Source organism: Mangifera indica, chromosome 7 (assembly GCF_011075055.1).
Source record: "Mangifera indica cultivar Alphonso chromosome 7, CATAS_Mindica_2.1, whole genome shotgun sequence".
Classification (NCBI taxonomy): Eukaryota; Viridiplantae; Streptophyta; class Magnoliopsida; order Sapindales; family Anacardiaceae; genus Mangifera; species Mangifera indica.
The window spans coordinates 11,929,910-12,001,998 of record NC_058143.1 but is presented as its reverse complement, the minus strand read 5'-3'; the positions used below and the strand labels follow the sequence as shown (position 1 = coordinate 12,001,998).

Below are 72,089 nucleotides of genomic sequence, written 5' to 3'. Positions count from 1 at the left end.
TGAACATTACCCGTCATACACAAGTCCGCTCCCACTTCTCAGTTAAAGTGTTTTGGGATACCCGATTGCTTTTCAAGTAAGTATCATATAATAGATAAAGTTTACATTCATATTGAGTATTGTAAATACTAACCATAAATGTTGTACATTGTGTAGTATTGGATTTATAAGACGATTCAGAATCTATCACCTTATATCTGTTTGGAAGCAAATGATCGAATCCCCCGTATCCTAAAATGGAAAACAGTTGTACTACCTACATGGGATGACATATCGATACTTTGGGATGCTTCTCCGGTATGTTGCTCATTATTATTTTATTATTTCGTTTTGTATTTCAATAATTTTTATAAATTTCTTTCATGTTCTAGAAGGAGATTACAATTGCATTACATCCAACTGAGATTGAACGTTACTCTGAGTGGTATATTCGAGCTTTGGAGTTTATGGGAGAACACGCACCATCTACACATTCAAACGATGATGATGCCATCCTGTTGCTTTTCAGACAGCCCCTAGAGGGTCTTCTTCGTCTTCTACTGCTTTCATACGAATTTTTTCATCACGAGGTGTTAGACCCATGGTTCCTAGGACGTCTCTTATTAGACATACATCCCCTCCACAAGTGTTATCCTCCCGCACAACATACCCCCAAGAGTCACATAAGGACACACCTAATGTACCTATTTCCCCACCACGGAGGTTTACTTCACGCGTCTCCCATTCTCGGGAGCATCCAATAAACGAGCCTATAAGACACTCGATCCATGAGATGTCATACAATAGTGTTTCATACGACCGTCTTCAACAAATATTAATAGAACATGGAAGAGGCATCAGCTTTCAGATGTAACAGCAATTGGACCGGCACGCTATAATGATGCGCGCAGAGTAAGAGCGACAGTCTTCAACATTTCGTGAGGAGATGCAATCCTATTGGCAACAACAGACATCGACGTATCGGGGGGAGATGTAAGACCAATGACAACAACAACAATTGATGTTTCGAGGGGAGTTACAAGACTAATGGCAATAACAAACATCGATGTTTCGGAGGGAGTTACAAAACCAATGGCAATAACAAACATCGTTGTTTCGAAGGAAGTTACAAGACCAATGGCAATAACAAACATTGATGTTTCGAGGGGAGATACAGGACCAATTGCAACAACAAACATCGATGCTTCGGGAGGAGATACAGGACAAAATGTCATTATTAAATAATCGTATTGCAGGACTTGAGGATTCTTATGTTCAAGCATCAGAATCAGTACAGGTTACTAGCCAACATACTTAATTTTTATTTTCAATTAGTTGTATTACTTAATTTTTATTTTCAATTGCTTAATTATAAAATAATGATAAAAATAAATTTGTTAACTTTTTCCAGTTAGACGAATCATCAGACGATGATGTCCAATAACAAGTGTAGGACTAACCAATAACTGTTCAAAAGCTGATGATAACTAAAAAATTATCAACTTTCGAACGTATACTGCAAAAAGGGAAACAATTGGTAAGTCCATTCACAAATCCAGATAAGGAAAAAAAGAACAAATAGCCAATAACTAAGGGTCGTCATTCAAACCCGCGATTGGCTGAGTCTTATTCAGAGTTCATATTATGGTACCATCAAGCGTCTGATAAAGACACTCGACATGTCTTCCTCGGGGGACCATCTGAAACGATCGCCCATATGCCCAAACTATGGTGGACCCAAATTGTAACTCTAGGGCAATGGTTGGAAAACACGGTATGTACCATTCCTTTGTATTTGTTCATATTAGTTATCACGTTCAACTTATGATGTGATTTATCTGTGTATACAACATATCAAAGCTTTTATGTGTATACTCCGTAAATCTTATCTAGATGGTAACTGGATGACTATTTCGACCCAGTTTGTTGGACTTCTCCTACAGTGTTACAGTGAGTTTAAATAATTGGGTGCAAATATAAAGTGGTGTACAAAAGAATTCTTTTGGCCATGGAGTAGTGTTGACAAGGTGGTGTACAACTATAAGTTGTTTATGGTAAAATTGATTATTGGTATTTATTTCTCTTCATTGGTTGGCAGATATTCATTCCGCTCAACTTCGACAACTAACATTGGGTGTGTGGAGTATTGGATATCAATGATTGGAGGATGTATATATACGACTCTGCTCAATATACTAATAGCATAGAGAGGGTGAAGAAGTTATTGATGCCATTTAGGACACTAACACACCTAATGAAGGCGAGTAACTTCTATATATCAAAGGGAATTCCATTGTCAGATACTCCACCGACATTACAATACAGGTATGTTCGTGATGTGCCAAAATAAGATGTTGGAAGCGGAGACTGTGGAATTTTTTTACTCATGTTTATGGAATACCTTGCCCAAAATCAGTCATTTAATTTCACATCGACACATTCTAGGAGATTAAGAAAGCGCGTGGCTACAACCATATTCTAAGGAAAGACCCTCAATAAGTATCTAGTGTTTATGAGTTTATTTATATGTTAGCAAACTTTACTAAATTGGTTGTATTTATTCAATTCAATTGGAATGTGACAATGCAGGCTTCGAGGATTTCAATTAAGGCATGGATGGACGGGCATGCATATGAATTGGATATCATTTTTTTATTGTTTGAAAGATGTATTTTTTTATTGATTGAAAGGTGTATTTTATTATTATTTGAATGATGTCATTTTATTATTGTTTGTATGGTGCATTTTATTATTGTTCGAATGATGTCAATATATTATTGTTTGTATGGTGTATTTTCCACATTATTTTATTGGAACACGGTATGGGGAAAAATTCAAATATATACATAATAAAAAATGATAGGCCAACAAAAACAATAATAAAAAATGATAGGCTAACAAAAACAATAATAAAATGCAATACATTAAAAATTCTATAAAACCTAATAGATAAATTACATTAAATTAAACATGCAATACATTAAAATCCATTGTCATCGCGTACATGTACAAAACCCAATAGGAGATTCAACATGATAACCTAGTCGGCCGTATGGGTTGCACTGTAAGTACAACGACCTTGAGTTCGTGTGTTATTGGGTGTGCAAGATGAGCTAACCACAGGCACTGGTGCTGGACTTGGACATTTCAAACTAGTATGACCAAGTTGATAACATCGGTCGCAGTATTGTTGTCGAACTTCCTCTCCTTGTGAAAGTCTTCTTGTATGATTGGAAGGGTGATTGGACCTTTGTTGCTCCATCACTGGAGGATAAATCGCAGACATATTTGATGGTGCCCAAGTTGATTGATCTCCTAGTGGATTAATATCTTCTTCGTACACCTTACGTAAATATTCAATAGAGCAGTATGTACTGACCCAGCCTACACAGTTTGATAGGTTATTATACCTTATTATAGCTGCAATGTGTGCACACAGAATCTAGGAATGTTAAAATTCTCCACAATCACACGTTTGATATAGAAGATTCACGATGAACACTTGTTGTCGTGAATCATGAACTTTGTATTATTGCATATTGATTGGTTTAACAACCATGTTGGCAGATTTGAACACATGTCGAGCAAGCTTGTCCTCAGCCCATAGTGTTAACGGGTGAGATCTCTCACTTGTAAAAAAATAGCTAAAATAAATGCGATGAAAAAACAGAAGCATCAGAATAAATTATAGTCATACGTACCAGCCATGTTTCGCCTATTGAAAAACCAATGTTGCAGCGTGCTTTGAAGAAACTCTACAAATATAGTGATAGGCAAAGCGTGAGCAGTCCGTGTCAAAGCATTGAAAGACTTAACAATATTGATCGTCATAATATTGTATCATCATCCTCCAAAGTGGGCACGTGCCCATCTGTCGTACCCAATATCGGTCAAATAAGCTGCTGCAGCGAGATTTACTCTAGCAATTCTGCTCATAGCAGCTTGAAAGTTCATGAGACGATATGCCTTAGTAGTTTTCCAAAATAATCCTTCAATATGTTTAGTTTTTTTGAACTACAAACGCATGTTACCCTCTATGTGGTAATTACAAAACCGATGACGAGCATGAGGCATTACGTTCACGACTGACATAATTATTGAATGATGACGATCAGAAATAATGGCCAAATCCAGCAAATCACCAATGCATATGCGAAGGTATGTCAAAAATGGTGTCCATGTATCTATTCCTTCTTTATGCCCAATACCGAATACGAGTGGGTAAATTTGATTGTTACCGTCCTTCGCAACAGCAATGAAAAGAGACCTAAAATACTTTCCTTTTAAGTGTGAAGCATCAATGCATATCACTGAGCGACAGAATTGTTGGAACCCTTGTATAAAACACCTCATACACATGAAAAAAAGTTGAACCTATTTTCCGAATCGACATCAATATGTGCCATAGTTCTTGGGTTCTTAAGCTCCAAATTATGATAGTACTCATGTAATATACCAAAAGACTCATCCGAAGATCCTCGTAATGCATTTATTGCATATGTTTTGGCACATCATGCTTACATGTAGGATATGTCAATTCGGTACCTATCTGTTATGTCTGAAATAATTTCCTTTGGTCAATAAATACGATTAACCACGAATATGGACTTAAGTATATTACCTAAAGATTCGGCACCAGCTTGTCTATGATGTGGCAATATTTGATCCTGTGGGCAAGTGTAGGTCTCATCCATACGTCATAAGACCCAATAGTCTTCGTCTTGCTCTCTTATCACTCGTGCCCGCCATTTACATTGTGGGTGTACGCACTTAAGCTCATACCGTATGTTATCAGAGTGACCAACCTTCTATTGAATTCCTGTCTCTAAGGCATACGTTCAAAATAGTGTTCTTAATTTAGCCTTAGAGTTATAAAAACCTATTACTTGTAAACGGTTGCCTCTTTGTGTTGCCCAGTTAGTAATACCTGCATTTTCAACATCAACAACAGGCTTAGGAACCCATTGAAATGGATTTGGATTAGGGATGTGACTTAGATATGCTCCAATATTCATAAAACTATGACGTTTTGTGCTACATTCAACCCCATCATAGTAAGCATGACTTTGACTTCTGCCAGTATCTTGGCTCTGAACACCGTATATGTCATCATCAAACCCTGAGAATTCTTTGTCATCATCATCATCATCCTCCTCCTCCTCATTACCTTCTACATCATAATCCTCATCCATGTTGTCGTCATTATCATCATCAACACCATAATTCCCTCCAAACTCTTGAAAACTTTGTGGATGTGCCCACTCATCTGTCAAATGATTTTCCCTTTCTTCATCATGAACATCTTCGCCTTGTTAATTGGCCCTTCCGTCAATTTGGATCTCAATAACAAAAAGTTTTGTGTAACCTTGTGAACTTCTTGCTACAACCATAAAAAACTCCACATCATCATCATCTACAATCTCCATTGGACCCATATCACCTAGTGTAAATACATGCACAATTGACTGTCTTTGATCGAGTCTTAGACAATAGCTGATTCTTGCAATGAATCCATCAAAATCAACATTTGTGTCAATACAAATCCCTCTCTCATTCCCATCAACATATCTTGTGACATTATCATCACCTTCAACCCATTGGCCTCCATATCGAATCTTAAATGCAGCTTTTTCCATCCTAACTAAAAATAAACCTAAAAAACATAAAAACTCCAAATTACACTATGCTTCCTTTTTTCAAATTAAGCCCCAAATGCAATACCAATGCAATCAAACTTCATATATACATGAAAAATTTATCATATCATCAACTGATGTACAAAAATTTATCAAGGCAAAACAATAAAAAACATGAAAAAAATGACAGTGGCAATTTCATAATATATTATGTAACTCTCTGTCAAGACAAAGAAAACAACACACACACGAGCTCCAAATTGGAATAAACAAGCATAAAAAATAAAAAAATTGCCTGCAATAGAAGAAAACAGGAAAAAATAAAATAAATTCAATAAGGCACATCTGGTTGGCGTTAACGCCAACCCGTTCATCATCTGGAATTTTTTTTCAGCTGTATTTTGGTTTTTTATAGCCATCACAACAACATTAAACAATAATAACAACTTTAAACAATTGAAACAACATGAAAAAATAGCATTAAATAATCTAACAGCATGAAATCATAATAAAGTTAAATTTTACACGAACATGAATATATCATACTTATTTCATTTTCAATTATTTATAAAGAAAACACATAACATACGGGGTTAAGTCAACACTCACCTGGACATGAATGATTTTGCTATGAAGTTTTTGCAGCAGATGTTAATTTTCTTAATAAATTTAACAATTTTCGTCTCTACCTCCCTTATGTCCAATTTGAATCTTTTATAATGGATTTTCGCGGGTTTTATTGTTCAATCACATGTCTTCTTCCTTCCATTAATATAATATTTTATTGTCATGCTGTTGGGATTCCTTTCTCAGTTGAGGAAGAAGAGAGAAAAAGTTACAGAGATTCTCTACTTGGGTCACTTCAGAAGCGTCAACCATTTAATTATACTATAATATAATTATAATATTCTAATTAAAAATATAATATAAATATAACAATATATTATTATATTATATATAATATATTATAATGTTAAGAATTCATCAGATTATTATATTATAATATAACATATTATAATTGGCGTTACCCAATAACTTTCACGCTTTGCATTTTTTTGTCAATTAAATGCTAATTTTTTTTCAGTTAAATCCTACTAAATGATCTTCTTCAATGGTTATTTCTTCCAGGGTATAAAGTGGATATGGTTGACCTTGTGTGGATTGCTCTTTTTTTTTATATCCTCACTTTGAAGAGTTCTTTATCACTTTGAATTCAATTTTTTCCTTCCTTCTTTTGTTTTTTAAGATGAGGATGAAGAGAGTAATGATCTATCTGCATGATTTATTTCTTTATCACTTTGAAAGAAGAGGAAGAAGAGAGGAAAAAGGTTGCAAAGAAGAAGAGAGAGAGAATATCTGCATGAAAGATTAAAGAGGGGTATTTTGGAAAAGTTGATTATTGTTGTGGTATATTTGTTTAAGTTTTAGGATAGGTGGCATTTTTGTATATACGGATTAAAATAGTGATAAAAATTTCAATTTCCCTTTCAATAAAGAGGTCACATTGATAAGAAATTGAAATTTTTACCACTATTTTAATCCGCGTATACAAAAATGTCACATATCCTAAAGCTTAAACAAATATACCATAACAGTAATCAACTTCCCCAAAATACCCCTTTTTAATCTTTCATGCAGACATTCTCTCTCTTCTTCTCTGCAACTTTTTTCTCTCTTTTTCCTCTTCTTTCAAAGTGATAAAGGAATCACTCTCTCTTCTTTCTCATCTTCAAAAACAAAAGAAAGAAGGAAAATACTGAATTCTTCAGATTAGGAATCCTTCAGATTAAGAATCCTTCAGATTAAGAATTCTTCAAAGTAAGGATAATAAAAAAAAAAGAGTAACCTACAAAAACTCAACTACATCCACTTTATACGTTGGAAAAAATGACGATTGAAAAAGATCATTTAGTAAGATTTAATTGAAAAAAATAAAAAATTAACATTTAAGGATTTAAACTGAAAAAAAAAATTTACATTTAACTGAAAAAAAAAGTTGGCGTAAAGTTAAAAAACATAAAAGAAAGGTAATAAGGGTTGGTGTGACGCCAACCCTTATATAATATATAATATTATAATATTAATATTATAATATTATAATAAATATATTATATATTATTATAATATAACATATTATTATATTATTATAATATATTATAATATTATATTATATTATAATATTATAATATATAATATAAAACTATAGTCTCAAGACATTATTTTATCTAGAAGCACTTTTTGAAAAAATTTAGCATAATACTACAGCCTTTAAAAATTAAAATAAAAGGGTTGGCACCTTTTAATTTTATAAAGGGTTGGTGTCTGGGCAACTCTTTATTTTATTTTATTTGATAAAATGATGGGGGCATGTCAATCCTTGCATATTTATTGCAGAAGTATTATATTTTATAAAGAGGTGGGGGTCATGTCAATAAAAAAGATTGCAATATTATATTTTAATATAATATATAATATATTATTATAATATATTATATTATAATATTATTATAATATTAATATTATAATATATTATATTTTTTATATATATTATTATATTATATAATATATAATATTATATAAAATAAATTATATAATTATATTATATTATAATTATATTATATTATAAAGGGTTGGCATGGTGACGCCAACCCTTCACCTGTTTTAATATATTTACGCCAACCCTTTGCTTGTTTTAATATATTATGCGCCAACCCTTTGCCTGTTTTTTAATATATTATGGGTTGGTGTTGACGTCAACCCTTGGCGTTAATACTGCCAACCCTCAAAAATTTAAAAAGGGTCGGCCTATGGCCAACTAATGCCAACCCTTTTTAATTTTTTTTCCAATTTTTTTAATTAAATGCCTATTTTATTCTGAAATCTACAAAATAAGGTTTCATAGGTCCGCCAACCAGTTTTTTTTCTGCCAACCTTGTTCACTTTTTTTTTCATTTTTTTTTCAGTAAAGAATTAATAATCTTAAATCTATTTTCTTTTTCATTTTTTTCCTTTCTTCTTTTGTTTTTGAAGTATTTATTCTATTTTCTATATGATTATTTTATCACTTGAAAGAAGAGGAAGAAGAGAGAAAAAAGTTGCAGAAAATAAGAGAGAGAATGTTTGCATGAAAGATTAAAAAATGGTATTTTGGAGAAGTTGTGTGATACCCCTAGGCGAATCCCACATCGACAAAGCACGGGAGAGATGTTGGGTCTGTGTGTGCTCTGTCTATGGATCCCACATTGGTTAGTGGTGGGAGAATTGGATTGGTTAAATAGCCTGTGAGCTCCTTAACTGTTAAGATGTGTTTTGGGTTGCAAAGCCCAGAAGCAAACCCATGATGGACTGTGTGTCCAAAGTGGACAATATCTTAACAGTGGGCCGGGTTATTGGACCTGGGGTGTTACAAATGGTATCAGAGCAACTCCGCGTGCCCTCTTGAACGATGGTGGGACAAACCTCAGCGAGGACGCTGAGTCCCGTAAGGGGGGGTGTATGTGATACCCCTAGGCGAATCCCACATCGACAAAGTACGGGAGAGATGCTGGGTCTGTGTGTGCTCTGTCTATGGATCCCACATTGGTTAGTGGTGGGAGAATTGGATTGGTTAAATAGCCTGTGAGCTCCTTAACTGTTAAGACGCGTTTTGGGTTGCAAAGCCCAGAAGCAAACCCATGATGGACTGTGTGTCCAAAGTGGACAATATCTTAACAGTGGGCCGGGTTATTGGACCTGGGGTGTTACAAGTTGATTACTGTTGTGGTATATTTATTTAAGGGTGACATTTTTGTATACGTGGATTAAAATAGTGGTAAAAATTTCAATTTTCCCACATTGATTGTGCTTAATTGCCATATGCAATATATTCTGAACCAGTTTATTTTTATGCTCAACTAGCTGGGGACATACTTCTAGTATCCTGTTTACAATCTCTACTATTCCTTTCAGTCCCCAGCGATAACGGGATTGGCTTATAATCTTCTTTTGAAGACTGGTCTTCATCAAATGGATACTCTGGGTTCACTTGCCTATTAATGGTTTCTGCCGAAGAATCCAACAACGAAATTGCCCGTATAGCCACCCCCGTAAGTCATAGGTTAATTTACTCCTCTTTAGAAACCGATTAGACCATCAATGACCGGCGAATTGAGTTGCTGGAGTCTCAAAATCGACGCTAGGGTTTCTTTCACAGTCATAGGTCAAAACTTACTTAGGAAAACCCGGAAGATTGACTCGCAAGCCAAGAGCGTTAAGACGATCTGGTCAAAGTCAAATGGGATCAAATCATGCCCAGACTCAACCCAATCAGTGTAGATTAACCCGTCTAGGTGCGCGTGCGCGCCATTCAAGATCATGTATGGTTGTAAGCTAAGTAGCACGGAAACTTACAATAGGATGCGTTTCCATGTTTTAGAAACGTTTTCGTTTCTGAAACTCTCTGAAACTTGTAGGAAACGTTTCGGGTTATTTCAAAATTTTTGAAAAATTTTGAAACACATTTATTTTAGAAGAAAAATTGTGAAATCTATTAAACACATCTTTTATATTTTCAAACCGAAAATGTCTTTAAATCTTATATTGAATTCATCTCCTCTCTACTTTTGATGTGTTACTTATCTCTTCTCCAACATATCATATAGATTAGTGTGTATTATTGTTTTTTTCTTAAGTATTTACATGTGTTTGCTTAAGAATAATTTACAATAGGTTATATGATTTTATTTTATAGTATTCTTTCTCTTCATTCTTTTTTTATTATTTATTTTTATATTATATAAGTTTATGTATTTTTATTATAAAAATTTAGTATTTATAAAAAAAACCCTTATATTTTTCATATTTATAAGTTTCCCCACGTTTCCATTTCCTATATTTTTTAAAAAATGCGTTTCCACGTTTCCGTTTCAACGTTTCCACATTTCTCCGTTTCCGTGTCCGTGCTACATAGGTTATAAGTCGTGGATGAAGCACGTGAGGGAGCGTGTAGATAGTCGGAGGCACGTGGAAACACACATTTGGCGCATGGAGGCGCGTGACACACTCATAATAGCAGATTTAAGCGCGCAAATAGGTTCATGCAGCGTGTGAGCACTGTTCAGAAGGTATGGTAGCATGTGTGATGGTGTGGTTCGTTCAAGCGTGTTACATATTTCTTCTAGTGTACACATGCGTGTAACATATTATGGCGTGTGAAAATGTTTTGGAAACTCCTGTTCGCACACGATGGTCTTCTAAGAGTGTCTAGGGGTGCATGTTGCCATGTGAAACATTTTCAGAGCACGTAAAAGGTTAAGATGAGGTTTCATAGCACGTGGTAGTCTTCTGGTGCTCATTGAAAGAACGCTAGGACATGTGGCCTCTAGGTTCCCATTGGCTGCAGCCTCATGAAGAGGAGTGTTCTCGTAGCCATTTTTCCTAAATAGCCATGCCTCATGATAAAATCTTCTTTGGAAATATAATGTAAAGATTGAAGCGGTTCTTTCTTTTTTTGGGCTGAACACAGCCAAGTGAAATGCATGGTCCCTGGAGGTCGTTACAGGATATGACAGCAAACGTTTATGTTTCTCATGGAAGCCCTTCAGAGATTTCCAATCGTCATTCAGGGCTGACTGATAAGACTCTTAAAAATCAGTTTTACTGCCCATCTCGACTCGTCAGATCAAGAGCTTCTTGTAGATGGAGAAAAACATGATAATAATAGAAGCTTGGTTGAGATTAAAAATTTTCTTTAAAATTTGTTTTAGAAACAAGAAAGAACATTGTCTATATATTCAATTTTGAGTATTCAAATGATGTGATATTATTTATATATTTAATTGAATTATCAAAACTTAAACAAAATTAAATAAATGTCGAAAAAGTTAATTCAAACAATGTGATATCATTTATATTCAAGTGGTTACTTTTAATTTTAAAAAATGAAATTTTGATTATTGTAATAGAAAATTTTGAAATTCTAGTCTTTCTAATAATTTTAAAAAAAAAAGCAAAATCCATCTAATATCTCATATTTAAATACCTTAAAAGTGATGTTATATAATAAAGATACCAATGTGCTTTAATGTTCCAAAAGAAAAAGCATACCAATGTCCACCCTTTTATATATATATATATATATATATATATATATATATGTAGGGATTGGTTTTATCCTTGTAAATGAAGATGGAAAAGTATTGTTACTTTGCTTGAATAAATGATAAAGTGAGAACATAATAAAGCTAAAGTTCATTCTTATTTTACAAAGTATGATAAAGATAAAACATGGTTGATGACTTATAACTGAATGATTTAGAAATAAATAGTTATTCAGTTTTACCCAAAACTAGGTTACGTTATAATATCTTAAGAGATGTCTCATATTGATAAAGTACAGAAGAGATGTTAAATATGTATGAGCATTCTACATAGCTTAAAGATGATAAAAACAAAACTAGTTTATTAATTTGTTAGCGTTTAAACTATCAAAACGTGTACATATTTTGGATTATCAAGTCTAAAAGTTAAACTGTGATGGATTATGTGTTTAAGCATACAATATTTTAATATCGAATCGGTTGATATGCTTAATCTCTGGTAAAGATAAAGCTAAACAACGCATATTCATTAGGAAAAATGTTATAATTGTTCTTCATATATGTGAGACAGTAAACACAAACCCATAAATAAAGCAAATTTGATAAATGAATAATATGTTTGTATGTTAAGGATTCTTATGCATCATGTTTTATAGACAAAGTGGCCATTGATTCTATTTATAAAAAAGAAATAATAAAACAATATCAATATAATATGATTGAAAGTATATATAAGATAAAAGGTGATGAAAATATGATAAAGATGATACATGATTGATAAAATTTGGCAAGCGGGTCAGTTCAAACATGATTATGTCTTTGAGCTTAAAAGCATAAGCACATATCTTCAAGAGATTAGATAAGGTTGGAGGAAGAAGATTGGAAGCCAAATAGGGAATATTTGTATTGTTAATTGATTATCATTAGGTGGCATTTTTTTTCAAAGGCGGATTAATATGGAAAGTAACGTGGAGTCCATGAAGCCTTCTGATTAAAATTTCATGCTATAGAGTGACAGATTAGAAAATTTTGGTCGGTTGGCTTCACATGCATGCCTTATATATAGAGGATACAGTTCTATTCTGGCTACTTGCTTCAGTTGAAATAGTCGAAGCTAAAGTAAACTAATTTAACAGAAGGCCAAAATTATTTCAAAAAATAATTAATGAAAGATTTGCTGAGCTTAAAAAAATCACTTTAAATTTTGTCTCAGACAAAAGAATTTTAGCATTGTGTATTCACATTATTTAGGTGTCCAATTAAATACTCAAAACTAATTATATATAGTTTTGTTGAAATCTTTATAGGAATCGATCTATCACTTTTTTATTCAAATAATTGAAATAACAAAATTTTCTATTAAATAAAGTAAACTTTCAAAATTTCCTATTAAAAAACCAAACTTTTGGTAAATCTTATTAAATGTACCAAACAAACATAATTAGTGTTGTTGATTTTGTTTTATTTTAGTATCATAGTGATTAGTTTGATACATTAAATAAAAAATAGTAAAAATTTAGTTATTTTTATATTAAAATTCAAAAGTTTGATCATTTATGTAGTAAACTTTGAAAATTTAGTCTTTTCAATAGAACTAAAAAACAAAGTTTAGTAGATCATTATTGGACACCTCTATGTGATGTTATCCTATAAATAAATAATAAGTTAGATGGGAAACAGGGCCATTAGCCCTCACTGACCTAGCTACCCCGTCTTTTAAAGTTTTAATGTTTAAAAAAAAAATTTATTGAAGAAACTGAATTTTAAAATTTTTCTAAATCAAACTTTAAAATTTTTCCATTAAACAAACAATATTAATTGGGTTTGTTTGGTATCTTCCATAAAAAATACTGAAAATTTAGTCCTTTATATAGAAAAATTTTAAAGTTAAATTCTTTTAATAGAACAATATAAGTGTCTGGTTTCTTTTATTAAAAAATAAAAATAAAATTTGGTATAGTTCGGTATATTTATAAAAAAAAGGATTAGTAAAATATTAACAATTTGCTAATACAAATGCCTAGAAGTGGAGAGTTTTGCGAGCTCACTTGAACGCCCCTATAGTTGAGATTCTTCATGGGCTAACGAAAGATCTTAATCAAACTTAAAGTTAATAAAATAGTAACCATGTTTTGTGTTCTCTGAAATATGATAAGTTCTATGTTGTGTGCTTTGATATATAGAGATTGATTTTGTTGTTGTAAATGAAGATGAAAAGTATCATTACTATGCTTAAATAATTGATGAAGCTTATTTATACTCGTATTAAGAATATAATAAAGATAAAGTTCATTCTCATTTTACTATAATGAAAGTATATATAATACAAATAAAAAGATGATTGATCATTCTCAAAATTGGGTTACGTTATAATGAGTAATACTACGTGTTTATATTTTGAATATACAAAATAGATACATAAATTATGTATAATTATGTGTTTGGGTGTTATTTTCTTTTTAATTCAAAATTATCCAATCATAGGATGATATATCATTTGTGTATTGTTTTTGTATTCTCAAAATATGTATGCATAGTTTTATTGGCGTTATAATTAATATCACAAGTCAAATCTCATATTAGTAAAGTATGAGAGAGATGTTAGATATATATAAACATCCCATATTGCTTGAGAATGCGAAGTATCGTTACTTGGCTTAGATTATTGATAAAGCCCATTGATACTAGTAGTGAGAATATAATAAAGCAAGCTCTTTAAAACTATATCAGTGATTGAACCGATTATTTTACTAGTTCATAGTTTAACCGACTAGTTTGACCGATTAATTCGACCAGTTCAACCTATTATCAAATTATAATGAATTTATTAAATAATAACAATAATTTAGTACATGTTTTAAACATAATCCATATGAATTCATTAAAAACAAATATGTATAATCATCAACAACAAGATATATTTATTTCTTTAAAACATAAATTTCAATTCATTAAGAAAAAACCTAAACAAAAAAGACAAAACAAAACAACAAAACAATTTAAAATATCTTAATTAAATAATTCGCACATGGAGGCTCCAACCACTCTTCATATTAAAAAAAAAAAAAAAACTATATAACACTTATGATGTATGGCTTGAAGTGTTATCATGGATGGGGGCCTCAGTTTAATGATGAGAATAAAAGATGGGATCTTAGAAGTGCGGCATTCTACAGAACTATATATGTTGCTACGAATTTTCGAAATTGAGTGTTTCTATAACAAACCAGCAGAGACAACTCAGCTTACTTCCCAATTTTAAATTGTACAATTTGGGCTATTTGGCATCTCTCTGCAACCAGAGGGAGGTGCAGTTGCATTACGGGGCAAGATCTCCATTGGCAGACAATCACGTTGCCTTTGTTCCAAATTGAACTGAAGCTGCTGCCTTTGCTCCAAATGGGGGATAAGTTTTACAAGAACTGAAAGATGAAGAACTGAAGCTGCTGCCTCTGTTCCAAAATGCGCAAAATATGAAAAGGGGGATAAGTTTTACAAGTTAGGGTTCGCAATCACGTTGACAAAATGTATATTAAATGCAAATTGGTTAAACCTAGTTCTACCGATTTTAACCGATTCATCCAGTTCGTCAATTTTGACCAAATTTGATCGAATCAATAATTAACCCAATTTATAAAGTAAATTGGACCAAACTTGCGGCTGTTATCCAATTCAACCAAGTAAACCGGCTGGTCCGTCTGGTTTTCAAAACCTTGCAATAAAGATAAAGTTCATTCTTATTTTTACTATTGTGAAAGTATAATAAACATAAAAGATGATTAATAGTTTATAATCAAATGAATTAGAAATAAACCGATAATTGGATTCACCCAAAATTGGACTACTTTATAACATCCCTAGACAAATCTCATATAGGTAAAACATGGGAGATATATTTAGTATATATGAACATCCACAATACGTAGTCTTGCTAAGACAAGAGTAGCTTAGTAGTCTGTGGGATCCTAAATTGTTAAAGAACAACACTATGCATATGTTCAAAAGCAATGGATTGTGTATCCATAATGGACAATATCTCAATAGTGGGCCGATTTATTAAATATGAATGTTAGCAATAATATCAGAGTCATTTTGCATGTCTTCGTAAGTGATACATTTAGTCCCTTGATTGTCAATCCCAACAATAAGTATTAAAACTCAATAAAACATATTCATTAAAAAAAACTTTATAACCATGTATATAAGACAGTAAACACAAACCCATAGGTAAAGGATGCTTTCAAAAGTGGATACTGATGGGCAAATGAATAATGTGTTTATATATTAAGGTTCTTATCTTAACAACTTACAAGTTTGGGACCTATGAAAAAGGCGTTAAAAATAACTTGTTCTTCAAGTTTGTGAGATAGTAAACACAAACCCATAAGTAAAGCATTTTTCAAAGGTGGATACCAATGGGGCATCGAAATAATGTGTTTATATGTAAAAATTCTTATCTTAACCACTTACAAGTTTTGGACTTATGAGCATCGGCACATATTCATTGGAAAGTGCAAAATAACTTATTCTCCATGCTAGTGAGACAGTGAACACAAACCTATAAGTAAAGCATACTTTCAAAAGTAAATACCAAGTAGGCATATGAATAATGTGTTTATTTATTAAAATTCACATCTTAACTGATTTCGGGTTTTGTAACTTTGTGGATTGACACATAATCATTGGGAAATGTGTTATAACTTATTCTTTATATCAGGGAGATAGTGAACACAAACCCATAAGTAAAGCATGCTTCAAAAGTTATATTGATGGGATACATAAACAATGTTTTTATATATGAAGATTCTTATTTTAACTGTTACAAGTTTGAGATCCATGTGCATCGTAACTAATAGACGAAGTGGTAATATAATCTAATTATAAAAAATAACAAATTAGTTAGTACAATATCATTATAATATAACTGAAAGTATATATAAGGTCATTCTTTGAGTTATAATTACAAAATTGGTAATAATATTCTTACAAGCATGCATGCTTATTGAAAAATAGGGCTATAGTTTCTAAATTAATTTTAAAAATAATCTCAATGTTATTTACCAACCAAACTAGTACAAACACCATAAAAAACCTCAAGTATAATCCCATAATGCTCCTTGGAATTCACGGACATATAATAATTCAACAACCTTCAAAGATATTTGGCTTCTTCAATCCGTTTTGCCAATATCTTCTCAACTATGGAAGCTCTGAATTCTTCTCTCGGATCATAAGAGGACTCTTCTATGGCTACCATGCAATAACTTTAGTGATCCCTTCATTGTCTCTTTGCTTTCTTCTCTCTTTGCGTCTTGCCTCTTGCCTTTCTATACTCATGGGTTTTGTAACATCCGAATTCAGGTGTGTCAGTAAACTCCACTTCCAAAATTACCCCTAGAGTTGATTTTATAACTTGTTGTGTAAAGAAATTGCAAAAGAATCATAGAAAACTACTAAATGAACAATATTTTTCAAAGGGGGTAAAATGGTCATTTTATAAAGATTCAAGGGACAAAGTGGGAATTAAAATTGAAGGGCACACTTGAAATTATATGGTGGTGCTAAGGGTTTTTGGTAATTGGCTAAGGATAAAATAGTAATTTATGGAAAAGATTAAGGGCAAAATGGTCCAATAGGCTTATAAAATATCAATTATTCATCATCTTCTTCATTTTAGCCGAGAGCTCCATGAAATTAAACTAAGCTTTTTCCCTTAACCAAAATTTACCAAAAAACTTAGCTAAACCACCTAATTTCCAAAGGCTTCAGTTATAAAAAGTGTAGATCTGTTAATTCTGGTCAGTTCTAAGGTAAGAAATTGAATTTTTAAGATATGTGAAATTTGGGGTTTTGATAGATGATTATATTTTTGGTTGATTAAGGTTGTCAAGAAGAAGAAAGGAAGGTGAATAAGCTTAAATCACCTATTTGGCAAAGAAAAGGTAAGAATTTCATACTTTACATATTTGAAGTAAAGTTGAGTTAGGTTATTTAAATAACCTTTACTTATATAAGTGTGTAAGGTATTAGAATTAAGATGATTTATGCTTAAAAGGATAAAGAAATTCATTAGGATTCATGATGTAATTTTTGGACATAAGGGTAAAAAGGTAAATTTTTGCCATAAGGGCAAAAATGTCATTTTATGCGATATAGGTTAATGTTGCTTAGTTATGTGCATGTTATGTGAAATAACCCTTATATTAAGCCTATATTGTATAATTGAAATTAATTTGAGACATGATATATATATTTATCTATAAATGCATGAGAAAATAACATGATGTTTGAGAAGGAATGAAAAGAATAAGGGAAAATAATAAATGCGCATATTTCATATTATAGTTATATATGCATACATGAGGAATCATAACATATGCATGATTTAGAAAAAAATAAAGAAAGAGGAAAAATATTTTCTAAGGCATGCATGCTTTTAGAAAATGGAAAACAAATATTTTTGGTTTTATAATGACTCATATGATACAGGAAAGCAGAAAACATACTAAAAATCCTTACACGCCAGCTGTACTGTGTGGACAGCAAATAAAATAATCAGTTGTACTGTGTGGACAACAAATAAAATAATCAGCTGTACTGTGTGGACAGCAAAGAAAAATATCAGCTGTACTGTGTGGACAGCAAAAGAAAAATATCAGTTGTACTGTGTGGACAGCAAAGAAAAGAATATGCGTGTAAGAGAGAATTATACTTTTTATGGTGACTGCAAATACTATCATATGTAGTCTAGATCGATCAATGAGAAAGAGAGAGAAACAAATTAGTAAATATTTTATGAAAGTCATTTGCATTAGAATTATGCATACAAGCCTGTGTGGCTGATAAAAAGTTGAGAAAGATGTATGATCAGAAAATAGAAATGTCATGACATTCATACATGCATAAATCATAACCAGTGAATCATGTATGTATAGTAAGGAAATGAATAAATGTGTGAAAGAAAAGAATTATGATATGTGTTAAATGCGTGTTCTGTATCAATTATTTTGTTGTAAATAGTTCAGACACGCTGAGTATGGAAAAGATTATAAAAGATTAGTACTAGTATAAAATGCTTTAAGTGTTTAGTATGATTTTCTTACTGAGCCATAGTCGCTCACTCCGTTTAATTTAACATTTTACAGGTAAGGAAATGCAGCAAAGGTTCTCAGGGAGCACTAATGAGACATGAGGCTGAGGGATGAAGGCACCCTATTGTTGTTGATTTATATGTTTTGATGTATATGTGAATATATGTATATATATATATATATACTTGATGTAAATATTGGAAGATATGTATATATATATATGGCTAGTTACGAAAAATGATTATAAAGTTTCTGTGGGTGATAATTTTATAATTGTCATTATTATGTATTTATTTTACTAATGGTAATTAAGTTGATAAAAATCCAGTCGATTGGTAGGACTGGTTTGTGTGAATTACAAATTGGGCGTGTTACAGGGCATAATGAAAAAGAGAAAAATATTCCCCGGGCCCTCTACAATAGGGGAACTCATGCTGTTTTTTTCTGTAACACACCCAATGGTTAGGAGAGGTTACATTTTTGGTATCAGAGCGCGATTTTGGGCGCTTAAAAGAAGATATAATACAATGTGTGGTAATATAATACAATATATCTATGGTTTTGCATTCTAATATTGCACAGGTGCCCCTCATGTCTCACAGATCAGCTCCCGAGAATCGACTACAGTAAGTTGTTTTCTTTACCTGTATTCAAATAATAGAATATTTTGTAATTACACTTATGCAGTTATTAGATGATGAGTACCACAAGACGAGGACGAGGACGGGGTCGTGGAAGGGGTATGCAGAGAGAGACGGGAGAACCATCTAACCCTGCCCCGTCAGTTGGTTCAGGATTTGGGCTAGCAGAAATAAGAGATATAGTCCGTCAGGTGTTGACTGAGAGTCAAGATAGACCCATACCTGAAAATATAGCCAGAGATGCCATCCGAGATGAGATAAGAAGTGAGATTCGTGAGGAAGTCATAGAAGAAATCAGAAATGAAATGAGGAATGAAGGGAGAGGAGAAATTAGAGCTCAAAGGCGACTTGAGCCCATTTATTCCTTACCTAATCAGCATACCCCTCCTGAATTTAAAGGTACTAAAGATCCTTTAATGGCTGATGAATGGATCAAGCAGGTGGAAAGTACTATGGATTTATTTCCTATGATTGATAGAGAAAAAGTTCGGTATGCCAGTTTCTTGATGAGGGGAGAGGCCCGCGTATGGTGGGACCTAGTTAAAGAAACCAGAAATGTGGATCTGATGACCTGGCAAGACTTTAGAAGGGCATTTGAGGCCCAATACAGAACAGCTGATGTGGTAGCAGTCAAAGTTCAAGAGTTCATTTCTTTACAGCAGGGAGAGGGTTCAGTAAAGGATTACTCTACCCGTTTTGATGTCTTAGCCAGTTTTGCTCCAGGTATGGTGAGTACCCCTAGTCTCCAGTTGGACATATTTCTTCAAGGCCTTAGACCGGAGATAGCCTTGCATGTGCTAGCTGGACCACAACCTCCTCAAACTTATGAAGAGGCATTGGAGAGAGCATTGAGGTTGGAGGTATATGTTAATAAGCTACCCAGGAATGCACCTTCCATGTCAACACCTCCAGCATTGACAGCACCTCAGATAGTGATGCCAAGTCAATCAGCTTTACCTGCTTCATTGACTATTTCAGCACCTGTTACAACATCAGGGGGTAGTTCAATTGGCTCTAGTTTCAGAAACAATAGGGGAAAAAGAAAATTACAGTCAAAAGCAAGTAGAAAAGGTTGAAAGAGTGACAAGAGGCCTAGAAAAGAAAATATTCCCCAGTGTCAGATTTGTGGGAAACGTCATAGTGGAGAATGTTGGTACCAGCAGAAACAGGTGATTTGTTATAGATGCCGACAGCCAGGGCATATAGCAAAGGATTGCCAGAGTACCGAAGTGCCAGTTCAGATACAGCCACAACAAAGCCTAATTCCGCCAGTGCAACCAGGGAGAGGTACTAATGCACGAGTCTATACAGCTACCCATAGTCAGGCAGAGGCTAGTCCATCTGCAGTTACTGGTCAGCTCTTTTTCCACTCTGTTTCTTTATATGCATTGATTGATTCAGGAGCTACACACTCCTTTATTGCACCAGGGGTTATTGAAAGGGTATGTTTAGTGCCTGTTAGATCTACCCATTCTATTAGAGTTGAGATGCCAGATGGTGGGAGTGTGATTACTGATAAAATGCTAAAAGACCAGAGGGTAGTGATACATGGGAGAGAGTTAAAGGTGGACTTGATTGTCTTTGATATGCCCAATTTTGATGTTATCCTGGGCATGGATTTCTTAGAAAGATATGGAGTTGAGATTGACTGTAGAAAGAAAAAGGCTCGATTCCAACTTGATAATGGGGATTACTTTAATTTTGGAGAGGGCCATCAGCCTAGTATGATGATCAGTAGTGTAAAGGCGCAAAAATTATTGAAAAAAAGGTGTACGGGATATTTAGCTCATGTGGTACATGAGCATGATGTTCAAAGATTGGGTGTTCAAGATGTCCCAATAGTACAAGATTTCCCAGATGTCTTTCCTGATGAGCTACCAGGTTTACCTCCAGAGAGAGAGTTGGAGTTTAGTATCGAGTTAGAACCTGGCTCAGCCCCAATTTCAAAAGCCCCTTACCGAATGGCTCCAGCTGAATTACAAGAATTAAAGAAACAGTTGCAAGAACTTTTAGATAAGGGTTTTATTAGACCTAGCCACTCTCCTTGGGGAGCACCCATACTATTTGTCAAAAAGAAAGATGGGTCGCTCCGTATGTGCATAGATTACAGAGAGTTGAATAAATTGACAGTAAAGAATAAATACCCGTTGCCTCGAATTGATGATTTATTTGATCAATTGAAAGGAGCTTCTGTGTTCTCCAAAATTGACTTGAGATCGGGTTATCACCAAGTGAGGATTGCAGAGCAAGATATTCCAAAGACAGCTTTTCGGACTCGCTACGGGCACTACGAGTTTGTGGTGATGCCCTTTGGATTGACTAATGCTCCTGCAATCTTTATGGATTTAATGAATCGAGTATTTCATGATTGCCTTGACAAATTCCTGGTGGTATTTATTGATGATATCTTGATATATTCTAGATCAGAAGTAGAACATGTTGAACACTTGAGATTTGTGCTACAAAGATTGAGAGAAAAGAAATTGTTTGCCAAATTCTCTAAGTGTGAATTCTGGTTGGATCGAGTAGTATTTTTGGGACATGTGGTTACTAAGGAAGGTATAGTTGTGGACCCCAGTAAAGTGGAAACAATACTTGAATGGGCGAGGCCAAAGACTGTGAAAGAGATCAGAAGCTTTTTAGGGCTAGCCGGCTATTACAGAAGATTTGTTCAAGGTTTTGCCCGGTTGGCCAAGCCACTTACAGCTCTTACCAGGCAAGGAACTCCTTTTCTATGGACTGATGCTTGTGAAAAGAGTTTCCAAGAACTAAAAAGGCGGTTGACTACAGCTCCTATTTTAGTATTACCAGAGGAAGGTGTAGATTATGATATTTATTGTGATGCCTCGTATAATGGCTTGGGAGCCGTGTTGATGCAAAAAGGTAAGGTGATAGCGTATGCCTCTCGGCAGTTAAAAGATTATGAAACACGCTACCCTACCCATGATTTAGAGTTAGCGGCAGTGGTTTTTGCTTTAAAAATTTGGAGGCATTATTTATATGGAGTTAAATGTAATATCTACACCGACCATAAAAGTCTAAAATATTTCTTCACTCAGAAAGACTTGAATATGAGACAAAGGAAATGGTTGGAGCTAGTCAAAGATTATGAATGTGCTATTAAATATCAACCGGGTAAAGCAAATGTGGTAGCCGATGCCTTGAGTAGAAAGATCGCCATAGCTCACCTCACCATTCAGATAGAGTTACAAAAAGAGTTTCAGAGGGAACAAATTGAGGTGATAAGAAGTCAAGTGGCCAGATTGGAAATTCAACCTAATCTCTTCAATGAAATAAAAGAGAAGCAAGTAGAAGATTTATGGTGCCAGAAAATAAGTCAACAGATATGCGAAGGGAAAACAACTGAGTTTCAAATGATAGATGGAGTGCTCAAGTTCAGAAACAGGGTATGTATTCCCCAAGATCTGGAGTTGAGAAAGAAAATCCTAAGTGAAGCACATGATACACTTTACACTGCTCATCCTGGGGGAGTAAAGATGTATCAGGATTCAAAGAAAACTTATTGGTGGATAGGTATGAAGAAAGATATTGGTGACTATGTAGCTAAGTGCTTGGTATGTCAACAGGTCAAGGCCGAGCATCAGAGACCTTCAGGTTTGCTTCACCCACTTAGTATTCCTGAATGGAAGTGGGAAGATATTTCAATGGATTTCATCATTGGCCTACCTCGAGTACAAAAAGGCTATAATGCATTATGGGTGATTGTAGATAGATTGACTAAATCGGCCCATTTTATTCCAGTGAAAGATAGTTTTGCTTCAGATCAACTGGCCCAGATTTATATACGAGAGATTGTGAGATTACATGGTGTACCCAAAACTATTGTGTCGGATAGAGACCCCAAATTTGTTTCAGCTTTTTGGGGTAGCTTACAAAGAGCATTGGGTACTAGGCTGGCATTTAGCACAGCATATCATCCTCAAACAGATGGCCAAACAGAAAGGGTGAATCAAATACTAGAGGATATGTTGAGGGCCTGTTGTTTAGATTATAAAATGACCTGGCATGAAATGATTCCATTGATTGAATTTGCATATAATAATAGTTACCAGTCCACCATTAAAATGGCACCATATGAGGCTCTTTATGGACGAAAGTGTAGATCTCCATTACATTGGGATGATATAGGAGAGCGAGATGATTTGAGTCAAATTCTTGGGCCTGAGTTAACCCAAAGGATGGTGGAAGATATAAAGATTATCAAGACTAGATTGAAGCAAGCTCAGGACAGACAAAAGAGCTATGCAGATTTGAAAAGGAAAGAAGTAGAGTTTCAACCGGGTGACAAAGTTTTTGTGAAAGTAGCCCCTTACAAGCACGTGATGAGATTTGGAAGAAAAGGGAAACTTGCTCCAAGATTTATTGGCCCATTTGAAATTTTAGAAAGAGTGGGCAAGGTGGCTTATAGACTTGCACTTCCACCTAGTATGGATCGAGTTCATAATGTATTTCATATTTCTTTATTGAGAAAGTACATTAGCGATCCTTTACATGTCTTGAAATCAGATGATGTGGAATTAAAAGAAGATTTAGCTTATGAGGAGCAACCAGTGCAGATACTAGACAGAAAAATAAAAGAGCTCCGAAATAAGACCATTCCATTAGTGAAAGTATTATGGAGGAATCATAAGGTGGAAGAAGCCACATGGGAGGTTGAGCAACAAATGAGAGAGAGATTTCCCAACCTATTTGTTTAAATTTCGAGGACAAAATTCTTTTAAGGGGGGAAGAAATGTAACATCCGAATTCAGGTGTGTCAGTAAACTCCACTTCCAAAATTACCCCTAGAGTTGATTTTATAACTTGTTGTGTAAAGAAATTGCAAAAGAATCATAGAAAACTACTAAATGAACAATATTTTTCAAAGGGGGTAAAATGGTCATTTTATAAAGATTCAAGGGACAAAGTGGGAATTAAAATTGAAGGGCACACTTGAAATTATATGGTGGTGCTAAGGGTTTTTGGTAATTGGCTAAGGATAAAATAGTAATTTATGGAAAAGATTAAGGGCAAAATGGTCCAATAGGCTTATAAAATATCAATTATTCATCATCTTCTTCATTTTAGCCGAGAGCTCCATGAAATTAAACTAAGCTTTTTCCCTTAACCAAAATTTACCAAAAAACTTAGCTAAACCACCTAATTTCCAAAGGCTTCAGTTATAAAAAGTGTAGATCTGTTAATTCTGGTCAGTTCTAAGGTAAGAAATTGAATTTTTAAGATATGTGAAATTTGGGGTTTTGATAGATGATTATATTTTTGGTTGATTAAGGTTGTCAAGAAGAAGAAAGGAAGGTGAATAAGCTTAAATCACCTATTTGGCAAAGAAAAGGTAAGAATTTCATACTTTACATATTTGAAGTAAAGTTGAGTTAGGTTATTTAAATAACCTTTACTTATATAAGTGTGTAAGGTATTAGAATTAAGATGATTTATGCTTAAAAGGATAAAGAAATTCATTAGGATTCATGATGTAATTTTTGGACATAAGGGTAAAAAGGTAAATTTTTGCCATAAGGGCAAAAATGTCATTTTATGCGATATAGGTTAATGTTGCTTAGTTATGTGCATGTTATGTGAAATAACCCTTATATTAAGCCTATATTGTATAATTGAAATTAATTTGAGACATGATATATATATTTATCTATAAATGCATGAGAAAATAACATGATGTTTGAGAAGGAATGAAAAGAATAAGGGAAAATAACAAATGCGCATATTTCATATTATGGTTATATATGCATACATGAGGAATCATAACATATGCATGATTTAGAAAAAAATAAAGAAAGAGGAAAAATATTTTCTAAGGCATGCATGCTTTTAGAAAATGGAAAACAAGTATTTTTGGTTTTATAATGACTCATATGATACAGGAAAGCAGAAAACATACTAAAAATCCTTACACGCCAGCTGTACTGTGTGGACAGCAAATAAAATAATCAGTTGTACTGTGTGGACAACAAATAAAATAATCAGCTGTACTGTGTGGACAGCAAAGAAAAATATCAGCTGTACTGTGTGGACAGCAAAAGAAAAATATCAGCTGTACTGTGTGGACAACAAAGAAAAATATTAGTTGTACTGTGTGGACAGCAAAGAAAAAAATATGCGTGTAAGAGAGAATTATACTTTTTATGGTGACTGCAAATACTATCATATGTAGTCTAGATCGATCAATGAGAAAGAGAGAGAAACAAATTAGTAAATATTTTATGAAAGTCATTTGCATTAGAATTATGCATACAAGCCTGTGTGGCTGATAAAAAGTTGAGAAAGATGTATGATCAGAAAATAGAAATGTCATGACATTCATACATGCATAAATCATAACCAGTGAATCATGTCTGTATAGTAAGGAAATGAATAAATGTGTGAAAGAAAAGAATTATGATATGTGTTAAATGCGTGTTCTGTATCAATTATTTTGTTGTAAATAGTTCAGACACGCTGAGTATGGAAAAGATTATAAAAGATTAGTACTAGTATAAAATGCTTTAAGTGTTTAGTATGATTTTCTTACTGAGCCATAGTCGCTCACTCCGTTTAATTTAACATTTTACAGGTAAGGAAATGCAGCAAAGGTTCTCAGGGAGCACTAATGAGACATGAGGCTGAGGGATGAAGGCACCCTATTGTTGTTGATTTATATGTTTTGATGTATATGTGAATATATGTATATATATATATATATACTTGATGTAAATATTGGAAGATATGTATATATATATATGGCTAGTTACGAAAAATGATTATAAAGTTTCTGTGGGTGATAATTTTATAATTGTCATTATTATGTATTTATTTTACTAATGGTAATTAAGTTGATAAAAATCCAGTCGATTGGTAGGACTGGTTTGTGTGAATTACAAATTGGGCGTGTTACAGGGCATAATGAAAAAGAGAAAAATATTCCCCGGGCCCTCTACAATAGGGGAACTCATGCCGTTTTTTTCTGTAACACACCCAATGGTTAGGAGAGGTTACAGGTTTGTGTTCACGAAATACTTTATCAAGGAAGGAAGCTCTCCCTTGACGCCATGAATCTGCCCAATAAGTTTCTAGTTCCCTTATATGAATACTACTTTTCTCTTGGATTTGAGTAATAATTCTTGGGTTTGAATGACTCAAAAACATGATTGTATGATTTGGTACTATTAATTAATTATTTAGATGGAGAATAGAAATTGAAATATATATGTAGAAATTATACAAGCCTCTAATATTGAGTTCAATAGAAGTTTCTGAAGTAAACAAATGACAAAAATTAATATATGAAGAGAATTAATATTTGGAAAATAAGCTAAAAATCTTATTGAATTATCGTAAAAATAGATTAAATGTTTTGAATTTATAGACTTAACATAACATACCATCTAAAAGACACCCATCATTTGCATAAAATTATATTAGAACAGACTAAAATATTTTCATATTTGACACTTATTCTTAACTTGGTCAAACAGAATTTCCTCTCATTTGTAATATGTATTGGATTAGAGACATATTATCCTCCTTTATTTAGCCTTAGGACAACTTATATAAATCCCTCAGACTAGGGAGCTCGGCTTGTTATGATTAACATTCTTCTTAGACAATTGACCTCGTTCTAAAGTTGCAATGTGTAGTGGAGGCTTTGTGACATGCAGATTCTTAGACAAATTATGGTACAAATTAAGAATAAAGTTTTCTCAATTGCAACATAAATAGGAAATTGTGTGAGTGTAAAAATCCGAAGAGAAAAAAATGTAGTAGTATAAATTATAGTGGTGGTCTAATGTGACTTTTCCAAACTTGAGTACAAATTAAGTTACAATTTGATAGCTTAATATGAGTTCAAAGGCTTGTTGAAACTCTTTCTTTTTTTTTTTTAAGATTTTTCCCTTTTTTTCAACAGTTTTTTTTAGTGATCATCTTCTTATTATTATTATTTTTTTTACCATTCAATATCATTTATAAAATTAATGTTCACCATTTGATCAAATCAAACTCAAATTCTATATTTGAATTTTAAATCAAGCTTGAGTAAGTTTTTATTTGAGTTTAATTTGATTTAAATTCATGTCACACTAACTAGCAAGATATTCTGTTGCCCAATCGGAAAAAAAAATTCTAGACCTTAATTTTTTCTCACAAAAGCAACATGATTGTGTTGTTACATGCCAACTAATTCTGAATAAAATACAAATCGTTCCTTACCTCAAATCTCGATTTAACATCCACGTGTCAATAATCCAACCCATTTGGACACCAACCTTCTAAACCCAATATTGCCCTCACAATCTCACAAAACAAAACCATTGTATCCAAGGACAAAGTCCTTGTCCCAAAGTTTCATCTAAACAACATCGAGATATCACGAAGGCCAAGGTTTTGTGTAAATTCAGAGTTATATCCCATTAATTTTAAAAAATTTAAATATTTATTTGTCTGATAAAAATTTAAATACATATTCATCTATTAAATATTATTATTATTATCAGAATTAAATTATGATTTAAAAATTTTATTGAAACTTATATTTTAGGATTATCTTTAAATTTTAAATTTTAAATTTATATCTTCCAATCTTATATTTTCCAAATTTAAAAGTTGAGTTTCTCCCCTCCCTCAAGTCAAGGTTTGCAAGCTTTTATCTTTTTTTGGTATACAACCGCCCCCTAGCTTTTTAAATTCATCTCTTATTTCTAAATCTTTATCTTTGGCAACCATTCGTTCTCTCCGATCATTGGCTTTCTCTCTCCCGTTATTCTCTCTTCCCTCTCTAATTGTCTTTATTGAAGATAAAGATAATTGAAGAGAGAAGGAAGAGTGATTAGGAGGGAGAGAACTGACGGCCGAAGGTGATGAATGGTCATTCGAGAGAAGAAGAAAAAAAATTCATGGAGAAAATTGACACTTTTCAAACTTTGAATAGAGAAAAATTGTTAAATTTTTAAATTACGGTAGAAAATGTAATAAAATTTTAGTTGTTTTAAATTTTTAGCTAAATGATTTTATTCCTGATAATAATGGTAAAATTTAACAGATAAATGGACATTTGAATTTTCAAAAATTAGCGAATAAAAGTATATTAAAGCTAAACCTAGGTTGGGAATAGCGTTTTGGCTCCCACCTGAAATGACAATTTCCACCTGTTCAGTTTGAAAACCCAATTACCCACTTATCACTCTTATCTGTCAAACCTTCTGTTAGTTTTCAAATTAAATTACTGATTTACCCTTATTCAAAGGATGATTCACAAATACTCAATTACAGCTCAAAGCACGAAAATCCATCTCGCAAACATTGAACTTTCTTTCAATTTTTTTTTTTAAATGCTTGATTTCTCCTTTCTTGACTCTTTGAATTTTCATCTTCGACTAGAAAAAAAATTCAAAGAAAGTTGGAGATGGAAATTCAAGCATTTATATGAAAAAAAGGGAAAGAAAGTTTCCTTTCACCCACCTCCATATTTATACCACTTCCACAGTTCCACGCTTTTGTCCATTTCTCACAATCTTTTCATCTTTCTTTCCGGTTTGGTGACCATCAACAGTTACAACCGTCCACCATGTCTGGGATGATGATTAATCTGTCAATTGGATGTTGACATATGTTACCTAGAAAAACAGGTGTGGAAAACTTATGAAAGGAGATTTTAGTCAGAGATGGAAATTCAAGATAGGAAAAAAAAAAGCATTTGAAAAGAAAAAAAATTGAAGGAAAGTTTTACATAGGTTTACGTCCTTTGAGTTAAAATTAAGTATGTGGGAATCATTTTTGATTTAGGGATAAATCAGTAATTTAATTGAAAGTTAACAGAATATATTAACATGTACTAACAGATATGGTAATGGGTGAGTGTTTCGCTTTTTCAAACTTACCGGTGAGACTTTGTTAATTCAGTAAACATTGGGTCGAACATAGTCATTCGACCTTTGGCCGGTTACAAAACCTAGTGCCGATGTTATTTCTGGCCTATCCCCTGCTCGTCTATTTACAGACTTCTCATTGTAATCAACAAACTGAAGAGTCAATGGCTTCACTCTCTCAACTCACTCAATTCCCATGCAAAACCCTTTCTTTAACGGCACCTCATCAGCATCTCACTACTGTGAAGCCCTTGATTCTTCCTCTAAACTCGGTCAAAATTTCGCAGAGAATCACTGAGAAGTAGCTGAGCGCAAGGCCGGTGTTCGTGGCTCGGGCCGTGGACTATGACGAATGGTATCCCGCTAAGGAGGACGAAGGTGCCGCCGTGGCCGTAACAGAGGAGGAGAAGCCGTAGAAATGACGGAGATTGAAAACTTGAAGAAGGCGTTAATTGATTCGTTCTATGGGACCGATCGCGGGTTTACAACGACTAGCGAAACGAGAACGGAGATCGTTGAGCTTATTAGACATCTTGAAGCTAAGAATCCGACTCCCGCACCAACTGAGGCGTTAACTTTGCTTAACAGCAAATAGATTCTTGCGTAAATGCTTGTTTCCCTTTTATGGTTTGTGGGTAAATTATGGTGAAGGGATTGAATTTGGTTGTTTTAAAAATTGGGTATTTTTATTGCTTGCTAGTGCTTGAGTTGGTTTGAATCTTTGATTTATTTAAGATGATATATCATATTGGAAACTGGGTAGTCAAGAGTGGTTCGGATAAAATAGACCAAACGACTCATTCCCACCCAAGGTGTAGTGAAAACCCAATGTAATATTTGCTAACTTTTGAAAACTTAAATACTCATACATCTATTAGTTTCGGCTGTTACAGTCGAGGATAAAATCATCATTTAAAAATTTTTATTTAAACAAAGAAAGTTATTTCTTTTTTTCCCTTAGTTTTAAAAACCAATCATTTCTGTTTAACTCAAACTCTGAAACAGTGCATTTACATCTCAAAAACTTCATTTTATCTTTCCGACCACTGTTCTTTCTGAAGTTTCTCTCCGGCAGTATCTCCTGTCCCTCCATGGTGGTTTCCCAATGCGAAAATCACCAAAAATACGGGCGAAATGGCCAGATTTTCTCACACAGATCTATGCAAAAATCATACAAATCCGTGCAACTATTAGTTCATCACCGACACACAAATTAGTCGGACAGTGTTGCATCACACAGATCCATGTGAGAAAATTTGACCATTTCAATCAGTTTTTCGTTCGTTTCCACTCTGGGAAATCACCATGGAGGGAGGGGAGATGTCACCAAGGAGGAATGCTAAAAGTACGACCATTGGAAAGATGGAATTAACCTTTTGGGGGTGTAAATGCAATGTTTCAAAATTTGAGTTAAGGGAAAATAGTTAGTTTTTAAAACTAAGGGGGAAAAAAGAAATTAATTTTTGTTTGTTTAAATAAACTGAGGAAAAAAGATTAGTTTTTAAAACTAAAGGGTTAAAATGAAATCAATTTTTCTTTATTTAAATAAAAATCTTTAAATGAGGATTTACCTCTGATTGTGATTGTCAAAACTAACGGATAGATGAGTATTTGGGTTTTAGAAAGTTAGTAAAGTTTACTTTGAATTTTCAGCATACCTTAGGTGGGAATAAGTCTTTTGGCCAATAAAATATACAGTTAAATTGTTTTTCAGTATACCTTAGGTGAGTATTTGGATTGTGATTGTCAATCGTCAGATGATTTTTTGGGATTCGAAACAATATAAACTGGTCCTTGATCATACCTGGATATTCCCTTTATTAGGAGGTGGATTCAAGTTAAGTTTATCTCAAATCAGTTTGGAGTTTGGTTCAATTTAAAATAAGCTACACTCAAATTTCAGTCTAAAAGGAACTGAGCTCTAATTTGACTGTAATCGTAATGTAGCTGAGTCAAAATGGACTAGAACTCTTCGGTTGTAGCTGAATCAAACTCTTCTAGGCCTATGAATTTAGTGAGCTGAACGCCCTCAAGTTTGAGTACAAAATTAATCGTTAGATTCGAACTCACCAAAACTATGCTTGTTTTGAGCCATTCGAGTCAAATTGACAATTGAGTTTGGATTAGTGAAGCTTGATTCTGTCTCCAACCCTATCTAAGAATCTGACTTTGGATATGTGTGGCCATCGGCTGCAACCACCATTAGTACCAATGCCAAATATGAAGTCCCAAGTCCCGAGCGTGTGCAGGTTTCGCGTCCAAATTTGTAAGTCTGGGTTCATCTCTAATTGGCCATTTCATTTCTCTGTGTTTAGATCAAGTTTGAAGAAGGCATCATCGAGACTCCTCAGATATCGGACTCCATAGTATTACCTAACAATGATATCATCAGACTCTATGGTTTTACCTGACAATGACGAATTTCTGGGACAAAAGATTGACCTTTCCCCATTGAAAGGCTTTTTTACCAGTCCAAGATACAGCTTCATCTCAATCTCTAACAGCGATGTGCAGTCTTGGTTGCTAACATCATAGCTGGGTGAAGAGCTTCATATTTCCAGGGGAGACGCAGGCAGTGTGTTTGTGTTCATCAAGGAAGCTCTCTCCTAACGCCATGAGCCCGCCTAATAAGTTCACTTATATTATCATAATTTTCTGGTTCTCTTAGATGGAAACCAATCCTCTTCTCTTAGACTTGTGAATAATACATGGGTTTGAATGATTCAGAAACATGATTATCTGATTTGGTACTGTTAATTAATTATTCTAATGGAGACAAGAAAGTGGTATTACATGGAGAAATTATACAAGCCTCTAATATTGAATTCAATAAAATTCACAGTATATGAATTAATATATGGAGACAATTGGTACTTGGAAAATAAGCATGTTATTAAACATGATAAAAATACATTAAATATTTTAAATTTATATTCTTAAAAAAAACCTAGTACTTGCATAAAATTCATCAGGACAAGAAGTAAAATATTCTCTTGTTTGACACAAAATTTTAACAGAACAAGAGTAAAATACTCTCTTATTTGACACTCACTGTTGACTTGATGAAACTCAGGATAATGAAAACAGGGTCATACTAGTTTGTAATGTCTTATACACTTATCAGCCTCAACTAACATAAATGTCAGACTGGGAGCTCGGGCTTATTATCGTTAACAGTCTCCTCTGACAATTGACCATCGTTCTCAAGCTGCTTCGTGTGCGATTCGGTTTGTTTGGGAGCTGCTTCGTCTGCAAAGGAACGCTGTCTGGAAGCTGACACGCCAAATCTTAAACAATCTACGATACAACTTGAGCAAAGTATTCTCAAATGCAGCATACATGGGAAAATTAATTAGCACAAATATGCTGATAGGAAAAAATGCAGAAGTATAAATGAGAGTGGTGGTCCAATGTGGCTTTTCCAAACGAACTATGAGCAATAATGTTGCTGCGAATGCAATCATTGTTGCAGCCAATGAAATGAAGAGCAAGGTGAAGCCTATTGTGAGTTTATGGGGGAGTTCGTGGACGAATTCATCATACTTATAAGAAGATGTGAGGATGGACAAGAACATTACAACGGAGGTTAAGGAGCTGGCCAAAGCAATAACGTCCATGACTGTGAAAAGCAAGAAGAGAGTGCTGTTGAGCAAAATTGGATACCCCTGTTTATTAGAACCTCCAGGCACAGTGTACGCAGCTGCAAAGACCACTGTAGCAACGAGAGCAGACACTGCAGAGCAAGACTGAGAAGTGCCTTTTAGCCAAGTCTCTGCTTGCACGAGTAGTTTATTGTGCTTCAAATTGAATAGCTCGTCGCCAGTCTTCTTTCCGTTCTTGCTGCGAAACATGACGTAGTGGGCGGGCGTGATCTCCTTTACACGCTGCATATATAGAAACATAACTTACATATAAACACGTTTATTAGGTAAAAATCTTGTAGAAGAAAGAGCCAGGGGGCTTACTTTGTACCACTTTATCTCTTCCTGGAGTTGGTATACAGGTCCTGCTAGGTGACGCTTTGTAGTCTCTCGCCTCATGTCTGCAGCATGGTGTAAGATGGTGTAGCCATTTTTGTCAACCTTTCGGACTAACTTTGTCATTGGTATTTCCATATTTTTCACATGATTGAAGATTTCATATTGACGGTGCTTAATTGCCACATGCAGTATGTTCTGACCCAGATCATTGCAATGCTCAACTAGCTGGGGACATACTTCCAGTATCTTGTTCACAATTTCTACTATTCCGTTTTCAGTCGCCAGGAATAACGGGATTGGCTCATAATCTCCTTCTGAAGAGTGGTCTTTATCAAACGGAATGATTTCATCCCAAGAAGAATATTTTTTTATCAGTGTCCCCGCTAGTTTGAAAGCAAGTTTATGCTTTCTCTTTTCTTCCAAGATGTCACCCCTTACTAGTGCACAGATTTTTTCCAGTAATTTAAGCCGTAATTTAAGCCACCCTGTTCGTGTTTAGCGACGAAGAAAGAAATTATATAGAATATCTCTTAATCGAACAAAATAAATTTTTTACCTTTTGAAATTTTTGTAGCAGCTTTTTTACCATCATCTGCATTGTCACCGACTGGAAGGCCTATAAATTGATACAAAAGGTCCTTTTAACATATCCTTATGCATACATTATCTTTAATAGAATTATGGAAAGGTGAAAATATACTTACAGAAATATATGAATCTGTAGAACAATCTGCCCCATTGATATCCACTTTCGAAAGCTGAGGGCATGGTTGCTAGTAGGTGAAGAGAGGTCTGGCCATCTAGGTTTTTGAGTGCTGCTAACGATTCATCCATCTTCAGTAAATATAGAGCCGTTTCTGAGAATATTTGAAAAGAAAGCACATCAAATATCAGTTGAATATATATTTCATTTCAAAGCAAAGTTAAAGAAGCTAGGTGAGTAGAGATAGAGACCAAAATGGCGGCCTGTGATGGCAACGTGCAGAATGGAGGCATCAGGCTTTTTTATGGATGTTTCTCCTTTGATGGCACCAGGCTCTGTGATGGCAACGTGCAGAATGGAGGCATCAGGCTCTGGCTCTGATATCATTTCACCTTGAATGGCACGAGGCAGTTCATTGGAGGCTTTAGGTTTGGGCTTTACCTTGATGGAGCGTATGTTTTGGCGGTGAATATTTTTAAGCTTAGAATATTTTTCTTCTTCAGTCCTTCCTTTTTCTTCTTGGTATATTAATCTTTTGTGAGATTCAAATGATGTTTCAGCTAAAGACTTCACCACCTTTGTTTTCCCAAATGCAGCAGCAAGAAAAAGCGGGGTTTCTTTATCCTCATTCACAGCCTCTTGGAGCTTTTCCCTAGGTGGATCTTCAATATCTTCCTCGAGGAGCTTCCGATGATGTCCGACCAAAGCCTCTACGGCCTCCAGGTTCCCATTGGCTGCAGCCTCATGAAGAGGTGTGTTCCCATTGCCATTTTTTTCTAAATAGCCATGCCTTACCATAGAATGTTCTTTGGAAATATCAAGTAAAAATTGAAGCGGATCTTTACTCTTGCTGAACACCGCCAAGTGAAATGCATTGTCCATGGAGGCCGTTACAGGAAATAACAGCGAACCAACATTTTTCTGGTAGAATTTCTTCACAGATTCCCAATCGTTGTTCAGGGCTGCCCGATAAAGCTCGTTTGTACTGCGCAACTCGTCTCCTGTGCCCATTTGCTTCCCGTGGATGGAGACAACCAAAAAAAATAATAATAATAATCAAAGATTGGTTGAGAAAGGAACCTTAGTATTGCATACTATGTTAATAAAAATTTTAGCAAAATTAAATAAATATAAATATAATAACCCAACTTTGATTATTTAATTAGATATTTAGTCTTATGTGACTTTATCCTTAATATAAAATTATACAATCTTATGATAACAATCATTTAAGTATATAATTAAATATTTAAAATTAGATATACATAATTTTATTATAATAAACATTGGTTTATCAATTTTTTTTATTAAAATAACTGAAATCTTATATTTTATTATTAAAGAAACTAAAAATTCATATTTCCCTAATAAAATAATCAAACTTTATGTATATCTTACTAAAGATATCAAACAAATATAATTAGTATTATTTATTTTGGTTTATTTTAAAAACAAAGTGATTAATTTGGTATCATTAATTAAAAAAATAATGAAATTTAATTATTTTAATAATAAAATTTGATAATTTAAATAATAAAATTTAAAAGTTTAATTCTTTAATTTAAAAAAATATATAATTTGGTATATTGTCGTTGAATACCTCTAAATAATGTTATCCTATAATTATATATATACTCATCTACATACTTCTTTTTAGTGCTTTGATGTTTTAAAATAAAAAGCAATACCAATGTGTAGCTTTTTACATCAATATATATATATATATATATATATATATATATGCACACATATACTCATTTAAAAAAAAAAAATACGAATGTGACTTTTAGTTTTCTTGTTCTTCCGGAAGAAACCAAACTTTATTATTTTTTAATTAAAGTATCAAACTAATATTCTTACATTTAAAGCAAAATAAACAATATTAATTATTTTTGTTTGATATATGCAATTAAAAATACTAAAAACTTAATCTCTTTTATTAAAAAAATCTAGAGGTTCAATTTCATAAATAAAAAATATATAATTCAATATATTCATAAAAAAAGTTAATAATATATTAATAAGTTACAAATATGAATACCTTGAAGTGGAGAACTCTGTTACCTCACTTGAAGCTCCAGTCGTTGAAGTGCTTCACACGCTCAAGTCAAGAAAGACCTTAATCAAGCATACATTTAACATAATTATATACATACAGGGAATCCTTGTGAATGACACAGGGTATCCGTACTTAAATAATAATGATGATGTTAAATGTATGGTGGACCACATAGTCATAGTTGGTGGGATTGCCACCTGTGAATATAATTTTCCCACCTGTGGTACAGGGTATCCGTACTTAAATATACAGGGAATCCTTAAGCTTGTATTTTCTCATCCCCCGAAATTTTGAATTTCCCCATCAATAATTGGATGGCCCTGATTTTTTTAATATAAAAATATATTTTCTGCCGTTGCTTCTAGATTTTTTCACACAATTCCATGTATTAAACAAACAGTTTCAACTAACCTCTGTTAATTTTGTCAGGTGCATTCATGTTTTGGCTTACATTTCAATTATTGATATGACATGCATTAAACAAAAGGCCAAACGACTATTTCCCACCCAAGGTTTAGCGTTTTCTCAAATGTCCCCCCTTTAACTATAGAAACACCAAACACCCACCCATGATCGGTTAGATTTAACCAAACCCTAATGGTGATAGGGGTAAAATCATCATTTTTGCTATAATATTAAAAATAAACTAAAATAGAATCTAATTTTGCCCCCCTAAACTTTAAAAACTAAAATTTTCCCTCAGCCTAAGTTTTAAAAAATCACAGTTTCACCCTAGGATTTGGTTTTGAAATCTTCGACGACCGTTCCAGCTCCGTTGCCGATGGTCTCTCCCTCCCGAAGCAGCCTCTCCTTCCGGCGAATACTTTCCTCCCATTTGGAGGCTCCATCGGCGTCGGAAACGGGAAGAGAGACAAAGAACTTCGTCGAGGAAGACGAAGTTCTTCGTCTCCCCAAACGAAGACGAAGCCGTCGTCTTCGTCTGGGAAGACGATCATCCTCCCACTGGGAAGACGATCGTCTTCGTCTGGGAAGACGATCATCCTCCCACTGGGAAGACGATCGTCTTCCCAGACGAAGACAACGACTTCGTCTTCGTCCGGGGAGACGAAGAATTTCGTCTTCCCCGACGAAGTTCTTCGTCTCTCTTCCCGTTTCCGACGTCGATGGAGCCTCCAAATGGGAGAAAAGCATTCGCCGGAAGGAGAGACTGCTTCGGGAGGGAGAGACCGTCGGCAACGGAGCCGGAACGGTCGCCGGAGATTTCAAAACCAAACCCTAGGGTGAAACTATGATTTTTTAAAACTTAGGCTGGGGAAAAATTTTAGTTTTTAAAGTTTAGGGGGGCAAAAAGAGATAAAATTTTTAGGCGTTAGGGTTTGGTTAAATCTAACCGGCCATGGGTGGGTGTTTGGTGTTTCCATAGTTAAAGGGGGGACATTTGAGAAAACACTAAACCTTGGGTGGGAAATAGTCGTTTGGCCTAAACAAAATTGCAAGCCATGCCAAACTCGTGGTTCATGTGACCGATGTCAAGGGCCCTGAGCCATGACTGTAAAAAAATAATAAAAACTTCAAAAATCTTTAAAAAAAAATACAATATAACAAATTGGCTCATAAAAACATATCATCTAACTCTCTGAAGACTCATGAAGACATAATTCGAGAGATCTTCAATTATGTTTTAAATCTTATCATGTCACAGATCAACACAACCTATAAGATCCGACTAAAATCTGTGTTGTGTGTTTTTATAGGCCAAACGACTATTTCCCACCCAAGGTTTAATGTTTTCTCAAAAGTCCCCCCTTTAACTATGGAAACACCAAACACCTACCTATAGACGGTTAGATTTAATCAAACCCTAACGGTGATAGGGGTAAAATCGTCATTTTTGCTATAATATTAAAAATAAAGTAAAATAGAATCTAATTTTGCCCTCCTAAACTTTAAAAACTAAAATTTTCCCCCAGCCTAAGTTTTAAAAAATAGCAGTTTCACCCTAAGGTTTGGTTTTGAAATCTCCGACGACCGTTCCGGCTCCATTGCCAACGGCCTCTCCCTCCCGAAGCAGCCTCTCCTTTCGGCGAATGCTTTCCTCCCATTTGGAGGCTCGATCGGTGTCGAAAACGTCTTGGGAGACGAAGAACTTCGTCTTCCCAGACGAAGTTCTTCGTTTCCCCAGACGAAGACGAAGTCGCCGTCTTCATCTGGGAAGACGATCGTCTTCCCAAAAGAAGACCTCTGGGAAGACGATCGTCTTCCCAGACGAAGACGACGGCTTCGTCTTCGTCTTCCCCGACGAAGTTCTTTGTCTCATAAGATGTTTTCGACGCCAATCGAGTCTCCAAATGGGAGGAAAGCATTCGCCGGAAGGAGAGGTTGCTTCGGGAGGGAGAGGTCATCGGCAATGGAGTTGGAACGATCGCCGAAGATTTCAAAACCAAACCCTAGGGTGAAATTACCATTTTTTAAAACTTAGACTGAGAGAAAATTTTTAGTTTTTAAAGTTTAGGGGGGCAAAAAAAGATAAAATTTTCAGGCGTTAGGATTTGATTAAATCTAATCGACTATAGGTGGATATGTAGTGTTTCCATAGTTAAAGGGAGACTTTTGAGAAAATATCAAACTTTGGGTGGGAAATAGTCGTTTGGCCGTTTTTATATACAGAAAATCCTTGTGAATGATATTTACACAAAAAAAAATAAAGGCATCCGTACTTAAATAATAAAGATAATGTTAAATGTGTGTTGGACCACATGGGCATGGTTAGTGGGATTGCATTAAATGATTTCCCACCTGAATTTTCCCGCCCAACAAAGAAAGGCCAAAGGACTATTTCTCACCTAAAGTAAACTGGTTTTTCTTTTTTTTTTTTTGGTTAACTTTAAAATCTTATTAATCTATTTGTAAATAGTTAAAATTAATTCAGTTTATTAGTTATATCATTTTCTTCCTAAACTCTAAAAATTAACAATTTTTATCTAACCCAAATTTTTAAAAATAACATTTTTATTGTTAAAGTTTTTAATTTTTCAGATTCAATTTTTTAATGACATATTTTTCTCTCCGATGACCTTTAGGCGATGTCTCTTTCTCTCACTGTAGCCTCCTTCGGACGATCCTCCTCGGCCTCATTTTTGTCTTTAGACAAAAACGATTCGTCTTCACGAATGACAACATCAAGAAGGACTCCTAGAAGAAGGTCATGCTAGAGAGAAAGAGATATCCCCTAGAGGTCACTAGAAAGGAAAAGACATTATTGAAAAATTGATTCTAAAAAAGTGGGAACCCTAGGGGGGAAAATGCTCTTTTTAAAAACTTAAGTTAGAAAAATTATCAGTTTTAAAGATTTAAGAAAAAAATAAAATCAAATTTAAATTTATTTTTTAATATCATAGATAAAATAATAATTTTATTTTTAAAATAATTAATTTTAATTATTTATAGATTGATAAATAGAATTTTTAAAGTTAATAAGAAAACTCGAAAAAACAACCTACTTTGGTGAGACATAGTCCTTTGGCGGCAAAGAAATAACCATTTGGATGGGCAATATTGACTTTGGGTGGCCTGCATTAAATGGCCTTGTAAAATTACTTTATCTCATCGACCGGAGGGGCTGCAAGAGTTTCTCTAAATGCACCCTCTGCTCTTCATTTGTAACGTACACACACCTAATAAGATTTTCATTCAAGCGTCTCAAGTTTTGGTTTTCATTTTTATTCTACCTGCATCAACTTCATTTATCTTCTTCTTCTACTTAGAGTTTAATTTAATTATAATATCGTTTACTCATAATTTTTTTTAATTGTATTTATAATATGTTATTAGTATGATCAGCTTATATATATTTTAATATTAGTTATCTTTCAATTATATTATTATTTTGTTTGTATACCACAAAAACGAATATCTCAGTTATGATATTATCCTATTTACAAAATACAAACTATTGATGTTTTAATTATTGTTATCTTCTATTTAATTTTTCATTTATAATTATATTTATTTGCAACTCCAAGTTTGCAAAATCATAATCTATACTTGAAGTTTTGAATATCATGAATTTAAATATGAAATCCTAACTATCATTTGTAACCTAAAATTTACAAAACCTTGAATATGGGCCAAAAATCCGAAATATTATTTGAATAATTATTTTTATTATAATAATTGTATCTGATTTACAACCTAAAGTTTGCAAAATCATAGAGTATATATATATATATATATACCAAAGTTTCATCAAAGTAATTTTTTTATATTAACTATATCACATTTGCAACTCAAAGTTTGCAAAAATTATGAAAAATATGGACTTCAAGTCCAAAATAGAATCAGAATTAAAGTTTACATATTATAATATTTTATATACTAATTACAAAATCAGAAGTTTTAAAAATATGAGATAATATATGAATCTAAAATTTCAAAAATTAATCTCAATATTTCTTTTACAAAACCAACTGCTTTGTAAATATAGAATAATATCTGAACTTGAAGTTTTAAAGATTAATTCATGCATATTGCCTACAAAATCAAAAATTTTATAAATACGATAATATTTGAACCTTGGATGGCACCAGGCAGCTCATTGGAGGCTTTAGGTTTGGGCTTTGCCTCGATGAAGCGTATGTTTTGGCGGTGAATATCTTTAAGCTTAGAATATTCTTCTTTAGTCGTTCCTCCTTTTACTTCTTGTATGAATCTTGTGTGAAATTCTAATGATTTTTCAGCTAAAAACTTCACCACTTTTGTTCTCCCAAATGCAGCAGCAATAAAAAGCGGGGTTTCGCCGTTCAGATTCACAGCCTCATGGAGCTGTTCTACAAGTGGATCTTCAATATCTTCCACGGCGAGCCTGCAATGATGTCTGACCAAAGCCTCTACGGCCTCCAGGTTCCCATTGGCTGCAGCCTTATGAAGAGGTGTGTTCCCGTTGTCATTTTTAACTAAACAGCCATGCTTCGCCGTAGAATGTTCGGAAATATCAAGTAAAAATTGAAGCGGATCTTTACTTTTGCTGAACACTGCCAAGTGAAATGCATTGTCCCTGAAGGCCGTTACAGGAAATAACAGCAAACTAACATTATTCTGGTAGAAGTCCTTCAGAGATTTCCAATCGTCGTTCAGGGCTGCCCAATAAGGCTCGTACAAATCAGTTTTACTGCCCGACCTGTCTCCTCTGTTCATTTGTGCCCTGTAAATGGAGACAAAAAAAGAAAAAGATAATATTATTTATTTTGGTTTGTTTTAAAAATAAAGTGATTAATTTGGAATTATTAATAAAAAATAATGAAATTTAATTATTTTAATAATAAAATTTGATAATTTAAATAACAAAATTTAAAAGTTTAGTTCTTTAATAAAAAAATATAATTTGGTATATTGTTGTTGAATACCTCTAAATAATGTTATCATGTAATTATATATATTCTCATCTACATACCTCCTTTTTAGTGTTTTAATGTTTGAAAAGAAAAAATAATACCAATGTGTAGCTTTTTATATCAATAAATAAATAAATAAATAAATAAATAAATAAATATATATATATATATATATATATATATATATATTAAAAAGAAAAAAGCAATGCCTTTTTTTTTATATATACATTAAAAAAAAAAAGCTATAGCAATGTGACTTCTAGATTTTTTTAAGGAAGAATCTAAACTTTATTATTTTGTATTTAAAGTATCAAACTAATATTTTTCTTTTTAAAATAAAATAAATAATATTAATTATATTTATTTGTTATAATCAATCAAAAATGCTAAAAATTAAGTCACTTTTATCAAAAAAAAATCTGAAGGTTTAATTTTATAAATAAAAAATATATTTCAATATATTCATAAAAAGAGTTAGTAATATATTAAGAAGTTGCAAATATGAATACCTAAAAATGGAGAGTTTTATGATTTCACTTTAATGCTCCAATTGTTGAAATTCTTCGTGTGTTAGAGAAAGTGCTTACTCAAACTTTAAGAGAGTAAGAATGATGAATAGTGCTCTCTATAATATAATTAACTATGTGTTGTGTATTTTTATATATAGAGAGTCCTTCTAAATAAAGATAAAGAAGTATCCTTACTTTGCTTAAATAATTGATAAAGTTCACTCGTACAAACAACAAGAGTATAATAAAGATAAAACTTTGTTCTTATTTCATAACAATGAAAGTATAATAAAGATAAAATATGATTAAAAACTTATAATCAAATCAAATAGAAACAAACAGTTATTTAAATATATTCAAAATTCGTGAGTGCAAATATGCTGACAGGAAAAAATGCAGCAGTATAAATGAGAGTGGTGGTCCAATGTGGCTTTTCCGAACGAATTATGAGCAATAATGTTGCTGCGAATGCAATCATTGTTGTAGCCAATGAAATGAAGAGCAAGGTGAAGCCCGTTGTGAGTTTTTTGGGGAGTTCACGGAGGAATTCATCATATGTATAAGGCTATGTGAGGATGGACAAGAACATTACAACGGAGGTTAAGGAGCAGGCCAAAGCAATAACGTCCATGACTGTGAAAAGCAAGAAGAGAGTGCTGTTGAGGAAAATTGGATACCCATGTTCATTAGAACCTCCAGGCACAGTGTACGCAGCTGCAAAGACCACTGTAGCAACGAGAACAGCCACCGCAGAGCAAGACTGAGAAGTTTCTTTTATCCATGTCTGTGCTTGCTCGAGTAGTTTATCGTGCTTCGAATTGAATAGCTCTTCGCAAGTCATCTTTGCCTGCTTGCCGCTAAACATGGTGTAGTTGGCGGGTGTGATCTTCTTTACAGCCTGCATAAATAGAAACATAATTTACGTATAAGCACGTTTATTAGGTAAAAATCTTGTAGAAGAGAGAGCTAGGGGGCTTGCTTTGTACCACTTAATCTCTTCCTGGAGTTGGTATACAGGTCCTGCTGGGTGACGCTTTATAGTCTCTGGCTCCATGTCTGCAGCATGGTGTAATATGGTGTAGCCATTTTTGTCAACCTTTCGGACTAACCTTGTCATTGGTATTTTCATATTTTTCACATGATTGAAGATATCGTATTGACGGTGCTTAATTGCCACATGCAGTATGTTCTGACCCAGATCATTGTAATGCTCAACTAGCTGGGGACATACTTCTAGTATCTTGTACACAATTTCTACTATTCCTTTTTCAGTCTCCAGCATTAACGGGATTGGCTTATAATCTCCTTTTGAAGACTTGTCCTTATCAAATAGAGACTCTGCGCCTACCTGCCTATTAATGTTTTCTTCCCAAGAAGAATCTTTTTCTATCAGACTCTCCGCTAGTTTGAAAGCAAGTGTATGCTTTCTCTTTTCTTTCAAGATGTTACTCACTAGTGCACGGATTTTTTCCAGTAATTTAAACCACCCTATTCGTGTTTAGGAGAAAAGAAGGTGCTCAATGAGCCAAAGTGATGAAGAGAGAAATTATGTAGAATATCCCTTAAGCGAACAAAAGAAAATTTTTACCTTTGGAAATTTTTGTAGTTGGTTTTTCATCATCATCACCGATTGGAAGGCCTATAAATTATAGAAATTAATGAATAAGATGTTTACAAAAGGTCCTTTTAACATATCCTTATGCATACATTATCTTTAATAGAATTATGGAAAGGTGGAAAATATACTTACAGAAATATATGACTCTGTGGATCAATGTGCCCCATTGATATCCACTTTTGAAAGCTGAGGGCATGGTTGCTAGTAGGTGAAGAGAGGTCCAGCCATCTCGGTCCTTGAGTGCTGCTAACGATTCGTCCAGATTCAGTAAATACAGAGCCGTTTCTGAGAAAATTTGAAAAGAAAGCGCATCAAATATCGGTTGAATATATATTTCATTTCAAAGCAAAAGTAAAGAAACTAGGTGGGTAGAGACAGACACCAAAATGGTAGCCTGTGATGGCAACGTGCAGAATGGAGGCATCAGGCTCTGGCTGTGATGTTGTTTCACCTTGGATGGCACCAGGCTGCTCATTGGAGGCTTCAGGTTTGGGCTCTACCTCGATGAAGGGTTTGTTTTGGCGGTGAATATTTTTAAGCTTAGAATATTCTTCTTCTTCAGTCCTTCCTTTTTCTTCTTGGTATATTAATATTTTGTGAGATTCTAATGATGTTGCAGCTAAAAACTTCACCACATTTGTTCTCCCAAATGCAGCAGCAATTTTTTTCTAAATAGCCATGCTCGACCATAGGATTTTTTTGGGAAATTTCGAGTAAAAATTGAAGCGGATCTTTACTTTTGCTGAACACCGCAAAGTGAAATGCATTGTCCCCGAAGGCCGTTACAGGAGATAGCAGCGAACTAACATTTTTCTGGTAGAATTCCTTCACAGATTCCCAATCGTTGTTCAGGGCTGCCCGATAAAGCTCGTTTGTACTGCCCAACTCGCCTCCTGTGCCCATTTGCTTCCTGTAGATGGAGACAACCAAAAAAAATAGATGGAGACAGCCAAAAAAAAAAAAAATGAAAGATTGGTTGAACTTAAAAAATCGATTTAAATCATGTCTTAGAAAAAAGAATCTTAGTATTGCATTCTATATTAATAAAAAATTTAGCAAAATTAAATAAATATAAATATAGTAACCCAATTTTGATTATTTAATTGGATATTTAGTCCTATGTGATTTTATTCTTAATACAAAATTATATATTCTTATAATAATTATTATTTAAATATCTAATTAAATATTTAAAACTAAATATACATACTTTTATTATAATAAGTATTGAATTATCAATTTTTTTATTAAAATAACTGAAATCTTATATTTTTTTATTAAAGAAACTGAACTTTCATATTTTCTTATTAAAATTATCAAACTTTATGTATATCTTAATACAGATATGGCCAAAGGACCTTTTCCCCACCCAACGTTTGATGCTTTTTCCAATTCATACCCTTTAACTTTGTTAAACCCCAAATTCTACCCATCAGATGTTACAATTGACGGAAATCTTTAGTGAGAAGGACAATAATGTAAAAGGGCTTCTGATTTGTAAAACGCATTAAACTAATAAAAAATTCATTTTTTTAAACATTCACTGCAGAGCATTTATTGTTGGTGGTGGATTTTCAGTGTTATTTTATACCTTATCTCTTTTTGGCGTGACACATGGCGAGCTAATTTTATGTCATCCGATATTTTGATGTGCTGACGGAGTGAATCAGCGATTTATTGAGAAAAACTCTGGCGTGGCAGATCGAATGTTGAACATGTGGACAGCAAAATGAAATACAACCGACTTTTTGAAAAATCGGAACTTTAATGCACTGGTTTCGAAAATTTTAATCCCTCAAATGCACTAGTTTAAAGGACAATTAATGCTGGCCAACAGGATTTGACCCATTTGCAGTCCGCCATCTTTAATGCATTAATTGCTTCACATCAATGGTTGGGATTATTTTGCCAAAAATCAACGGCTCAGGATAACGTTTGAATGTTTTAGCCAATAAAGTTGTAACATCTGGAGGTCTCTTTTGTCATTTAACGCTGAAATTTGAAAAAGGTGGAGGAATAAACAATTGTTTATTCGTTTGATGACGAATGATAAAACGCCAACGTGTTCTGGATTTTATACGAAAATTTCAAATAGCGAAAGGAAGTCATTTGGCCTTCGATTTTCCTTTCCATTGGCTTGTGATAGCGTTTTGCTCTGAAACTTTTCAGTCGTAAAAGTTGTGAAACAATCGGTGAGCTGTTTATGAAGATGGTTAAAACGGCAACGATACCTTCAATAATGCAGAAAAACTTTCCCAGTATGGTTCGTTTGTAGTTTGTTTTGATGTATATTTTTCTGTTTATTTAAAAGAAAAAACTCGTTCTTTACCCGGAAGTGTTGTTACATATTCTGAGTGCTAAAAGATTGGGTATGTTAGGGTTTTGACACTTCTACGTCCATCAATCTGGTTTATGTATTATTGTGTTCATTTAAATGAAAAAATTCATTCGTTAGGGGTTTTGTATACCGTACATCATATGGAACTGTTGTTATTCCTTCTTTATTCTACTGTTGTTAAAAAAATTTTATTCTCATTTAATGAGTTTTTTTCTTTTAATTTTGTGAAGAACGTGGATGATGATATGAAAGCTGTTCCATATCTTTGAAATTTTGTATAATATGCTGTAAATTGTGCTTATCCGGGATACATAATGTACAACATATCCAAGTCCAGTTTGAAACTGTAAATCATGCAGAATATATGCAAGCTAACATGATAACATAAATCCAGCTCTTAATGTAATCCAACAATTCAACCATTTTTTCAGTCTTAAATGCAATTAACGTGATTAACCAATTACATCAACGGTTGTGACAATTGGATGAGCACTACTTATTTACCTTGCTAAAGGGTATTTTGATGTTTTCTTGAAGAAGACAGTTTAAAATAATCATTAAAATTGAAGGTATCTCGGTTATTTCATTCGTTAAGGGGTAGAATAGTCATTGAAATCATATATTAACAGAAACTGTTTAATTTAGCCTTTGATAGGTGGGATTTTGGGTTTTACAAAGTTAAGGGGTATAACTTTGGAAAAGCATCTAACGTTAGGTGGGAAAAAGTCCTTTGGCCAAAAATATAATATGGAGGGTCAATTCATAACAGCACACAGGCAGACCTACTAAGAGCCTCACAAAGGCACTACTCAAGTTACTCTCTATCAATTTGTCAAAATCAGCCGTTAGTTTTATAGTCAAAGATTATTTATATCAATTTATCTAAATGTTATAATATGGTGTAATTAACTTTCATTTTGTGACCGAAGGTTTAAAATGTTATGATTATATCCATATTGGACTGAATTGTAAACAATATTTTAAAGGTGTACATGCATTTTAAAAACTTTCTAGGGACATACGGATATTTTTCCTATCTTACTTTGAAAATATCATATTCACCCCTATATATATTTTGAAAATATAACCCTAATAGTTGTGTTATGACATTTACACCTCTAATAATTTATGTTTTGTGACGTTTTTTTATGGGTATAATTGTCATTTGAAACTACTAAAGGCATATTGATATTTTTCAAATTTCAAAAGCACCCCTAAACTTTTTGAATTTTTAAAAATCTCTTAAAAATTTGTAACACCCCTAATATTATTAAAACTACGTCGACCCCAAACATATGATTTTACATTGTTAATACTCCTATCCATACTTGCAATTTTTTTCATTTCAATTGAAATTAACATAAATTACGATGCAAAAATTATTAAATAAAATTTTGGGGTAGAACATTACTCAATTTGAGGGCTTTTTTGTTTTTTTAACAATTTTAGAAATAATTTTTTAATTCTTTAACGAATTCAACAAGTAGGTAAAAAATTGATTTTTTCAAACTTAAAAGGTGGAAATATACCATTTCATCAAATCTTGGGTAGGAAATAGTCATTTAGCCATATGAATCAACAATATAATATTTCATGTACGTTGGGATGTGATTTTAGTGATATTGGCTCCTCGTTAGTTATTAATCTAATTGGAATAAGTTCCTAAAAACCCTAAATATTTCAAATATTATATTTTTTTTTCTAAACGTACGATCATGCATCATTGACACTTCTATCTATACTTTTAATATAATTACCATTATCATTTGTCATCATACCTGACTTGAAATTGAGAAGAGAGGAAAAAAGGGATAAATATAAGAAAAAAAAAAGTGATGTTTTATGTAATTACATAATAATATATTATTTTTATACTTAAAATTATGTATATACAAGAACTCTTAATAAAAACATATAAAAGTCAAATGGATCAGATTTATGATGCTCTCTAAAAAAACAAATCCACTGATATTAAAATCATAATTCTGAAATTAGAGGGGCAAGAGCCAAATTTCGCTATATTATTTGCATCTTAAACATCAACTTAAAACTATTAAAAAAAAAAAAACAGTAAATATCTTCTACTTGACTCCGACAATAGACATGAGAAGCCTGAGCTTTTCAGTAACTTCAACAAGGTCAGAAGGGCCCTTAAACGAGGCTGGAGGCTCAACTCCAGTCAACAAATACAGCCTCTTCAACTCCTCAATGCATGTGCCCTGTGGCGCTACTTTGTATCCAACCATCAGCCGCATCGCCTCCATAAGTTCCCAGATTTTCTAACCTTACTGGAAGCCATACCACTGTCTTCCTGTGAGCAAATTGCAGCATCGTTGCACTTGCGTTCTCCCGAACAAACAGGAACCGCCATATAATCAACTGTCTCACGATTTCCACAGGTACTTGAAGAGTGTTCATTTTCTGCGGATGCGTCAATGGAGTATACACACATGAACTCAGATTACTGGAAAGGAAACTTATAAAAAAGAACTAAAACAACGTTAATTATACAAACTTTACACACTTAAATATATAAAATAGGTATACAGATGATGTATCATACTGTGATTGAATGTTATTTTATCTTTTAATTTAAAATCATCTAATCATATGATGACATATCATCATTATACTCATTTTGTGTCTTCAAAGTGTATACATTGAATGAACTAATAGCTGCTGGTCAGATTCTATAGCTTTACCTCCAATGGTGTTGTAATCTGCATATAAATGGGCAGCAGCATTTCTATTATCAAACAAATCAAACCCACTTTCATCAGCAATTTTTCTTACATCTGGATTTGAAGAGGTCACATTTTCCTTCTCCCTATTCAATTGAACATTTTGTACTACATCCTTAGCGACATTATCATCTCCTCCTCCCTGCAACATAAAAGGCTTGTTTAAAACTGGTTTTTCCTCCTCTTCTTTGACACTACAGACATCAGTAGTTCCAACCATTTTGCCCTCTTAGGGAATCACATCCGCCTTTGGCACATCCTCGTCGTCGTTCTTTTCAACGTTTGTAAGAGGGTTATTGCTAATTCTACCTTCCATTGGCATTTCCATTTCTTCAACATTCTTATTAACTTGCCGGTTTTCCTCCACTGCCTTTCCGGATAATTTCTCTACACTCTGGTTGTTCTTCTCTCCTTTATCAGCCATACCCTCCCTGATTTTTTCAAGTAATCCACTTGTCTCTTTCACCAATTCTTCATCTTCGTTAACTTCTTTACTCTTACATAGTTCCACAACAATGTCTGTCACTTTAAATGGTGCTGCCATATGTTCAATTGCTCCGCCGCTTTTCTCATCTCCCTCAATATCAACAACAACAGCAGCCACATCATCAACTGGCATATGATCTAGGCTTTCCACAATCGCAGGCCTTTCTTCTTCCTCTTCTCCATCTCCTTCAATTCTCACCTCAACTTCTAATTTCATAGGTTCTTCCTCATTTTCATCTTCATACTCTTCAACAGCTTCTTCATACCCATTTTCCTCCACTATCTCAATTTCATCTTGTCTAATAACTCCATGATTGGCCACATCAATACAACGATCATTGCCATTCTCCTCTAATTCAATCCTCATCTCAACTGTTTCCCGTGTATACTCCAACATCTCTTCTTCTTCCTTCTCCATATCAACAGCTCCTCTACGCCACCCATCTTCTTCTTTGCCATGCTTATCATCCCCAACAACTTCATCTGTATACGACGCTTGTCCATAATCCAAAAGAAATGGAGGGGGTTTAGACCCCGGAAGCAGCATACTCATAAGCTTATTAGTGCAAGCATAGCCCGCCAACAACGGCCCATACGGAACCGAACAAGCGAACCCAAGAAAGGAGATAACCGCAAGAGGAGGAACTATCACAGGAGCCGAAGACATCACAAATCCTGTCACCAAAATTTTTCTTCCCACTGTTAAGCCCTTGCACAAGATCCAGCGAACTTTTCCTCTGTTTTCCAAGGATGAGTATTCTTCAGTACTCCCCTCCATGGCCGAGTATGGATCTTCCATTGTGGTGAGATACAAACACAAAGGATTATTATCTGAACCTTTGTCTTCAAAAGGATTCTTCGCACAAGAGTTTAGAAAGAAATTTTAGGATCAATGATGTGGAAGATTACTGTGATTATTGTGTACCATATTTTCTTCGAGACACTCGAAATAAAGATCAACACCAGGGAAAATTTTAAATTTCTACAAGCTAACAATGACACACAAAAAGTTGAGGAAATGAATAGGAAAATTAGAATTCATTGAGCAAATTCACAGATAAGCAACAAATATTTTTTGTATTGTGATTAGAGATAGAAATGAAGATTAATTGTTCATACTAATCAAAGGGGTTTCTAAATGATTAGGAACTTTGTCTGCAAATTCAAGTATGTTACAGAGGAAAGAACCGAGAAAAAATAAAATTAAGAGGAAGAAATTAAATTTCCAAAGAGCGTAAAACATATAAAGTTTACCTGAATATACAGTGGAATGAACAAATCTAATTAGCTTATAAATAGGCCTGGTGTCATTACGAACAAAATATTAGGCATTTAGTTTGAGCAAGAAAGAGAAAGTTTTTTAGGCTGTGCAGGTTCAAATTAGCTAGGGTTCATGGAGAAGAGTTTGCATGAAGAAGACACGCGTTCGAAAGACGGGAGTGGCAATTGGAAAGGTCATAAGGTTAAACAAATGCATGCAAGCTGCAGCGCATGCAGAAGAAGCTCTGTGATGATCCCAAGGCTCCGCACTTCAACGTGGTTGCTGATGACTTCATTTGTCACCTTCTCATATGTATAATTTACTCAGAATCTTTTTCCCAGATTTTCATCTCCTACCAACACAATTCAAACTTACAGATTGACGTCAGTGTCAAGCTTCTTTTTTGGTAGAATTCAAGAAAAAACTTGAAAATTATATGTGAAAAATATAGATTATATAGGAAAATCTTACCATCTCACTGGTTAATGTGGGTGGTAGCTAGACATGTATAATCTGGGTGGTAGTTAGGCATGTCAAGGGAGCTCTGGATGACCCTCTATTTCGATTAGGTCTAGGGAGGTATAGCTATTACTATAGTGAGTTATGTCATGCCCATAGGTCATACGGATCGTATTAAAGGCATTGAGATAAAGTTTGCTTGATACAATATAGTCTGCAAAAAATTATTAAAAAAATAAAAATTAAAATATATGAAAATATTATATAAAGGGAAATTATTAAAAATAGGCAAAATTAAGGGGGTCTAAGTGAAATTGCCCAAAAAATTCAGGTTTAAGCAAAAATGCCCAGGTTTTGTGAAATGACGAAACTGCCCCTATATATAAACACAGCAAATTTCATCACTTCCCATGGTCGAACCTCATTTCCGCAGATTTTCTTGCTTTCCGGCAACCGCAAATGGCAAAGAAGGTTAATATATCTCCCGTAATCTTGTTTGGATCAAGTTATTGCTCATATTATTAAGATTTGATTGAGATTTTTCGTTTTGAAATTTTAGGGTTTACGGTTTGAACAATGCTTAAAATGTTTTGATTCTTTGTTGTTTTCGTTGAATTGATTGAGGGGTTTTGTGTTATACAATGTGTATATTTCATTTATGTGAAAATCGGAGGCCGAAACGACCAAAATTTAGCCGAAAATGGCTGTCGAAAGGATCGGCAATCCGATGTGGGAACAGTGTTTCCCACAGTCAAACAATTTATCCCACGGTCAGCAGACATTGACCATAAGTTAGGGGGTAAAGTGGATTTTTTAAAATATTGGGGTGTCAGGGAGAGTCCTTAGCCCACGTCGGGTTTTTCTGAAATTTCCCTCGTGATCGTGGGTTTGGCGAAATTACGAAACTGCCCCTCTATATAAACACAGCAAAATTTCATTTCTTCCCACGACAATCTTGCAATTTTTACTGTGCAATTCAAAGAAAATTCCAAAGCTTCCCACTCTCCCATGGCAATCCCACGGTGAACCTCATTTCCGCCGATTTTCTTACTTTCCGGCAACCGCAAATGACAAAGAAGGTTAGTTATCTCCCGTAATCTTGTTTGGATCAAGTTATTGCTTACATTATTGAGATTTGATTGAGATTTTTCGGTTTGAAATTTTAGGGTTTACGGTTTGAACAATGCTTAAAATGTTTTGATTCTTGGTTGTTTTTGTTGAATTGATTGAGGGGTTTTGTGTTATACAACGTGTAGATTTGATTTATGTGAAAATCGGAGGTCGAAACGACCAAAATTTGGCCGAAAATGGCTGTCGAAAGGATCGACAGTCCGACGTGGGAAAAGCGTTTCCCACAGCAAACGATTTATCCCACGGTAGCAGACTTTGACCATGGGTTAGGGGGGTAAAGTGACTTTTTTAAAATGTTGGGGAGCCGGATGAGATTCGTTAGAACACAGCGGGTTGTTTTGAAATTTGTCATATAACAGTGGACCTTTTCAATTAAGGAATTTTCATGAGGGGGTAAATTGAGAATTTTCTTATCTGGGGTTTCTAATCATGTAGTTTTCGAATTTTATATCCTTTTTTTCTGTTTTAGGGTTTTTCCATATGTAATTTTCAAATTTGAGATTCGAGTTTTTGAATTTTGGTGCTTTTTGACATAATTTACGATGTAATGACGTAATTTCAACTTAATATTTCGATTTTTTCGTTTATAAGATATATTGATTCGTGTTTTTGAATTTCAGTTGCGTTTTTCCGTATTTTGTTTTTTTATGATATATCGATTCGTTTTTTTTCAAATTTTCAAATGATTTTTCGATTAGTGATATTCATAGGTATTTCAATTAATAGAATTCGAATTTCAAATCCGTTTTTTCGATTTTCTCCGTGTTAGGATAAATCGAGTCTTATTTTCAAATTATCTAAGGATTTTTCGATTGTTCACATTCTATGGTATTTTATCGTATAGATTTCGAATTTCATTTTCGTTTTTTCAAATTTCATCGTTTCAACTTCTAGAATTCGAATTTCAGTTCCATTTTTTCAAATTTTACCGTTTCAGGATATATCGACTCGTATTGATTCATTTCTGATCAATTTTTTGATTATTGACATTAAAAGGTATTTCAACGTATAGAATTCGAATTTCAGTTCCGTTTTATCGAATTTCACCATTTCAAGATATATCGACTCGTATTTTCAAGATTTTCGAATGATTTTTCGATTATCGTCACTTTAAGGTATGTCAACGTATAGAATTTAAATTTCAGTTCTGTTTTTCCGAATTTCACCATTTCAGGATATATCGATTTGTATTTTCAAGACTTCTGAACGATTTTTTTATTATCGTCACTTTAAGGTATTTCAACGTATAGAATTCGAATTTCAGTTCCGTTTTTCAGAATTTCACCATTTCAGGATATATCGATACGTATTTTCAATATCTCCGAACGATTTTTTGATTATCGTCACTTGAAGGTATTTCAACATATAGAATTCGAATTTCAATTTCGTTTTTCTGAATTTCATCATTTCAGGATATATCGAATCGTATTTTCAAGATCTCCGAACGATTTTTTGATTATCGTCACTTTAAGGTATTTCAACGTATAGAATTCAAATTTTATTTCCGTTTTTTCGAATTTCACCATTTCAGGATATATCGACTCGTATTTTCAAGATTTCCAAACGATTTTTTGATTATCATCACTTTAAGGTATTTCAACGTATAGAATTCGAATTTCAGTTCCGTTTTTTCGAATTTCACCATTTCAGGATATCTTGATTCATATTTTGTTATTTTCGATCGATTTTTCGATTGTTAACATTCTAGGGTATTTGAACGTATAGAACTCGAATTTCAGTTCTTATTTGTTAAGTTTTGTCATTTCCTTTTTGATTATTTGGTATTTTTCATCTTTTTATGTTTTTGCCACTAATACATTTGTTTACATATTTATTTTTATGAATGTCTAACAAATTTTTAAAGTTGTTACAGGATATTTCTCACAAAAGAAGACGGGTTGACAGCGAGCTGCGCATCCCCAACGAGTCCAGACACTTCCGAGCAGATGCGATATATCGTGCACAACATACAACATTATCTCGGATTTCTTCTACATTGACCCTGGGTCAACTGCGACTATTTAAGAGGACATGTTTCGGGTCTCTCCTTCGTTTACCCAAAACCAAATTCTCTGGGATATTGGTTCATGCATTTCTACTATGACAACTACATCCACCCTTTGCCAGAGACGAGTTTTGGTTTAGGGTTAGCGGGGTTGATGTGAGATTGAGCCCGTTTGAGTTTGCGTTGGTGACAAGACTTTTGTTTAGCCGACAGACTGATGTTTTTCATATATTCCTCGGTCCTTCGGACATAGGATCAGAGATACGTACTTTTGCGGTTGTTCGAAGGTACAGTATCACGATATAGAGATGACAATATTGATGCTGTCAAGATGGCCTTGTTGTATATTCTTCACATGGTTTTGTTAGGGAATGATCGACGAAAGAAGGTGTCCACGGATTACTTACAGTTAGTTGATCATTGGACGGGTTTAATTCCTACCCCTGGGGCGTTGTTGTGTGGCAGATGACATACGATTCTATGTCACAGGCGAGTGAGAGAGTCTGTTCCAGACGGATGCTTGAAATTCGTAAATACAACCTTTACGGATTTCCTTTCGCATTTCAGGTAAGTTTTATATTATTATTTATATATATTAATTGGCAAAAATATAAATTGATTTATTTACATCGTAAATGATTATATTGCAGTATTGGATATATGAGACTCTAGAGACGTTACACGATTGGATTGACCTTGTCGATCCCTATTCGTCCTTACGATGTTGAGGTGGCGTACGCGAGACGCCCCTAGTTGGACTCATATAGGTCGTATTTTCAGTGGTGATTCGGTATGTACTAGTTAATTAATAAGTCGATTAATTCATTATATGTTACAATTATTTTGACTTATATATCTTCATCATTAGGAGGATGTCACATTCCCTCTTCGTCCATCATTGATCGAGGAGGGTTTACTGTGGTATGTTGAGATTCGTGAGTACATCGGTTTACCTGATACCGATTTCTCCTCATCTTCTTCGGTTTCAATCACGACTAGAGACGGGGCTTCTCTATCCTCAGGACCTTCAGATGTACCCGTCGACACTTCTGAGACACATGAGGAGCCTATTCAGCCTCCTGTTATGAAGCAGCCTATATGTTCCCCTGTTGTTCAGAGCCCACAGATGACAGACCATCCTAGAGTAGAGGACCATCCTAGAGTAGAGGACCACCCTAGAGTGGAGGACCACACTACCCATCATGCCACCAAGCAGTGTCCCCCATTCGTAGCACCCAGTATTTCTACATTAGACGCTACATTAGCGTACTGGGGTGCTATGATTTTACGTGAGATATCGAGTTTTCGTGATGATATCTCTTCCCAGATGACTTGATTACGCGATGATATCTCTTCCCAGATGACTCGATTAGAGGATCGTATGACTCATTTGGAGGACATCGTCACGCGTACATATCCAGCCCCCGTCGCTCAGATTATAAAACCACTTCTAATTTATTACTTATAAAAAATGTCTACAGTGTTAATATTCTGACAACTATTATTACATTCGTATAAGAGAGGGACGACGATATCCGACCGACATCTCCCATTGATATCGCAATACCATCTCATCACCCACACGAGGTCCGTATGACATTTCAAATTTATATTTATTGTTAAATGTCATTATTATATTATAGTATTGTTATATATGAAATGCCACTAATTAAGTTATTATTACTATTATCTTAGGGTAGTCGCCAGAAGGACGCACCGACTAGCCCTTCTGTTGCATCACCTGTCCGAGCTGAGGTATGTCACTTATCAATGGAACTTTATTTTTATGATTGTCCAGTTATCGATTAATATAGGGTATACATATTCGTATAGGTTCTTCCTCATAAAGGCCATCCGATCGGATCTCATATAAGTTCTTTAGATCCTTCACATGAGGTATGATAATTATTATACATTATATCGACTTTTAGATGTGATATTATATTTTATATGAAATATCATTTACCATTTTGTCCGTTTCATGCATATAGGGAACCGGTATTGATATATTATCGATCGAGGGTTCTCCCCGAACATCTTCCTCGGAAGTTGAGGTTAACTTTTTTTTAAAAAATATCATTGATTGATCTGTCTTTTCAATTATATTGTTTATTTAATGATGTTTTGACTCTTTTTCAGGACGAGCGATTATAACTACTTGCTGATATCCCGAGTTTGACCAAAAAGATAGTGGATATTGGTTCACAGGAGGAGGACTTCCAGAAGGATGATTTTGAGGTCATCCATATTGAGGTATATCAATCATACTTAGTATATAAATATTCGTATATATTGGTCACTGAGATGTTCAAAATTACAATTTTCTAGTCCGTCGAGGGAGCACGCGTGGTGGACTTGACCGTGATTCAGGATTCTCCAGCTAAACCTCCTCCTGCATACATGAAGAAGGTAAAATAAATCGATTAATGCTAATGAGATATATCTGGTTATTTAATCCTCCGGAGAAACCAAGACCACATGTCATGATCTTCTTTTTTACCGACACCGAAACCAATGGGATATATCTGGTTATTACCATCAAGAGCCACCACAAAGAATAAATGCCCCAGATATCGACCTTTAAGGAATGCAGCGTCAATGCAAATAACCGGGCAGAGATAATATCTGAATGCACTAATGAAACATCCTAATGCCATGAAAAAATTCTTAAATCGATAGTCATCATCCGTTTCAATAGCAGTAACGGTGCCCGGATTAGTACGTTGTAGATTGTAGCAATAATCTGATAAAAGCATAAATGATTCCTCCGGTGAACCTCTCAATGAATTTATAGCCCAATTTCTTGCCCGCCAAGCCTATGAGTATGAAATATCAATTTTATATCGGTCGGCGATGTCTACAATTATTTCCTTAGGCCGATAAATTCGATCAACCATCACAAACTTTGATCTCATTAATTGACCTAAAGCTCGGGCCCCAGCTTGTCTGTATGTGGCATGATTTGATCAACTGAACATGTGTGGGTAGAATTCATAGAGTTGATCCCTCACACTTCACCAACTGTGGACTTGGTTGCATGTATATACCACTCACAATTTTCAGCCTTGCACTTTATTTCCCACCGTTTCTTGTCTGACTTTTTTACACCAAATTGAAATCCTTTAAGTAAGGAGAATTGCTTCACGACATCTTTCAATTGGACTTTATTATGGAAAATATCATCAATTTTTACACCATTCTCCTCTCAGATCGATCTGGAACCACCTGATGATGCTGATGGCTGTGGAGGAAAATCAGAAAGCCACCTAAATGGATCAGTAGGGACATTGTCAAAAAATGACCCAGAATAATTTCCACCACCTGAAATAGGATCTTCAAGCTGTAAACTATCCATACCCTCGGTAACTGATGTCATATACTCAGGCTCTACATCTTCTGAAGGAATATCGAACATATCATTTCCATCAAAGTCACCCTAATCGGGAACTATATCTTTTTCTCCATGAGCACATGAGTTTGCAATGTACAACGGGTTATTACTGAAATCAATCAACTTTTCCAAATCGTATTCTTTTTTTTACCCCACTACTTTCTTCTTCATCTTCATCTTCATCTTCTTCCTTCTGCCCTTCAATTGGGTACATGTAACAAAAACGGGAATACATTCCTGTAAGTACTGAGACATATCAATACTGCAAGACTCCTTCAAAAGCTTAATAAATCCCTCGAATGTTGTTCCATAAGGGATTTTAATCAATTGTTTGGCTCCTCTAATATATTTCATTGTGTTGTTGCCACCTTGAATCCATTCTCCCTGGTAACGAACCGATGCATAATCATCCATTTTAATTATCAATCCTACAATGATAAGTTTTTGAAGATAATTATCATTTATAATAAAAAAAATCTATAATAACTATGTAAAACAGTCGTACAATTATTAATAAAAAAAAAACTCCTCATATTTTTCTAATATTTTATTTATCCCCCTATAATTATTTAACAATTTATATAACACTTTCGTATGTTATCTCATATCAAAATGCATCTATTTGTTTTTAACGTTCCATTTAAAACATTTTTATAATATCTATACTTTGAAATAGATATTCAAATTTTATACTTTGAAATACTTTAAAATGTCAATAATAAAAAATTTCTTCACAAATCTGGAAAATATAAGTCGATATATCCTAAAACGGTGAAATTCAAAAAAACAGAACTGAAATTTGAATTCTAAAAGTTGAAATACCCTAGAATAACAAGAATCGAAAATTTTTTCATAAATTTGAAAAATACGAGTCGATATATCTAAAAACGGTAAAATTTGAAAAAACGAAACTAAAATTCGAATTCTCAAAGTTGAAATACCCTAGAATGATAAGAATCGAAAATTTCTTCGAAAATCTGAAAAATAGTAGTTGATATATCCTAAAACGTGGAAATTCGAAAAAACGGAACTGAAATTCGAATTCTAAAAGTTGAAAACCCTAGAATGGCAAGAATCGAAAAATTCTTCAAAAATGTGGAAAATATGAGTCGATATATCGTAAAACGGTAAAATTCGAAAAAACGCAACTGAAATTCGAATTCTAAAAGTTGAAATATCCTAGAATGACAACAATCGAAAATTTTTTCAGAAATCTGGATAATACGAGTCGATATATCCTAAAACGATGAAACTCGAAAAAACATAAAATTTCAATTATAATGCGCCTACAATGTTTAATATCAAAATGCCTCCCTAATTTTAATAACATTTCATTTGACCCCTCAATTATCTCTTTCTTTATTTAACACCCTTGTATGTTGTCTTGTATCAAAGCAATACCTATCTATTCTTAACATGTTATATAAATCCTTTATATATTATAAAATATCCAAAAACCCCCCATATTTATCTAGAATTACATTTAACCCTCCATATTTGTGAAACAGTGTATTTAACCCCTTTATTACAACATAAAAACTAACTTAACAAATAAAATTAAGTTTTAGGCTAAGATTGGTATAAATACCTTTTTTGGATGAATAGTTTTTTTCGAATCGAATTCAGAAATATAAACTTCTTCGGTCCGAATGAATTCCCACTAATTGATCTTGAATAAAAATGAAAGCGAGAGAGTGAGTGTTTGAGTGATATGAGAAGTGTGTGTAATAAAAGTGAGTGAGAAGGGTTTATATAGATGAGGGGAAGGGTAATTTTGACATTTTAGAAAAAGTTATGAAATAATAAAGAACTATCAAAATACCCCCTAATTTTAATAATATTTCATTTAACCCCTCATAATGAGTGAGGAGGGTTTATATAGATGAGGGGAAAGATAATTTTGATATTTTAGAAAAAGTTATAAAATAATAAAGAAATATCAAAATGCCCTTATAATGTAAACTATCAAAATACCTCCTAATTTTAATAAAATTTCATTTAACCCCTCATAGTGAGTGAGGAGGATTTATATAAATGAGAGGAAGAGTAATTTTGGTATTTTAGAAAAAGTCATGGGTATTTTTATTTAGGAATAGTGAATTCGGGCATTTTTGCTTGAAAATAGTGATTTTGGGCATTTTTGCTTAGTGGGGGGTATTTTGGCTAGTTTTGATAATTTCCCTTATATAAATTATATAATTTAGTGAACCAGTTCGTAAAAATACACGGATCGCCCCACAAAGGCACAATCCGTGAGATCCTGGGCTGTGTTGCAGATCTTAAGATTTTTGTGGGTCACCTCAACCACAAAACCCACATTATAACGGGCTTTGACCCGACTTAATTTGCAGAAATGATAGATTGTACCAAAACTAGTTTGGTTCCGCCCGACTTGACAGAACCTAGTGCCACTTTTAGTTATAGTAAAATCAGACTTTGGGCTTAATTGGGGAAAATTAGCCCAAAAAAATATTTTAAAAAAATGAAAAATTTTATTATAAAGGAAAAGATTTTTTTTTTAAATAGATAAAAATTTTAGTCAGAATAGACAAAAAAAAAAAATGAAATTCCAAAATGCAGTATTTATTTTAATTATGCGTTCTATATTTTGAAAATAAAAAAATAAAAAAAATTCAAATAATCATACTATTAAGAAAACAGTTAACTCTTTAATTACTATATTTCTTAGAGCAAAATAATTTAATTAAATATAATTTTTACTTCACTTTTAACTTTAAAATAAAAATCCTAAAATCCCCCTGATGTAACATCCATTTTCTTTTAACTGAGAAACTCATATCCAAAATCTCATGTAAAAAACATAAATTCAAACAAGAACAATCGTATTTACTTGGTTTTTCATTGATTTCATCAATACAAATCTCAAAAACAAGATCACAAAACATCCCTTAGGATCAAAGGATCATTATACATACAATTAAATTAGTTTAGAACTTGATGCTTGCATTTGGAGGCTCCACCACATAGGATTTCATTAGACAATGAAGCCACTACTCACCTACAAGGAGGTGTTAGGAATGTTTGTGCTAGCCTATGTATCCAGTTGAGTCGTTTTCTACCTTTCTAAGAGGCTTATTGCTAATTCTCTCCATTATCACTCATACCCTCCTCCCTGATTTTTTTAAGTAATCCCCTTGTCTCTTTCACCAATTCCTCATCTTTATTGACTTCATTACTCTTACATAGTTCCGCAGCAGTGTCTGTCATTTCAAATGGTACTGCCATATTTTCAATGGCGCCGCCACTTTTCTCATCTCCCTTAATATCAACAACAACAGTAACCACATCTTCAACTGGCATATGATCCGAGCTTTCTACAATCGCAGGCTTTTCCTCTTCTCCAACTCCTTCAATTCTCACCTTAACTTCTAATTTCATTGGTTCTTCCTCAATTTCATCTTGATGCTTTGCCTCATCAATATAATGATCATTGTCATTCTCTACTATCCTCATCTCAACTGTTTCCCTTGTATCCTCCAACATCTCTTCTTCTTCATTCTCCATATTAACACCTCCTTTACGCCATTTATCTTCCTTTTCACCATACTTATTATCCTCAACAACTTCATCGGTGTACGACACTTGTCCATAATCCAAAAGAAAAAGAGGGGGGTTGGTTTGTGTTGTTGTTGTTAACCCCTAGAAGCAACACAGTTATGAGTTTATTAGTGCAAGCATAGCTCGCCAACAATAGCCTATACGGGACTGAACAAGCAACCCTTATAAAGGAGATAACCACAAGAGCAGGAACTACCATAGGACCAGAAGACGTCACAAAACCTGTCACTTAAATTTTCTTTCCCACTATTTGTCACCTTCTCATGTGTGTATACATACATACATACATACACACACACACACACACACACACACACACACACACACATATATATATATATATATAATTTACTTAGTGTCAGACAAGACCAGTCTCCTTCAATAAAACAGTCTACCACCCAGTTTACCTCATTTGAATTTAACTTTTAAGTTTATATTGTGTGTTTAAATTTTGAATCCATAATTGTGTCATTGTATATATATATACATATACATGGCCAATCTTCTATAAATGGCTGTGGGAAATCAAAAGAAAATACAGAAAGTGTTCGTCACTCTCTATTACTCTATTTTCCTTTTCTAATTCATTTTCAAAAATTGTTTTGTTGTCTTTTATTTAATCACCACTCATTCTAACTGTGGGCTATTGGCACAAGCCACTGTCAGTCTTTTTTTTGGTTCTGATCGTTTATTTATGGTCTATCGTTCTTCCACAACCCAACCTACTTCAAATGGCCTCCCTAATTTCTTTTACCCAAACAAATTCTGTCTCTCCCTCAACACCACTAAACTTACTGCCACCAAAATTATTGTCAGCTGCTGCTTTCACATATTGTCTTCTCACCAGCTCAACACACCGGCTAATAGGATTATTTAAAATTTAATACAAATTAAATCTTTCATACAAATAACTAATCAAAAGTAATCACGCAATTAATTTCAACAATGTTCTCAAATATAAGTAATAAATATAAAATTAAGAGTAAAAAGTAAAAAGGCTCAAGACTTATAGTGATTTGAAACTTTCTCTTTTAAACTTCCTACAACCACTTTTTCAAGCAATCAACTTAAAGTTTTACTAGTAAAGATATGGTCTTTTTAAAATTGTTCTTTGTGATTTCGCCCAAACACTCTGGTTGATCTAGGATTATGCTTAATATAATAGTTTATCTGGGATTTTGCCCAATAAAAATCAAATGCAAAAAAATATTGAGTAATAATGCCTTATAAAAGCTGATACAAAATTAAGCATAAGTGTTTCTCTCAAATAAGTGAGTTGTAAGCTTTGGAGAGAATTTTGGAGGAGAAGAACAATATATAATTTTACATATATGATCTCTGACATATTTCAACTTAAAGAGGTTTCAATTTATAGTCTTGGATGGATGAAATAGTTGATATTACTATTGGATTTGGAGAAGTATCTACTGATATGTGAAAATGACATGTTTCTAATGATGTATCAGTGTACTAGCCCTTTTTAATCTTGAATAGACATCTGAATGGTCAAATTTTTCTTTTTTTTTATGAATGAATGAGTAAGCAATTTTGTGTGAATAAGCATTCATAGTTTTATCTAATTAATTCTTGAAAATGTCAAACACGTGAACAAACATTGGGAACAAAGACATGCAGCCTATGAACGGTCGTACGTTGCACTTTGGTGGGCGTTCATTAGATGTTTGAGCCCGGGTGTACATTTGCTTGAAGATGTCAAAGTCGAGGTGCTAGACTTTATAGGATCATTATAAGGGTGCACCATGAGTGCATATTCCTTACACTGCTCATAGTAAGACATGTTTGTAGTAGGACACCAGACTTACTCATAGTAAAACTCAGTTGAGATATAGTTTGGTGTAGTGGGACAAACAGGTAACTCACATGACTAAGGTATCAAATCCCTGTATTCGATATAGTCTGATTAGCCTAGTATTTAGTTTTTGTTACAGTTTCCAAATATAGACATTTTCACCAAGTAAAATATGGTTCCTCAGTGACTGAACGAGACATAATTTGATTCAAAAGTTATGATATGCGGCCTAAACATTTCCTAGAGTTCAATATGAGCACAAAGGTAGGACCTGCCATCATCTAATTGGAGTTTTATGAGTTTTATTACATTATTGATCACATGTTTTGAATTAAATGCATGCTTGCATCTCTAGCCTTAACTAAACCTGACTTGTCTAAGCTTTCACCCAACTACATATCTCGTGCCCTGTTAAACTTATTTTTTTGGCACGTGGGGTACTATTGCATATTTGGGATCTTTGTATTGTCAATTAGGGTGACCAATAAATTCTTAATCTAATTCCTTTTTCTTTTTCTTTATTCAACTCTACATGCATGGGTATGTGTCTATAGACACACAAGGGTATGTCCTTTTGCTTACTCACACACGACCAACCTCCCCATGGCTTTTTCCAGTGTATTATTTTTCTATATACATGAGCGTGTGCTCTTATTGACACGAGCGTGTGCCTATCCAGATATTTAATGTAATTTTTTTTTCAAAAACTTATCTCAACCATGCTGCTTTGTAAGGGTATTATGCTCTTTTTCCTCTCACACAGTCGTGTTACAACTGCACATAGGTAATCCATGTGTCCTAGTTAATCGCTAACCAATCAACGATATCCAATAATCTTTAAAATGCCAAAAACGTAAGCTAAATTCTAGGCTTAGCGTATACAGTCATGTGTCCCATACCGCACAACTATATGACGAGTCCAAAATGTAGAAAATGTTCGATCTGTGACCTAATTTAGTATCTACAAACACTTTTTATTTTTCTAGCAATCTAACATCTTATTAGTTTGATCTTTATGCCTAATAGTTCAACACTAAAATGTGTTTTCTCTTCTATAGCTCAAATATACTAATTATCATAAAAAGCACTAACAGGTCCTACTTGTCTCTAATTCACAAGAGATGGATCGCACAAAAAGGCTTTCTTCTCTCTAGATTTCCTCTTACTATGCCATCAAAAAGTGATTGTCAGAACTCTTACACAAAAGCCAACTGATAAATCTCCAAATCCCTCATTCTCTTTAGAAAGTTTGTGCGTTTAGGGATAAGAATAAAAATCCTTAAAACACAGTGAACATGTCTTTTAAAACTTAAAACCACATTCAACATACACGAGCGTGTACCTAAGGCATATGATCGTATGTAACTAATTTTGAAAATTACATGAAATCATCTAATTCAACTGATGTGGCTACGACACATGAGGTATGACCTCACTATACACGGTTGTCTGTTATTGAAAACTTATACTTTGATTGCCAAATCACATTAAATTCTTCATACATTAATGAAACTCATGCATAAAAACTATTTTGCCCTTGAGACTTACTTGTGGGTGTTATGATTCCTCCCCCTCATTGGAATTGCATCCCCAAAATTCAATGGGAATAACTCGGGATGCTTCTCTCTCATAATTTACTCTATCTCTTAGGTAGTCTCCTCAACCTTATGATTCCTCCAAAACATCTTGACCAAGGAAATCTATCAGTTTCTCAACTATTTGATCCTCTTATCAAGGATCTAAACAGGTTTCTCCTCATAACTCAAATCCTCAGACAGTTAGATCTCCTTGGTCCTCAACATTTAGGAAGGATCACCAATATACTTATATAGCAACGAAACATGGAATACATCATAAATATGATTCATGCTTACCAGTAATGTAAGTCTATAAGCTATCTTACCGACCTACTACATAATCTTATATGGGTTTATATACCTAAAAGCCAACTTACCTTTTCTCCCAAACCTCATCATGTGTTTGAAAGGGGCTACTCTGATAAACATTCTATCCTTCATACTGAACTCTAAGTCTCGGTGTCTCTGATTAGTATAATTTTTCAGTCGATCTTGGGTTTGCATCATCCTTTGTCTAATTAGCTCCTCAATCATTTTCTAAGTCAACTCTAGTCCAAGAGACTAAACCAAGACATCTTGCTCGCCCAACTCATCCCAGTGCCTACAATGTACCAAGCTACCAATACCAAAGAAAATACCAAAAATTGATGCACTCCCTAAGGTAGTTTGCCCAATATATCTTATCTTTAGGAGTTCTGCAACTTATAGGAAGTTCAACATCTAAACTTAGAACTAGACATGAAAATTTGTACATAAAAGTATTCTTTCAATTGAAAATAACCATATCAAAAGCAAGATTAAAAAGCCAGTATTAATTCTATTAAAAACAGAAAATAAAGAAAAATACACTCTCAAAATTACTCCATGATTAAGAATCAAACACTATTAAGCATCATAAAAACAAGAACAAGTAGCAATATTTGTCAAAAAAAAAAAAAACAGTTTCTTAAACATCAAAGAAGCAGTCGTTCATCAACAAATGTAATTTACGTTTTGTCTTCATTTATCTGACAAGATAAGCTCAACAACCTTAGTTTCATCCCTCATCTTCATGAAATTAAAAACAAATGAAAAAAATTAATCATACTGCTAACAATTAAATAAAAAATCAGTTTAAAGAGTATGCAGTAGTAGTAAGTAATTGATTACTTGATCTTGATTTTTAATATTATAAAGTACTTTCATTCAATTAGCTCCACATTTAAGTATATTGATTGTTTCTAGTGATAGGGAAGACCTATAAGTGTCAATCATTCTATTACCAATACTGAATGTGCTCTTGAGGCCATTATTGAAACAAGAATCGCTAAGAAACAATTGTCATTCGCGAAAGCACTCTATATTTATATTGATTGTCCCTCTACTAGTGAAGTGCATTAAAATCTCTTTAGTTGCATCCCCAGGTATATTTACACCACATTCTTTAAAATATGTTTCCAACTCAGACTTCATAATTTCTTATGAATGTGTTCTTTCTCTATGCTCTTTCAAATGTAACCAACTATATCCAAGCTCATAATGCCTACTTTAAAAAGATCAAGAGCTTGATGATTTGCCTATAAAATTCAAAAGCCACAAATGAATACACATTTCTTATTAGAACTTAGGATATGTTATAAAGTTTCAATTAATTACATTGATTTAATGTACTAGATACAATTGATAGTGCTTGTTAGGTCCTTGGTTGATATTATAAAGGTACAGATGTAGTAGATGGATTTTGCAGATGACATCATGTCAACGTATTCATTGTACATCTTTTCTAAAGTTCTTTTAATATTTTCTATCTTCACAGAGGCATTTTCTTCATTATATGCAGTAGGAAATACTAAAGTAATTATAAAAAATTTTATCCTGAATTAATCACAAACCAAAATAACAAGTTATCAACATTTTCTTTGTATACATATATATTACAATAAACACAATCAATTTTAACTTCATTATTGAGGGTCCTTGGTGCTAGCAATTGCCATAAGGAAATTCACCTCACCACTGTACTTATTAAACTATCATTCACCTTAACATTGTTCCCTATGATAGTTTGCACCTATCAACAAAATTAATGAATATTAATAAAATTATGTACAATAAAATTATATATATATATTATTATAAATAGTTCTCAAAGTTGAATTTACCTTATTCTCAATCCTACAACCCTTTAAACACTCAAATATTGTTATTGTTATGTCATTTCCTCTCAAGTAGAGTTAGGTGTACAAAATTTATAATTCGTTTATTGAATGGCCACGACTAGTCTACTCAATGTGTTGTGATTACCATATACTCAATATTTTGAGTATCCGACTTCCAAAGATTAGTAGTAGTATTGATCCTTTTAGTCTCCTTAAAAGTCTCCTTTAACCTCATATAATTTGCTTGATAAACCCTATTGCAATAAGCTTTTACTTGCTTTTTTCCAAATTTTTCGTGAAGAGGTTGAAGAACGCAACAAAATTAATAAAGTAGGGATGCTCAACTATGTAAATGGCAATTTGGATATCATAATTAGGTGACCCAATGCCTCTTGCATGTGAAACACCAATACCATAATTATTGCATTAGATAATATAACTAATTTCATGCTAATTTTATAGTAATAATAAAGTTATTAAGTTAAATCACATTTACCTTGGAATGCTCATAATTTATATTTGTTTTCATCACAATCAGGGTAGAAAATCAATCAAAGAACCCTAAGTTTGAAGGTTGAAAACCCAATATGGTTTTTCCTCCAACAAGATACTTCCTCATTGCTTTCTTCCTATCAACATTAAGTCATATGTTGTGTCAAATGAGTAGTGGCCTTAGTCTTTTGCAACTTCAACGTTTTTTGCAATATTGACATACAACATATTTAGCATCCCCAACAATAATAAACATCTTCTCTAGAATGCACTCCTAAACCCCTAAATAACAAATAAATCACATATTATCCAACCAACTTTAAAATTTATCATTTAAACCCTATCTTTAATTGAAAAAAAAAATAAAAACTATTGAAAAAAAATAAAAACTATCTCTAACTCTTACCAATCTCAAATTCATAGTCACACTTATTATAAATTGATATAAGAGTTATAATCGTATTGAAATCAAACCAAAATGATGCGATGCTATTGAAATTACACCAAATATTAGTGCAATTTCGATTGGATTCACATAATTCTGATGTGATTCTGGCTAATATTACACTGACATGGCAATGTGATTTCAAATGAAATTGCACCAAAATAATGCGATTTTGGTAAAACTGCACTATTGCAGTCATCCCTTGTAATTGTTACAAGTTTTAAATTTTAATGTCTTAAATATGGATGAAAATATATTTCATAAAATTTGAGGTTAAAATATCATTTCTATTGGCCAACCAATGTAACAACAAGCTCCTATCCTTACAACCCTAAATAATGAACAAATTACATTTTATCCAACCAACTTTAAAATTTATCATTTAAACTCTATCTTTAATTGAAAAAAATTAAAACTTTAACTCTAACTCTAGTCAGTCTCAAATTTGTAATTACATTGATTACAATTGAAATTAGGATTTTAATTGTGTCATAATTACATTGAAATCACTCCAGAATAGTGCGATTCCATTGAAATCACATTATTCGAATGCAATTTCATCAAAATCTCATTGGAATGGTGCAATTAAGTTGAAATTAAACCATATCGGTGCACTTTCGATTGGATTGGCATCATTCCAATGAAATTTTAACTAAAATCGCACCAACATGCCCGATACAGTTTCAATTAAAATTGCATTGAAGTAGTCAGTTTTAATGGAAATGCATTAGTTTAGTCATTGTCAATGATTGTTTTAGATTAAATTTTTTTTTTTAAATAAAAACATGGGTAAAAATATATATAATAGAGTTTGAGTATATATATAAAGTTATGAAAGATGTTTTTGTCTTTTCAATGATTTTATCCTAAAAATCAAATAATTTCTCTAACAATGTTTGATAGAAGGTGGAAAGATATCATTTTCAACTTAAAGATTAATTTGGCTAGGGACAATAGCTTGACCCTAAAAATGGGGTTCCCATCATGTATGCGAGGAGGGGATTCCTCAATATAAGTAGGAATGAGGATGGGGACGAAGACAAAAGCAATCCCCGAAAATGGTGATGAGGATAAATATGTCTTCATCCCCGTCTCATACCCTCGTCTCCTCATGCTTATTTTTAAAATATAATTTTCAAAAGTATTCTTTGCACTTTTAATTATTTAGTGGAGGGGACAATGAGGAGGTGGGTAAGGGGAAGGGATAAGTAGAAAATTGTTCCTTAACGGATAAGGAATAGGGATGCTTCGTAATCCTCATAACAAAAATGAAGATGTGTCCCACCTTAGGGGGACAAGGACGAGGATAGTCATTTCTATCCCTTCCCTCTCCATTGTCATCTTTACATTTGACATCATATTTTCCTAATCCTCATATCATTGAGTAAGGCAAGTATGCAAGAATATTACTTTATAAATAATATGTCATCAAGACTATAATCAATGTGCCAAATTTTTACTACCTACTTAAAATTCGCATTAAATTCATTTCCATATTACCTTAAAACTTACTTTTTAAAAAAAAATTTAAATAGTGTAGTATCTATTAACTTACCATTTAAATAAAAAATTCCAAATAAATTGTTTGGATTTCAATAGGAAAATAAATGATAAATAATGTGAAAGTTTTAAACAAACTGTCCCTTACAAACTTACATATGACCTTATATATTAGACAAATCATTTTTTAATAAGTTAATATTATCCCTAATTATAAATCTTCAAATCAAATTGAAACACATAAGTTTGTCTGAAATTTTTAAAGTTTAATATTATTCTTCTAATTTATACCTTTAAAAACATTATATAGCACATTATTTATGATTTCATATCCCTTTTCTTTTAGGCATTATAATCAATGTTTTTAGATTTAGATTGGGTCTTGACCTAATAAAAAAACCTATATCTAGGTTGATTAGTCCCATCAATTATGTTATTATTACATAATTAAAATTTTATATATATATAAGAAATATATTTATTGAACATGCAAAAAAGTTTAATCGGGTTTCAGTATGATCAATTGAATTTAAATTAAGATAAATTTATCCATTATGATAATTGATATGTCAATTATAACAAATTGTTACATCAATTTATAAGAAGTTCTTTTGTATATAACAAATAACAACATTAATTAGAATTTTCATAGAAGAATGAGAGTCATATTTATGAAGTTGAACTTCTAGGCAAACACAAATTTTTTCTGAAAATTCTTGAATAAATTGTCTTCAATGACAAAAAAAAATGTTACCTTAAAATGCACATTTCACATCATATTTTCCTAGTCCTTATATCATCAAGCAAGGTAAGTGTACAAGAATATTACCTTGTAAATAATACGTCATTAAGACTATAATCAGTGCCCCAAATTTTTCTTACCAACTTAAAATTTGCACTCAATTGATTTCTGTATTACCTTAAAACATATTTTTTAAAATATAAATAGCAGAGTGTTTATTAATTTACCATTTAAATAAAAAATTATTAATAAATTATTTGAAATTTAATACGAAAATAAATGAAAAATAATGTGAAATTTTTAAACAAATTTTTCTTTACAAACTTACATGTAACCTTGTATATTAGACAATCATTTTTTGATTAGTTAATTTTATCCAAAATTTTAAATCATCAAATCAAATTTAAACATTTAAGTTTCTTTGATAATTTTTAAATGTAACAATATTCTTTTAATTTATACCCTTAAAAACATTATGTAGCACATCATTTATGGTTAAACATTTTAATCAATATCTTCAAATTCACATTAGGTCTTGATCCAATCAAAAAGCTTAATTATAGGTTGTTTAGTATGATCGATGACATTATTATTACATATTTAAAATTATATATATATATATATATATATATATATATATATATATATATATATATATATATATATATATATATATATATATATATATATATATATATATATATATATATATATAGAAATATATTTATTGAACTTGCAAGGCAGATTGATCGGGTTTTAATGCGATCAACTGAATTTGAATCAAAAATAAACTAAACCATTATGATAGATGGTATGTCAATTATAACAAATTGTTGCATCAATTTATAAGGAATTCTTTGTGTATACCTAAAAACAAATAATAATATTAATCATAATTTTCACGTAAGAATGAGAGCCATATTTATGAATTTGAACTTCAAGATAATTTTTCAATGTGGAAAAATTCTTTGTAAATGCAGATTTTTCTGAAAAGTCATGAAAAACTATCTGAAAAAAATTAATGTTTTATTCAAAATTAAAAATCAAGAATTCAATACAACAATCAACATCATTCAACTAGCTACTTTAACTCGATATATTATAACTTTTCGGTGTCCCTATAATTGGAACAAAGGTCAACTTGATTAAGAAGTTGAGTTCATTGTCAAGTCATCCATTGATCTTCTTCTTCGCCATAAGTTACTCAACACTTTTTGACCACTCGATTTGCTTTGCTGCCAATCTTAAAAAGGTAAAATATTAACGCCATATGATTTTGATGGTCGTTGGCTTCTGGTGGGTTACTAATCTGACTATCATGAAACTTTTGGTAAGTTTCTTCATCACTCTCACTAAAATTGACTTGAGAATGGACTTCTTGGAGAAGATGGAGACTAAAGCTCCATAGATCTTAAAGAAAAATGAAATTGTAATTGTTTGGATATTGATGGGCAACATAGGGCTTCAATTTATAGGAGAGTTAGAGTGATATGGTTATGGTAAGTAATCCAAGATGCATTTTTGGGAAATGATTTGTTGGTGATAATCCACCATAAAATATGGTAGAACTCCATGGCAGAATAGTTGATTTGATTTAACTTTATATTATGATTCTATTTTGGTTCTAAACTAATTGTTGAAATAACCATTTGGAAGCTACTTTAACACCTGACGTAACATTAAAACAATGTTGGTCAAAATTGATTGGAGCATTTATTAATTAATAAAATCTGACATTGATGATAATATTATTGTTGAAGAATACAAAATTATATCCTAAATCATAAGCTGCAACACCTAGAACATTGTTGGAACAATGCTCACCTAAATTGATCGAACAAATTAGTATCTGACGATATGAACATCTATCGAAGAATGATATTTGACACTGACACAAATTTTACCCTAAAGACAATATATGATTATTATCTTGTGATTAATGTCATTTATACTGTGTGTAGATTCTTCGTATCCTTGCTATTGAATGTATTAAACTTCTCTATTAGATGATAATTTTTTGTTTTTGATAGAAATAATTGATAATTACTAAAATTGAAACCAGATCAAGTCAGTTTAGAGCCTCTTTTTTTGGCATGGCCCGTGAGGGCATGGTCGCAAAATTACGAGCCATGTCAAAGGCTACAACCCATGGATTGATCTGACCAGATATATAAAAAATAATTAACAGTTTATCAAAAAATATAATATGGAGGGTCAACCCATAAAAACACATGGGTGGACCTGCTAAGGGCCTCACAAAGGCACAACTCAAGTTATTCCCCGTCTATCTATCAGAGTCAGCCGTTAGTTTTATAGTCAAAGATTATTTATATCATCTTATCTAAATATTATAATATGGGTGTAATTAACTTTTATTTTGTCACCAAAGGTTTAAAATGTTACGATTATATCCATATTGGACTAAATTGTGAACACTATTTTGAAGGTGTACATGTCATTTTTTAAAACTTT

General features: G+C 33.2%; 3 protein-coding genes across 4 annotated transcripts; all 3 read right to left on the bottom strand.

Annotated features, from left to right (window-relative positions):
- Positions 1 to 32,377: 32,377 nt before the first annotated feature.
- Positions 32,378 to 36,118, bottom strand: LOC123220694 (protein ACCELERATED CELL DEATH 6-like). The gene is made up of 6 exons (XM_044643254.1): positions 36,027 to 36,118; positions 34,237 to 34,999; positions 33,987 to 34,139; positions 33,839 to 33,898; positions 33,268 to 33,767; positions 32,378 to 33,186 (listed from the first exon to the last, which is right to left on the bottom strand). Exons 2-6 carry the CDS (start codon positions 34,994 to 34,996, stop codon positions 32,506 to 32,508), a joined length of 2,154 nt encoding a protein of 717 aa, XP_044499189.1. The 5' UTR covers positions 34,997 to 34,999; positions 36,027 to 36,118; the 3' UTR covers positions 32,378 to 32,505.
- A 6,351-nt stretch (positions 36,119 to 42,469) lies between these two features.
- LOC123221477 lies at positions 42,470 to 48,106 on the bottom strand. The gene is made up of 6 exons (XM_044644324.1): positions 47,946 to 48,106; positions 44,260 to 44,432; positions 43,655 to 43,807; positions 43,493 to 43,543; positions 42,920 to 43,392; positions 42,470 to 42,802 (listed from the first exon to the last, which is right to left on the bottom strand). Exons 1-6 carry the CDS (start codon positions 48,104 to 48,106, stop codon positions 42,470 to 42,472), a joined length of 1,344 nt encoding a protein of 447 aa, XP_044500259.1.
- A 65-nt stretch (positions 48,107 to 48,171) lies between these two features.
- On the bottom strand, positions 48,172 to 50,332 carry LOC123221809. Of its 2 annotated transcripts, none has more exons than XM_044644725.1 (2): positions 48,563 to 50,332; positions 48,172 to 48,281 (listed from the first exon to the last, which is right to left on the bottom strand). In XM_044644725.1, exon 1 carries the CDS (start codon positions 49,884 to 49,886, stop codon positions 48,831 to 48,833), a length of 1,056 nt encoding a protein of 351 aa, XP_044500660.1. In that variant the 5' UTR covers positions 49,887 to 50,332; the 3' UTR covers positions 48,172 to 48,281; positions 48,563 to 48,830. The 2 variants fall into 2 exon arrangements, with proteins under 2 accessions (XP_044500660.1, XP_044500661.1); XM_044644726.1 differs by having other exon boundaries at positions 48,654 to 50,332.
- Between the last annotated feature and the right edge of the window lie 21,757 nt (positions 50,333 to 72,089).

What these genes read in the sequence shown, in the direction of transcription:
- LOC123220694 (XM_044643254.1), bottom strand. Translation starts at nt 34,996, where the DNA reads ATGGGCACAGGAGACGAGTTGCGCAGTACAAACGAGCTTTATCGGGCA. An exon ending in CATCACAGGCCGCCATTTTG is followed by an intron (nt 34,140 to 34,236) that starts GTCTCTATCTCT and finishes AAATATTCTCAG; the next exon opens with AAACGGCTCTATATTTACTG. An exon ending in AAGAGATAAAGTGGTACAAA is followed by an intron (nt 33,187 to 33,267) that starts GTAAGCCCCCTG and finishes CTATATATGCAG; the next exon opens with CGTGTAAAGGAGATCACGCC.
- LOC123221477 (XM_044644324.1), bottom strand. Translation starts at nt 48,106, where the DNA reads ATGGTTGGATACAAAGTAGCGCCACAGGGCACATGCATTGAGGAGTTG. An exon ending in AACTACAAAAATTTCCAAAG is followed by an intron (nt 43,393 to 43,492) that starts GTAAAAATTTTC and finishes AAACACGAATAG; the next exon opens with GGTGGTTTAAATTACTGGAA. An exon ending in AGCGTCACCCAGCAGGACCT is followed by an intron (nt 42,803 to 42,919) that starts GTATACCAACTC and finishes CTATTTATGCAG; the next exon opens with GCTGTAAAGAAGATCACACC.
- LOC123221809 (XM_044644725.1), bottom strand. Translation starts at nt 49,886, where the DNA reads ATGGAAGATCCATACTCGGCCATGGAGGGGAGTACTGAAGAATACTCA.